We start from the raw sequence: 71,852 nt of genomic DNA, 5'->3' as shown, positions 1-71,852 counted from the left end.
GCTTCCCAGAATGTCTTAATTTTATGCTTTCATGAGTCATTAGAGAGGAGAATTCTGAACACTATAGAAGGGGCAACACTCAACACAGTTACTGATATTCAGGGGCCGAGACAGGAGGCCTGCATGGGAAAATACCACCAGGTCCCCGAGCTCTGCCAGCCTGTCCCATCCCGGGGGGGCAGGGAGTTAGGGGCCCCGCTCCACACTTGCCTTCTCCCTCCTCCTTTGTCTTTTCCCCTTCTCCTGCCTCCCGCACATCACTTCTTCCCTCCCTCCGGATGTCTCTTAAGGGACAGGTCGCTTTGGGTCACTGGGCACAGCCCCTTGCCTTGTCCTACAAAGCCCTGGTTCCCCAAGAATCCCACCTGTGCCAAGAAGAACGGTTTCTGCCCAGGCTCCTTTGCAATGCAGAACAGACTTACCTGGCTTCATGCACCGTTTTCAACCAATTATTTTAAAAAGAAACAGCCAACTTGGAACACTATGTGAAGGAACTTTTCTTATTGCTTTTGCTTTTTTCCTTTTTTTTTTTTTTTTAACCCAGCATCTTCTCCTACCGTCCCTCGCCCCTTCTGGACCTCTCCTCCCCCAAAAGCTTGCTTTGGCTTCGGGGAGAGGCTTTCGATATCTGATACCTCTTGAAAGTGTAGTTTGGCAAAGGAGAATTGAAATCCACTCCAGCAGGCCAGGCCTGTACTAGGGGCTGCATAAAAACACCTGGGTATCTCCTCACGCCCGACGAAAACCAGGCCTCCTGTCTACAAAAACAACACCCTGGTCTTTCCACCATTCCCTGCCCTGCTCCCCACTCGGCTGCCCCCTGCCCTTTGGAAACTGAAACGAATTGAAAACGCTGGTACTAAAAACAGGTGATAGAAGCAGGCAGGGGGAGACCCGGGCAGACTGGAGGCATCTTGCGACAGAAGACTTTTGAGGCTGGGCCTCTGGGCTTGTTCTCGATAACTCCCCCTCCTCCTCACCTCCCTCGCCTCCTGCAGGCTCCCCCAGACCCTGCCACGACCATCTTCAAAGCCTTGCAGATGTTCAAACTGATTTAAGACATTCCTGGAAATGACGGAGGGAAACTGTCTTTAAAGGTGTCTTTAGCAGGCCTCACTGGAGAGCCCCCTTCCCCCCCGCCCCGACCCCCCCCCCCCCCCGCCAGACGCTGGGAGAGCTGTTGCCGTTGGACCACCTTCCTCTCCCTGGGAACCAAAATTATTTTCCGAGGCCTCGATGTAGGCTAGTGTCCATTGCCCCAAATAAAACAGCAAACACCCTGTACAGAGAAAACAGTTGTAAGGTGCGGCCGATCATCATGATGGAGAAAACCGGGGACAGGCGAGCCAAGATGGGGCAGAGAAATGTGCTCCAAGTGGGAACTGTTAAAACACCATGTCGTTGTGCTGGGCAGAAGAGGGACCCCTACCCAGAGCTGGTCGCACACACAAGCACACGCGTGCTCATGCGCCCCCACGCTGGCAACAGGAATGTTGCCTCATGCGATCTGTACTTTTATTGCACACATTATATGCCTCATATTTTAACAGTTTTTTCCCCTTTAGGTGTAAGTTATTAGGGGAAAAAAGAAAATGAAGTCCAGTTTCTCTTTTAAATTGTATCCACAGAGAAGAGTCATGTTGCTGAGAAGCCTTTCCTTCCTCCGGCCTTGTTATGAGGGCAGCGCTGGCCCTCCAGAGGGCGCTGTGCTGGGGCCAGGGCGCCAGGTTCTGTCTCAGCTTCCCCACGAGCCAGCAGGGGGGCCTTAGCCAGTCCCTCCTTCTCCGGGGGGGGCCTCAGTTTCCCGCTCTACCTTAAAGTGAAAATGTTGATTTTTCAGGGCTGGTCGGTGGTTTAGAACCACGAAATGCCAACTTCTGGTGCCTTTGTCATTTACCCTCTTGTCCCCTTGCCCTCCCAGCCCAGCCCCTTGCCTTTGCTCATTAGGCTTGAAGCAGTCGCATTTGGGCCAGGCTGTGTCCTTGCTGCTTTGGGAGGGAGCGGGAGGAGGGTGGCTGTGCACGCCCTACCCTCGGGGGCCTGGGCCAACCTGGCGGAGTCCCTCAGTGTCCCCTGGGTGGCTGGGCAGACAGACCCTAGAGGGCCATGGTCTCAGAGCCAAAGAGCTTCAAAGCAGGACCATCTAGTCTGTACCTGGGATTTCTTATTTATCTAATTCAAGTGTCTCCACACGCACGGCTAGGGGAAAAAAAAGCTGTGAGCTCAGTCCCTCTCTGGCTAAGCGCTTAACTTTTCCTTGGCCCCAGATGCATGTTCCAAATATGAGGGTTTACATATAGACATATCTATTTGCAGATAATTTGTCTGAGCCCTTATTATCCTGTAATTGGGTTAAATACTGCTGTGTAGGCAGCAGCATACCAAAGCCATGGCCGAATCTTTGCAAGGCATCAGAACTGCACCCCTTCCCGCCCCCTCCCCCGTTTCCTTCTGCAGGCTTATTGGAAGAAAAAGGTAGAAACATAAATTAAGGCAAGGAGAACATATTTCTTTCTTGGAATGAGCTATTTAAAGAACAAGCCAGATGGTGCAAATAGACATTTTCTCCTTGCTCTTTACATTTTAAAAGATTGTGTGTGTGCGACGGAGTAAGTGAGACAGAGAGAGAGAGAGAGAGAGAGAGAGAGAGAGAGAGAGGGGCTGAAATATTCCATTCTTCTCTTCCCCTGGAGAAGGTAGGTGTGTCTGATGTGGGCAGGCGCCCTTTGCCCGGGGGAACAGGTCCTGGGTCTGTGCTGTTCTTCAAGGCCACCCACACTGTCCTCTCCCAAAGGCTCTTCACCTTTCCATGAGTCTCTAAGTCAGCTATGGGCCTTGTGGGGGACCACCGCACTGCCCTGCTGTCCCCCACGGAGGATGGGGCCTGTCTGGGAGCCCGTGTTCCCAGTGGCTGGAATTTGGCTTGTACGATCCCCACTTCACATAGGAACACCGGCTTCTTGAGTTACCAGGTTCTTCCCCAGACAATGCCCTCTTTGATGTTTTAATGGTTTTACGGAAATCTTTCCAAAACGTGTCGTGCCTTCCTGCCTTATTTCCTGCACGTTGTGCTGAGCATCATTTCACTTGAAGACCTACACTGAAGGATGCCTCTGGTGGCCTGGAACAAGTTTTGAGTTGGAAGTCAGAGCTGGGTTCAGATCCAGACGGCATTACTTACTATCTGCGACCTCGACAGTGCCAGGAAGCGGCCTGCTCACGGCGAGAGATGATTTTTAACCTCTGGGGGTGTGGAGAGGATTAAATGAGATAATCCTGTCATCCCCTTCTGTCTCCACTGCCTTCATGCACACTCTCCCTCGCTCGCCTGGGTTACTGCCAACCGCTAAGGAAATCTGGTTTTGCCCCTCTCTTTCCCTCTCCCTGACACTTGCAGCCAGAATAACCTTTCCAAAATGTCAATCACACTATGTCTCTGCCCGGCTTGCTCTGAGGACAAGCTGTGAACACTTGGTTTGCTGCACGAGCATCTCGGCTGGCCCAGCCACACTCCCCCCCCCCCCCCCCCCACCCCTCGCCTCAGTGCCCTGCTCCTGCTCCAGAACACACTTCCTGCGGGTCAGAGCAGCCAGGCCTTTGTGTCCCCCTTCTACTCAGCTGCCCATCTTCACAACTCCTTCTGGAAGCTTTCCCAGGCTGCATGAGGGAGCTGCACTGGGCTCCTTCATTCATGGAACCTATGTCACCCCACCAAAATCCTGTCTGTGCGCCCACGTGGACCTCCGGAGCACCAAGTGCCTTTTCCTTCTTGTTCCCGAGCATCCAGAGCAGCTGGCGATGAGCAGTCAGCCCCCAATCACATAGGCTCCGTCTTCCTTCCTTTCCTGATATTATGCCTTAGACGGTGTCCTCAAGACTGAGGATGGCAGTGGTAATTACAACCGTAGGCTACATGAGTAAGGCTATTTATCTCCACCCTAAATAGGCCCAGACCACTGGTTTTTTTTTTTTTTAATTTTTTCTTTAACGTTTATTTATTTTTGAGACAGAGAGAGACAGAGCATGAACGGGGGAGGGTCAGAGAGAGGGAGACACAGAATCCGAAACAGGCTCCAGGCTCTGCGCGGTCAGCACAGAGCCCGACGCGGGGCTCGAACTCACGGACCGCGAGATCGTGACCTGAGCCGAAGTCGGCCCCTTAACCGACTGAGCCACCCAGGCGCCCCCACTGGTTTTTTTTTAATAGTCCTTCTGTTTGTTCTTCTGTTGTCAATTCTCACCTCTTGCTATTGACTGTGTCTTCCTTTATGTACAATTATTGGGCAAGGGCTGGCCTGTCTGGCAAAATTAAATTGCAGAGACTTGAGCTGTTTTCCTCACCACGCAGGAGTCTTATCTCTACTCTTGTCTATGGCTTTGTCCTAAACCAGTGGGGAGGCAGGAATCTGGCTTTTGGACGAGTGATGGGGGACGCTGCATGGGTGTGTGTGAAATACCTTATGCAGATTTGGGAATGTGGATGGACCACATGACAGCTGCAGATACCAGAGCTTCCAGATTGTTTCAAGGGCTAATTTGATTAAGAATGACTTTAATTCCTGGAACCTGCTTTGAAAGCTTGCATCTTGTGTAAATGTCGTTTCTTAGTGTCAAATTCAAAACCACAAAAGGATTGATATTTTGCTTGAGCTGGAAGATGACTAGCCCTCTTGGGAGAAAGTTGCCCAGGGAGGCCGAATGGGGCCACCAGGAGAGTCTGTCCCTTCCAGAAATGCCTCTTCTGTGACAGGAGGGCTCACACTGCATTCCCCACAGGCGCACGCTGTCTCTGAGGCAGGTGGGCCAGTGACACAAGGACTCAGCTCAGGGCAGAGGGTGTGGCCCACTGAGGAAGATGCCCACGTGTGTGTGTGAGACACCCAGGCACAGGAGAAACCTTGAGGAAATGTGGGAGAAGGAACTACCAAGTTACAGGGGATTCAGCGTTCAGAGGGCCGTGTTGAACTCACCACAAAGGTGCTCAGAGCACGGTCCAGAGCAGGAGAACTAACTCTGCAGGGCCTTCACAAGCCTGGTGTCCCCAACAAAGAAATCGTGGGGCACCTGGGTGGCTCAGTCGGTTAACCGTCTGACTTCGGCTCAGGTCATGATTTTGCAGTTCATGAGTTTGAGCTCCACGTTGGGCTCGCTGCTGTCAGCTCCGAGCCCTCTTTGGATCATCTGTCTCCCTCTCTCTCTTCCTCTCTCTCAAAAATAAATAAACATTAAAAAAAAAATGTTTTTTCAACAAAGAAACTGCAATAAAAACCGAGAGAGGTAGAACCTCTAGGCCTTGGTTTCTCAATTTCCATCTTCTTGACATTGGGGCTGGACGGTTCTCCGTCATGGGGACAGTCCTGAGCATTGTAGTTGTTGAGCAGCATCCCTGACCCCTGGCCGCTCAATGGCAGCAGCACCCACCCCAGGTTGCAACAATAAGAAAAGTGTCTCCAGACATTGCCAAGCACCCCTTGGGAGCAAAATTGCCCTTAGATAAGTACTACCGCTATAAATTAAAAGAGGCTTGGGGCGCCTGGGTGGCTCAGTCGGTTGAGCTTCCGGCTTCGGCTCAGGTTACGATCTCATGGTCCGTGAGTTCGAGCCCCGCGTCGGGCTCTGTGCTGACTGCTCAGAGCCTGGAGCCTGTTTCACATGCTGTGTCTCCCTCTCTCTCTGACCCTCCCCCGTTCATGCTCTGTCTCTCTCTGTCTCAAAAATAAATAAACGTTAAAAAAAAAAATTTTTTTTTTAATAAATAAATAATGAAAGAGGCTTAAGAAGCATATTGACCAATCACAATGCATGGACTTCATTTGGATACTAAATCAAACAAGTAAATTTCTAACTGTTTACACATAAAAAAGGAACATTCATGAGACAATCCCAGAGCTGTATTATCTGATGTTATGAAGGACTTGTTCATTTTCAGATGTGAAATGACACTATGAGTATCTTTTTAAAAATTCTGTATCTCATCCTTTGGCCATACCTGGAGAAACATACGAACGATTCATATGATTCTGGGCTTCGTTTCAAAGTAATCCAGAGTTAGGGACAGAGAGTAAACGAAGATGGAACGAGACTGGGCATGAGTTAGAGATAATTGATGTGTGATGAGGGCACCGGGTTCTTTATACCTTTCTGCCTAGGTTTGAAATTTTTCACATAAAAATACATAAAAGGAAAGAAAAAGAGTAAAAGGAGAGAAATAGTGGATAAGATTCTGAAGCTGGAGATTTTTTTTTCTCTTCAGGGTGCTGCTGTGACCTTCTCCCCAGCTTTCCCAAACCTGCCCTTTCATAGATCCCTCTGGAACCCTGTGCCAGTGTGGTCACCACCCTAGAAGGCATTAAGCGGTGCAAAGAAAAGTCACATTGAGATGAGTCCTTGCTCCATGAGAATTCTAATCGTCAAGACTGCATGCCCCATCTTGCCAGAGCATTTCCTTCCATAATGAGTTCTGGCAGGACAAGGTAGGCACTCCACAAATGGCTTTTGCATGCAGGCACACATGAATGAATCAACTAGTGAGTGGGCAGAGTTCAAGGTAGTCTCCTAGGCTGGAGGGGAGCGGGGTACATGGTGATATTAAGTCATGGCTCCTGCCCTTGAGAAGTTCACTGTCTACTGGGGCTCTGAAATGTTAAATAACTGGCATGAAAATAATTCAGAATGAAGTCAATGCTAAGTAGACTCTAAGCAACACGACAGGGCATGGCCAATTTCAAGGAATGAAGAGAGCAAAGTCCCAGCTAAAACCCTGGGGACTGATCTCAGAACAAGCAGCACAAATTCTTATGACATCCAGTTGCTTTTTTCAGCTCTTTCAGTTGTGAAGTCATAAGAGCCACCATACTCTAACAGATTCACCAGGGGGGACTTGGCTGGCTACAGAGGGGAAAGTCTGTTTACGTTAAAAAGAAAAAAGAAAATCAGTTCAACTACTGTAAGAAACCGAAAATCAGAAAAAGCTGTAGATGGCTTAATATGCTCTTTAGCGGCTTCAGAAGATCTGACTCATGCCTTTCCCTTAATATGTCTTCCCGTGTCAAAACCCACCACCTCAAAGGAAGCGGAAGATGGTCTTAGGGAGACTGTGTTCAAGACGGCCGCATGCGAACGGTGCCAATGTGTTAGCTCACCGCCCCGAGCGCAAAGTCCTTTTAGGAAATTGATTTTCCTTGGATAAAGTCACTTCCTCTCTCTGCACCTCAGTCTCCTCCACTGTAAGGTGAAGCAGTTGAAGCAGTTGGAGGAGTTCAAGCACGGCAAATGTGTCGCACCCTTGCTGTTCCTGGCCGCCCCGTGCCCACAGAAGACACTGCTCATTGATCTGAGCACCCTTCCCCGCTGAGCCCAACCACTCTTGGTACGCTCGGCAGGGGATTCTGGGTACCCACGATCCATCGGGGAGAACAGATGCGAGCCTCAAACCTACTCACCCACGCTCATCTTCAATTTCCCAGAATTCCGAGATTTAAAAAAAAGAAAAAAAAAAAGCCCCGATTTCTTAATACATCGACAGAGAAAATCCCAGGTACACAGTTACTTCAGACTGTTGTTACTAACCATCAAACGCTATGGAGACCCTGAAACTGGCTGAGTGCTGATGGGATCTGGGGTACAGGCAGAATACGTGGGCCACGCTCTCCTCCCCTCTCCTCCCGCGGTTTAAGGGGCTTGTGGCTTGGTGGGGAGGGGAAATCACAGAGGAAAGACCAACCACACAGTGTAACACCAAGGGCCAGGTCAGTGACAGCAGATAGCCAGGCTGTAGAATCTGGAGGTGGAGGTGACGCAGAGGGAGGGGACAAGTTGGCACAGGTTTCTCAGCAAGTGGAGACTTGAATTGAACCTTGAAAGATGAGCAGAGTAGACAAAACAGCAAGGAGATCCGAGGTCACCCAGAAATCAGGCCCCTGCTCTGGGCTCTCTCTCTGCTCTCAGAGGTGATAAGCAAGTCCCTTCTCTTCTCCACTGATTTCTTTGCCAAGAGCTCCATTCCTAAGCCAGCTCCCCAGTGATGTAATGTCCACAGGGATGTTGGGTGATGAGGATTCTAACAGCATCCACGATGGGAAAGGAAATGAAGCTTGAGAAATCTACATTCAAAGGCATCTTTTCCCCCCACAAAGGGAATGTCTGGAAGTTTCCTGGTGGGTGAGCATTTTCTCCATTTCCCTACGCAGATTGTGCTGAGCTCAGAGGATGGAGGCATCGAGAATGGCCTGATCTTAACTGCATAAAACCGGGAGGTAAGAAGTCTGGATGTCTGTGTGCTTGCTTTTTTTTTTAGCCTGGATCTTTTGTTTGTTTTCAAAGTGGCTCCCCAAACTTTTATTCCAGAAATGTATGGGGCCAGCCAAGGCAGAATCTACAGATGAAAAAGTCTGCTCCAGCTATGTGGATAGTGAGATAGATAGTGTAACAGGAAAAGGTACAATTCAACATATGGAAAGGAAAATATATTTTGATGTGTTACCTATTTCCAAAGAGGGGTAATTTGAGCATTTGCCTTGGCCAAACTGTGAAGCGGAGTATCGGAGGTTTCCTGTGTCTTTCTCCTAGGTCTGGCCAAAATCAACTGGACACCAGACTCAAGGCATGTCCTCTCTCCACAGTGGCCAGGTTTTGGTGCAAGCTGGAGCTTACCAGCTTCCAGGACTGTGAGCCCTGGGCAAGTCCGGATTCACAACACACTCTCCTTGTCAGCAGAGCATGCAGCTGGCCATCTGGGGTCCAAAATGGGGGGTAAAGGACAGGTGACTCTGAACCTTAGAAACTGGCCTGGGCTTTTTCTGACTCCATGACCCTTAACCCATCAAGGCCCCCAGTTTATTTAAGAAGAGTACACTCCTGAGGTGCTCACCCTCCACTCTGCTTTCCCTCGGGGTGACTCAAATCATAGCATATCCAAGCCATGAGAACCTCAGGGGCCGTTTAGTCCAACCCCACCCCCCCCCCCCACTATGACCCACTCCTTCTATTTCGATGCTTTTAATCTGCTATTTATCTGAGAATCCACTCAACACGTTTGTTGGACTTGAATGTCAATTAAAAATACATAGCCTGGGAGGCGCCTGGGTGGCTCAGTCAGTTAAGCGTCTGACTTCAGCTCAGGTCATAATCTCATGGTTCATGGGTTAGAGCCCCGCATCGGGCTCTGTGCTGACAGCTCAGAGCCCGGAGCCTGCTTCGGATTCTGTGTCTCCCTCTCTGTCTGCTCTTCCCCCACTCATGCTCTGTGTGTGTGTGTGTGTGTCTCTCTCTCTCTCAAAACTAAATAAACATTTAAAAAAATTAAAAAAGAAAATAATGTTTAAAAAAACACAATAACCCAAATGTCCATCAACAGTCAAATGGACATATAAATTGTAGTGTAGTCACAACAGAATAGTACACAGCAATGAATATGGACAAATACAACCATGCACAACAGAACGAAAACAAGTAAACGTAACCCATGCCACAGAGTCAGGAGCATGGTTCCCTCTGAGTAGCAGGACTGGAGAGATAACGAGTGGCCTCTGGGGGCTAGTAACGTTCTGTTTGTTGATTGGCGTGGTGGTTACTTGGGTGTGGTCTGCTTACGAAGATTTGTCAAGCTATACAGTTCAAATGTGTATGCTGTATGCATATTGACAGCACTAAAAGGTTTTAAAATCTAGATCTTGCATAAAAAGTTGCATAGTATATGATTCCATTTGGATGAAACATCCAGGAAAGGTAAATCCAAAGAGATAGAAAGTGGCCTGGGAGCTGGGGGGCAGTTGGTGGGGGGAGGGCAGGGAGTGACCACTTAATGAGTATGAAGTTTCCTTTTGGGGTGATGAAAATGTCTTGGAACTAGACAGAGGTGGTGGTGGCATAACACTGTGAATGGGCTAAATGCCTCTGAATCGTACACTTAAAAATGGTCAGTGGTTCATTTTATTCGATGTGAATTTTATCTAAAAAATTACATACACACACACACACACACACACACACACACACACACATATATATGTGTGTGTGGATATTTATATTTATGTTTATATTTATATTTGTATTTATAACTGTCTAAGATGAGCCACCCTCTAAAAGCCATGTGTGTTGCCATTATTCCTGCAGCTTTGTCACCCCTCCTGGCTCTCTCCGGGGTCACTGATGGCCGAGCTCAGGGGCTGTAATCTGAGCCCCACACAACTGGGGGTTTCAAGATGGCACCAGACAACTGTCACAGCAGAGGGGCTCCCGAGACTTAAAAGGTCCACGACCCGTCCCAGGGGTCCTTGCAGAGTGCCAAACTTTGCCCCGCGGCCGTGTCTCTCTCTCCAGAGCTGGACGCTCGCCAGGCCTTCAGCCGCATGCCGTCCTGGGCAGAGCTGGGTCTGGCAGGTGTCCCTTCAGCCTCGCGTGGGAAGTCACACGCAGCAGTGCGCGAGCCCAGGCTGGAGAGCCACGGCTGCTCGCACTGTTATCCTTTTCTTAGCAATAATGTTTAGGTTCGGGAAAGAGTTCCAAGATATATATAATTCCTCATGCTGAGTAAGGGCCCCAGCCCTGACTCTGCTGCTGCTCGGGCTACCGCTCTCTCCAGGAATGTTATTACACCAGCCATTGGCCCGGCGCTATGGATGGGTGTCTCTCAATGTCCTCATTATGTACTCCGTTTTTTTTTCAGGTCATGTAATTCAGCTGTAAAAATTTGCCCCTGGCTGCACCTGGCATAAGAGTGGCACAGAGGGGTGTGTTTATTTTTTTTGAGGTGCTGTTAAAAATAAATTTAATAAGAGAAAGAGAGAGGAAGAGAGAGCGAGCAAGAGGCTGAGACTGTGTTTAATTTGAGCTGTGGAGGAAACGATATGAACAGAAGGTCTGAGATCCTGATGCTTTGGGGATGTGTGTGTGTGTGTATGTGTGTGTGTGTGTGTGTGTGTGTGTGTGTCAGTGGGCACAGGCAAATGTATGTTTCTCCTGAGTAACTCAAAGCCAGCTTTGTTTATTACACCAGGATTTTCCAGATCGTTAGGTTGTGATGTGGCTTAGTTTACACTGTGCAATATCCCATTTTAAACACAACGCAGGTACATGAGTGCAAACCAACTGAGCTACTTCAATTAGTAAGACTACGGGCAGCAATTAACTTTGAATGAACATTTTTGTGAGTTTTTTTTCTTCCCTTCCTCCCTTGGCATGTAATTAATGAGTCGCTGAGTGAGCTGTCTCTGTCTATGAAACTAGCAGATTATGGCTCTGGAATCCGCAACACATAGATGGAGAGGAACACAAGGGTCTCCACGCTGGAAGCCTAGGAGGTAGGGGGCCGGTCCTCGTGGGTGCTCCCTGGGCAGAAGGGAACCATCTCCCCTTCCCAACAGCCGCCAGCCCCTGGGGAGATAAGATGTATCATGGGTGGCCTTATCATCTAAACCAACCACCAAAACATTTAGCCTGACAGAGTTTCATCCCACTTCTGGCTTAGACAAGCTATTTGGGAAATATCAGGTTGAATATTGCATTTTCTAGACAACATCCAGTGATTTGGGAGAAAATTGTCTGAGATGGACATGTTCTGGAAGGACTGAGATAGTCCTAGTAATGAGGAGGTGGGGTTTGAAGACATAGATACACTAAGTTATCCCTTTCTCCACATGGCCATGTTACTAAGGTCTCTGGCTTGTTCATGTCTCCTGAACCCCCAATGTCCATGTTTTCACTCAAACATTGTACTACATCGAAATCAAAAATCAAGGCTCGGGGGACAATGGGAGAGGGGATGAGACCATGGATAGAAGGGCCTATCTTCTGAGGGGCAGCCGCTGCTGAAAGAGTCTTCTCCTTCCCTCTCTCAACTGCGATTAGAAGCTTGGGGCAGGGGGCGGGGTGCCCTGGGGGGCACAGTTGGTTAAACATCCAACTCTTGATTTCGGCTCAGGTCATGATCTTGTGGTTCATGAGTTCCAGCCCCCCATCAGGTTCCGCGTTGACAGTGTGAAGTCTGCTTGGGATTTTCTCTCTCTCTCGCTCTCTCTGCCCCTACCCTGTGCGCTCTCTCTCTCTCTCTCTCTCTCTCAAAAATAAATAATCAAAGTTTAAAAAAAAGAAGCAGCTTGGGGTCTGAGGAGGACTCCTCGGATATAACCACATACATGTGCAGGTGTCCACCCAGGGCACCTATGGAGGGCCACCCAGAGCTGGGGGGGGGGGGGGGGTGCCTCTTCGTGGGGATGCTGGGAAGAGGGCCTCTCAGATGGACAGAAGGAGTCCTCCCACCCACGCCTTCCAAGTTCTGTCCCCCCAGCCTGCCTGATGGGGCCCTGCCTCCCTGTGCCCACAGCCTCTGCCAGTCACTCAACCACGGTCAACAGCAGGAGGTCGGCCACGATGGCTTAGTGTTGAGATAGGCCATCGTCACGTAGTCCCTCACCAGAATGCCACCCTGCCAGAGCTGGAGCCGGGACACCTCTCTTTCGCTGGCAATTGGCTTCACCCACTCTATTTGACAGTTTGTGGATGCTGTTCCCCTCAGAAACCAGCCCAGCCTGAAACGCCCCATTTGGCCTTACTCGGGCGCCACCTGGTGTCCAAGAGGGTCCCTGCGGGTGGGTTCTGGCCTAATGGAACGAGTGCAGGTTTTCGCTTTTGCCTTTGTTTATCCTGCTCTTTGGGGGGCCAGAAAGGCTCTGCGGTGAGAAGTGGCGTCGGCCTCTATTACAGCAGCTGAGCGGGCACAAGCTAACCCGGGACATTTCCTGATGCAGAGGCTATGTTGTGTTCTGGGCTGGTTTTCACACGTCACAAGGAGCTCCCAGAGACCCTCAGTCAGTATTTTGTTTTGTCTTTAATATATAGAGAAAGATCGAAGATTTGGGGACAATGGATTGGTTAGGAGTCTTAATCTCAGTTACTTACTGGCTGTGTGATCATGGGCAAGTTACCTTAATCTCTCTGACCCTCAGTTTCTTTATCTGTGAAAATGGGAGAGTGACACCCGCTTCAGAGGGTTCTGTGAGATTTGGGACGACAGAAGTCGTGCCACGTTCTTCGCAGTGCACAATGTTCCATAAACGATCGTGCCCTCTTTTCTTTGCAGACGCAAGGAGATGCAGACAATGATACAGGTAATAAAGTTTAATGACACAGTGAAAATAACATTTATTTTCACTGGCATGTGTAGGGGTGGGCAGAGAAGTTGGGGGTAGAAGGAACTTCTTCAATCTCACTTTCCTCCAACTCCCTCCAGAGTCTTGCGCGACTAGGAGGAGGTGTCTGGGTTGATGCCGTGACCCTGACCACACCGCCATGAAAAGGACTAGTGACACACTTCCATCCAAACTTCGCCTGAAACTGGTGAATAAGTAATAAGGCAAAATCCTGTTGACTAAGCTTTGCTTGGAATGTTCTCCAGGGCCCAGTGTGCCCCAAACAGTTGTGTTTCTACACCCCCCCCCCCGATTCCCATTTGGCCAACACCTATCGAGACAAGACACAGCCAGATATGTTGCAAATGTTGCTTTGTGTACTCTTGAAACAACCGTTTCAGGTCAGTATTACTGTCCCCGTTGCATAGGTGAGGAAATTGGGGCTCAGGGGGATCAAGTCACTTGCCTAAGGTCGTGCATCTAGGAAGTGGCCAAGTCCACACACGTCTAGATCCACTTTGTCCTCTTCCTGCTTCCCCCAACCGCCCCAACTGGCCTCTCAGGGCTCTTCTGGAGTGACAGCCTGTCCCCGAACCAATCAGAAACGGTTTTCTCCGCCAGCCCCAGTCCCCGGCATAAATCAAGTCTCAGTTCCTGCCCATGGGTCATTGGTTGGGCTCCCAGCTGTCTTCCGTGTAGTTCCTGGCGTGTGGCTATATTAAGAATGTGAACCATAACATTAACACTTTTTTAAAAATCCCAAAAAGAAAGGAAGAAAGAAAAGAAATACCCCTAAAGAGTCTAAAGTCAGGTCCAGCCAAGGGTCATAAATCAATGTCAGTAAATTTATAAACAGTTCATAAATGTAAGTGCTTTTTACAGGGCTGTTTGTTATTGTGACGGCTGAGGTGGGGGCGGGGCTGGGGGCAGAGAGGAGCTCTGCATCCGTCTGTCTTCTGTTGGGAGCCGCTCAGATGGCTCCAGCAGCAGAGGCGTCGGCACAAGGAAGAAGGAAGGGACCCGCCCGGCCTAAATACTGGTATGCAGGTGGTCTGGCACGCCAGGACCTTGCAAGAGGGTAGGAGAACCAGCCTGGATGACGAGTGAGCTGAGCTCTGAACTTGAACTGCGGTTTGAGGACGTTTACAGCAGCAATATCACAAGGATGGATTTTTCTCCAGGGTCTCTTTTTGGCTTTTCTAACTATTCTCTTCTTGGGAGCTCTGCTGTATCCCCCCAAAAGGGAATACTAGAAAGCCAAGAGCCACATTCTTCAAGCACAGTGCCCCCTGCACACTCTACTGTCACGCCGCTCCTTCCGCACCCCCACCCGGCCGTTCCCAGGACCCCAAACCCAGAGACTGGGGGTAAGGACAGGCTTTGCCGTGAAGTACCCTCTACAACTGCAGGATAGTGACTCTGGCTAGAGGAGTGGGGTTTTGTGAATGAAAGGGGAGAGTGGCTGACTCTGCCCCCACCATCCTGTCTTGCACCCAGGAAGCTCTCAGAGCAGGTCTTGAACAGAGCTTCTCAGCCTGTCTCCATCAAGACTAGGAAACGCACATTATCTCCTCTATTAGCTGTATTCTTCTCTCCTCCTAGATACCTCTTAACTCGTGCACGTGTCACTTTCCCCATTAGCTCCCAGACAAGAGACCAAATGAGATGCAAATGAGCTCTTGCCAAGGGGTCCTCGGGTGGGGGCCAGGGGCTGGGGTTGCCTCGATCTTCTTCCCAGAAGCTCCAGTTTCTGGAGACCTGTCGGCCAGGCAGCCGGTTGGTAAAGGTAGAGTGTAGGTGGGTATTGACCTCTAGTCTTGGCTGCCCACTTCCAAGTCCCAGTCCCCTGAGCTAAGTCGCTGATGGTCAGCTCAGAACATTCACAAGCACCCAGAGGATCAGGCAACACTGGGCCAACTTGTGACTTCACCCTTGCACTTTACAAACTCAGGGCCCATGAACCCCTCTGGAATGGTACTTAATAAGGTAGGCACGTAAATCTGAAGACTTCTGGAGGCTTCTCTCATCCTAAGTCTGAGACGTATATTTCTTTTCTTTTTTTTAAATTAATTTATTTATTCTGAGAGAGAGAGAAAGAGAGAACAAGAGAGCAAGTGCACACACATGAATAGAGGAGGGGTAGAGAGCAAAGGAGAAAGAGAATCCCAAGCAGACTTTTCGCTATCAGTGCAGAGTCCAATGTGGGGCTCAAACTCACGAACCATGAGATCACGACCCGAGCTGAAACCAAGAGTCAGACGCTTAACTGACTGAGCCACCCAGGCACCCCTGAGTCATACGTTTCTAAGTGTAAGTGATTATAATTCTGACATAAAGCAGCTCTTCTCTTAGTGAGACTTTTAAAAAATTTTGCCCATTTCTTACAAATGTTGTTTCATTATTCTATAACTTTGCCCTGATTTCTGGGAGACTCTGGGCACCGCACGTTCTCCAAGAGGCTGCCGGGTCTGACGGAACCACCTTGCACAGACAGAACTGCCCGTGGAAATCCCTTAACCAAGTGCACCTTTCCTGGCCAGCACTAAACAGGGATTTCATTTATTTGAAAAGTAGGTATTAAATATGTCAGATATAGGAAGTTAAATGTAATGGGCCCAATTCCACACTCGGTTCCATATGCGTAAATCCCACTGATGGAGAACAGAGTGCGGCTAGAACAGCAAAAAACGAGGTCCCTGGTCTGCGGGAGGAAATTACACTCTTGATGGATCTTAGCTGACATTCTAATGGACGTTGAGTCGGGACTGTTAAAACTGGAAGGGGCCCTGAAGTTCCTGCTGGAGTTGCTTTGTGTGTGTGTGTGTGTGTGTGTGTGTGTGTGTGTGTGTGTGTTTTAAGCTTTAGGAGTTGTCACATTTCTGCTTTATTCCTCGGTCTTCTTTTCTTTTTTTCTTTTTTAACTTTTTTTATTTTTTTCAAAAATTTTTACTGTTTATTTTCGAGAGAGAGACAGACACACAGAGCAGGAGTGGAGCAGGGTCAGAGAGAGAAGGAGACACAGAATCAGAAGCAGGCTCCAGGCTCCGAGCTGTCAGCTCAGAGCCCAATGCGGGGCTTGAACCCATGAATCGTGAGATCATGACCGGAGCCGAAGTAGGACGCTTAACTGACTGAACCACCCAGGCACCCCTATTCCTCCATTTTATTTCCTAACTCCCAGTAAACATTTGCCATTTTTCCTCAGAGCTTTTGTTTCAGTTCAACTGTGCTTGAGGTGAATTTTCCAAGAGGGTGACTGGGTGATTGGCCAAGGAACAAGCAATGATTTCATAACCTAAGTTTGGGGAGGGGCCTGAAGGTCCCCCGCCACGGACACTACATGGAAAGCCTTGTGACTCGAGGGGTGGTCCCTGGATTAGCATCATCAGCAACTCCTGGGAGCTTGTTAGAAAGGCAGGGTCTCGGGCCCTACCCCAGACCTACTGCATCCTAGTCTGCGTTTCACACAACCGCAGGTGATTCATGTGCACAAAACAGTTTGAAAAACCCTGGATTAGAGAACAGAAACCTGACGTGACCCCTTCTTTGACACGAATTTATCACCAAGAGTTATCTCAAGAACTGCAAGAATCCGGCTCAGATGTTTGCGATAACTCTGCAGGGGGTAATTCACTAGCCCAGCGGCTCTCTTTCCAGGCTGTGCATTAGAATCACTGAGGAAATTTGTTAAAAAATGTAGATGTGGGGGACCATCCCAAGAAACCGTGATTCAACTGGTATCTGGGAAGGGGCTCTGACATTTGTGTTTACTTAGAGTTCCCAGGTGATTCTACTGTGCAGTAGGGCCTGGGAGGTCCTGGGATAAAATACTGCCTTGAATAGTTAGACTTCTTTAGGAATGGGAGAGACAACATTGTCTGATTCTCTCACCATGCATTGCGTGCTGGGCCCCGTGGATGATACAGAAACGGACACCATTACTGCTCTCCCAGAGCTGACACTTCAGTTGAGGGAAAAGCGAGGTGCCTTGTAAGAGATGCCACACGGTATGGTTTCGAGAAGTGCTCACGCTCTGCGAGGAGAGCCAGGGGGTGGGGAGTGAGGGAGGGCGCGCAGAAAGAGACAGTATAGGATGGAGCAGGGAGAGCTGGAAAGTGCTGGATCTGCGAGGAGATGCATCCATGAGGCATGCTGGAGCTGGAAGGATCTTAGGATCTTCTGGTTTTGCCCCAGAAGACCATACCGCGGGGTTTTTTACCACTTCAGCACCGTTGCTATTTGGGGCCAGATAATTCTGGATTCTAGAATCCTCTCTAGGTGGCCACAGCGTGGATGCTGGCACTTGATTACCTGGCTCCAGTCCCTATTACCCACCCTGGCCGACATCTTTGACTTCCGTGTACCTCAGTTTCTCTGTCTTTAAAGTGGGACTAACAGTGCCCACGTCAATGGATGGTTATGAAGCTTAAGTTCAGCCACCCAGGGGAGGTAGAACATTTCCGGCAAGGCCTGGCAGAGGGTGAGCAGTGCCCAGGTCTGAGCCATAACTGACTCTATCGTCTCTGAAGAGGCACGTGAAGGCAGGGATATAGTCCAGAAGGGAGACTTCCGGTTCTGCTCTGTAAGCTTCTGCCCATTTAAATTCTGTGTAATGAGATTGTATTTGTATATTGATTGTGAAACAAGGCACACATATACAAAGCAAGAAGGCCTCTCAGTTAGCCCCCCTCATCTTTTGTTTTTACATTTTTTAATGTTTATTTATTTATTTTTTTGGTTTTAAAAATCTTTATTTTTTTAAAAGTTAACACGTGCACAAAAGGAAACTGAATAACACAAGAAGCAAAGAACAAAGTCATCCATAGTCAAAAGCAGTTTACAGTTTGACTTCTAGGTCCCATGCGTGTATCTACACAACTAAGCATTTTAATGTGATGAAGATTGTACAGTTACGTATCGTGCTTTTTTACACACCATGAATTTTACCATTTCCAAGTCCCCAAACTAGGAGTATTTTGATAACCAAGAATACACTACACCAACGCCATCTGAAAGAAAAAAAATGTAATCCAGCCTTTCTTGGCGACAAAAATGGCAACAGGCCTCTAGATAAAGATATTGGCAGAGATACAATTAAAATACTGCATTCCCTTCACGTTCAATTAAAAATGAGACAAAGTAACAGAGTACACAAAGAATTTTTTGAGCGAGAGAGAGAGAGAGAGAGAGAGAAAGAGAGAGAGAAAGAGAGTGCGAGTGGGGGAGGGGCAGAGAGAGAAGGAGACACAGAATCCGAAGCGGGATCCAGCCTCTGAGCGGTCAGCACACACCCCGTCGCGGGGCTCGAACTCACAAAGTGCAAGATCGTGACCTGAGCTGAAGTCGGACGCTTAGCCGACTGAGCCACCCAGGTGCCCCAGCCCACCTCATCTTATCAAAGAAACTTCTTATTTTGGAGTAATTTTAGGCTTACCCAAAAAAGTTACAAAACAGTACAGAACGTTCTCTTACACCTGCCACCCAGTGCGTTTCCCCGAATGCTACCATCTTAGGTTTCCGTGGTACCATGAAGGGTGCTGGCCAGGTGTTTTGTAGAAGGCCCCTTCATTTGGGTCTGTCTGATGTCCTCTCATGACTAGATTAGGGCTATGTGCTCGGAAGAAAACCATAGAGGTGAGGTGCCCATGCTGGGGGCATGGGCTGTCCACATGACCTGACACTGGTGACCGACGCTGATCACCTGGCCAAGGTTTCTCCATGGGAAAGTGTCCCCCACCCATTCCACACTCCGCTCCCTGGGAGCAAGTCACTGTGTGCAGTCTGTCCGCAAGAGGAGGGAGATTAAGCTCCTCCCCCAGGAGAAGGGAGTAGGCACCTATAATTTGGAGCTTTTCTCTAGGAAGATTTGTCTCTTCTCCCTCATGTATTTATTTATTCACTCATTTATTTATATACAAGTATGGACTCGTGGATATTTATTTTAGAGTTTGGTATATAAGCCAATACTGTGCTATTTATTATGTTGCCCAAATATTCTGTTTGTGTTCATCCGTTGGAGAAGCCCTGGATGGGGTGGGGGTGGGGGGCTCTGACTGTGGATCGGAGGCTCCAACAGTGAGATGATGGATCATGAGTTACAGGTCCAGCTTGAGGCCTTCGGTTGGGAATGGTCTCTGGGAAGAAGGCCACGGCCTATAGGAAGCAGAAAGAACTGAGGCTGTGTGATTGTGTCAAAGGCTGCTGCCCATGTGGAAGTTGGTGACTGAGGGAGGACGTCAAGGAGGAGGAATGCAGACAAGAGGACCTGGAGGTGCGGTTCCAAGGCCCTTCTTATCTGTGAAATCTTGGGGAAATCAAGGCTGCGACGCCGTTGAGAAAGTGAGGCGCCGGAGACCTGGGACTTTCTCAAGGGTCATAGAACAAAGACTGTCGGGGATGTAGACTTTGTGTGATTTTGGGGGGAGGGGGACACAGGCATGTTGAAATCCCCAGGGTAAGGGGTAGAGAACAAAATGTGGTGTAAAAGAGATATAATCACAGGCTCTGATGTAAAATGGGAGTGTATCAGCCTTGTTCCTGTTAGTCAAGCTTGAGCAGGGAGTCCCAAAATGGACCCAAGTCTTGACTTCATGGTTGAGCCTTATCTTCTGTCCTAGAAGGAGTCCATGGGGGTGTGGGAGGCCCTCTGTGGCTTCCTGGTGTCTTTAGCCTTTAGCTCCCTCACCCAGGGTCTCCCTTCTTCCATTTCTTGGTCTCCCATGTTGGGGTGTCGGGCCCACTCTGTTCATTCCAGCCCCATGAGTCCCAGAAAGGAGAGGGGGAGAGAAGGCTAGCTGGCCTTGGATCCTAGTAGCATACTTTCCTGGTAAAGGCCTTTCACAGCCAAGCTGGCCTCTCCCAGCATAGCTCCTGGGGGCATAAGCTGCTGGGGCTCTTTTCTGCATGGAGTCACATCGCCCAATGCCCTTTCCATTCCCCTGGCCTCCTTCTATGTCTGTTTCTAGGAAGCGGGGCATGGGGTGAGGGAGCATCACCTGTCCATTCACCAATACTTTTTAGACATCCTATTGGAAGAATAAAAGACTCACAAATTAGGAGACAGAAAGACCAGCTCTCCAAAATCTTCTTGGCTAGTGGGCCTATGTCTAGGTAGAGTCTATCTACAGAGTTAAATGAAGCAATGTATGTAAAATAAGTATCATTCTTACATGAAGCCATTCAGAGTATCTTTTGATGACAGGAGAAGTCATGGGATTTCAGTTCTCATCAGAAGGCAAAATGGGTTACAAATCCAGTGTGGAAGCTCAGATCTAGTCCAACCCTCGGGTTTGGGCAGGTGAGGAGACAGGCCTGGTAAGGAGAGAGTCTTGGCCAAGGTCACACCCAATCCTCTGGAGGAGCCATTCCAGCTGACTGGAAGCTGTGGGCTTCTCCAGGACTTCTACCCATGTGGTCTGGCTGGTCAAGGCAAGAATAACTCACAATGGAAGAAGAGGTGAGTCAAAGACAGCCTCCAGAAGGAGGGAGCTCAGACGGCCTGACCACAATCAGGCCCCCTGGATCAGCTTCCGACTCCCACACGCTATGGGAGAGCCTTCCTGGAAGCCAGAACCCTCTGGCCAGGAAATTTTTTTTTAATGCCAAAATGAACCATATGTGGATCCTGGGACTCAGACCATCAGAGAGGAAGAGGAGGAGGGATGAGAAATACCAAGAAGAGGCTGTGATGCAAAGGCAATGTCCACAGTACAGCTCCTGGAAACCACCAAGGTGATGGCGTGTAAATGGGAAGATGCTCCTGAGCGCAGGAGGGGGCTTTAGCTTGACTCAGCCAGGCGTGGCTCCCTCCCCTGAACCAGTGCCCCACAGGAGGGAACCCAACCTGGCCACCCCCAGCCGAAGGGGCTTCCTCTGCCCAGCAGCCTTATTGCAAGAAGGAACAAGGAGAGCCTCGGGCTTCCATGAAGGAGGGAGGGACTAAAGGTCATCCTCTCCAGCAGACCGCCATGAGCAGGCCCACAGGAAATATTCGTGGCCGATTCTGTTTCCAACAGGCACGGAGGTTATGCCAGGGCCGCATAGGACACAGGAGACACAGTCCCTGCCCTCAGGGAGTTGACCATCTTTTTGAAGAGACAAGTCTGGTCTGGGTAGAGCACAGTCTAGGGATCTGTCAGTGTGGATTGGAGCCCCAGCTAGGCCATTAATGGAGTGTGGGTTAGCATCTGCATAGGGGTCGTCAGTGTCTTCCTCTTGTTACAGATTAAGCAGAAGACCAAGGGAGATGCAAAAGATGTGTCAGGAGGACAGCTGAGGGTCTTAGAGACTGGAGGCACATGAGGGATGGAAGGGGGACAAAGACAAACCCCATGAGTAACATTCTAAATGGCCAGATCAGCACTGACACCAATCTGGTTGTGATGGGAAAGAGTCCTGCAGACATGGCTCCCTAGGGACGCACCCCACCAGGCCTAGGGCAGGTGTCCCGGTGTTCACGCTCACCTCTACTTTTCAGGCTATCGTCACCCCAAGGACACCTGCAGTCAGTGTCTGGGTGGGAGACCTGCTTGCTGGCCGAAGCCTGCAGGCCCTGGTACTGCCTTTCTTCAAGAAGTTACCCTGAGGTTCAATCTGTCATGGAACCTGCAGCTTCGGCAGCAGGCCTGGAGCGGGGCATCTGCTGTGTCTCTTTCCTTCTGTCATGTCCCAGAGAGGAGGGGAAGGCCGTGTTCAGGGTCTGTAGCACCTGCCCAGCCTCTCATGCGTCTCCTCCTCACACCAAGAAGGCTGGCTTGGAAGACCCAAGGTGACTCCAGGACAGGCCCTCAGCCCCCAGACTTGGCCCAGAGATTCCTCTAGTGGCCTCAAAACAGCAACGCACAGGAAGCCCTGGAGGCCAGGAGCAGCAGGTGTGGGCAGAAATGCCTCCACGAACGCTTCCCAGTGGGCTTGATCTGACGTTGCTGCACTAGCCTTGGAACCCACCATGGCCCTGAAGAGATAATGCACAATAATCTGCACATAACACACAATGCACGACTGAGACCTGAAGGGACCATAACTCATGTTTCTACCCAAGTCCATCCTTTTCTCTTTCAGTCTTCACTCTTTGGCTCTGGGCCTGCTGGCGGTTTGGGTAGAATTCTCTGACAATCGTAACCACGTCAATGATAATGGCCACTACTTATTAAACACCTGCCTGTAGGAACTGACTCCTGGTCTAAGTGCTTTACAGGCATTATTTCCAATCCTTATAAGAACCATGGGAAGGAGGTGATATTTCCACTTCACAGATGTGAAAATTGAAGTCAAAAGAAGTTAAGTAACTTGTGGGAATTCGCACCATCAGCGGCTGAGCAGGGATACTGAACCTAAGGTGATCTGACCCCAAATCCTTGATTTTTTTTTTTTTCACTGAATCACACTGCCAATCTCAACCAAATCCCATGGTACAGATATTCTGACACAGGACTCCCAAACCTTTTCCACATTATGGCACACATAGGGAGTATCACATTAGTACGGTCCAAGGCAGCAAACAGGTGAAGCTGCCTGTTGAGGTGGGGGCATGCCTGGGGGCTCTGGCTACCCCACACCTGGGCAGCAGTGAGGGATAAGTGGACCAAGACCTCTGCACTGTGTGACCCATCCCCACACCCCTCTCTGGAGACTCTGCCCTAAATTATTGATTCAAGCAGTGGTTTCCAACTTTGGCTAGTCATTAGAATCACCTGGGAGCTTTAAAAACGTATATAGGTCATCCATACTGTCTGGGATCGGGGCCCGGGTGTAGGTCTTTTGGAGAAAGCGTGAGCTGCCTGCTGTTCTTGCCGATGCCTCATCTACATTACACTCCACCCCACCGCCCGCCCTCATCCAGCCTCATGTTCCATCCAATTCCCAGGCACTGTGTGCCTTCTAAACGCAAAGACCGCGTGTGTCTTGCTCAACCCTGGACACTGTGCCCAGCGTAGGGTCCCATGCCATAGGTGCTCAATGGATTTTTTTAAATGGATAAATGTCGAATGTCTTGGAAAGATCTCAGGCAAGACTCTTACATTTTTCTGATTGCATGGCAACTTTTTACACAGACAGTGACTCATGTCACAGAGGCGAATATCTGCTGAATTAACTTTTCTTTCTTCGCATTTACAATTTGAAACATCAGCTGTGCTTCAACACAGAGGTCTCCGCACTGACTGCATATGATAATCATGTGAGTATCTAAACGTACGACCCCAGACCAACTGTTTCCTTCAGTTCAGAAAAATGAGTTCTTGCCCTCCTCAGGCTCCTGAAAGAAAGTACTTCATCGAGACCCAAATAAAGTAGAGGGGTTGATGTTAGCCTGGCGACGGTCATAGTGTTGTTCACTTACTTAGGTGGAGAGCAGAGAGGAACCAAAGCAGGGGGGGGGGGGGGGGGGGGGAGGGGATGTAAAATATACTACATGGAAAAAAAGGGAGAGCAAGAGACCTACCATTCCTGTTCAACGGGTCAGCTCTTGGTCTCAGATGGGATAGAAGGTGAAAAAAAAAACCCAAAAAACAAAAAACCACCAGGCTCAGATGGGGTCCAAGCTGTCGATGCTCTGTCTGCTGAAGAGGCTGCGGAAAAGGTAGGGTTTAAGCTGAGATGTCTGCTTCTAGCTATGTGGTAGACTAGGTGTCCACACTACCCATCCTGCCCAAAACAACTAAAAATGCGGGGGAAAAATATTTTTACTGCCTTTATTACTTTTTAATGTTTATGTATTTATTTTGAGAGAGAGTGGGGGAGGGGCAGAGAGCGAGGGAGAGAGAGAATCCCAAGCAGGCTCTGCGCCGTCAGAGCAGAGCCTGATGCCGGGCTTGATCCCACGTACTGTGAGAACATGACCTGAGCTGAAACCAGGAGTCAGACACTCAGCCAACTGAGCCACCCAGGTGCCCCTGCTGTCTTTAAATGGCTCCACAAGTTGTCAAGGAAGTATGGAATGTACTGGCCAAAAAAATAAATGAAGGCAGAACTCACAAGGCAGTGAGAAGAGCACTCAAGCCAGCATTTGAAGGATTTCCTTGAAGGAATTTTCTGGATCTTGTGAACTTGAAAATTGATATGTTTGGAGCCTTATGAGGGTCTGTGGGAAGGAGACCGAACCTAGGTGTGCCCAAGGTGGACAGTCCCACAGGAGATGTCCCATAACTTTAGGACCTCCAAGAGCCACACCAGCAGTGTAAGGAAGGACTGAAAATAAAACCAACCTCTTCCCAGATTTGGGGAGCAAGTTACACTTCCAAGGGAAAGCCCTTATTTTGAATCTTGGCACTGGAGTGAAGAGGGGAATATCTCTCCTGGGAACTTCAAACCAGACTTCTTGTATATCTGTAGCTTAAATTCACTCTACATGGGTCATCTGAAAAAAAACCAGGCAGAAACCTAAAAGGGATCACAGACTAGAGGACTAGCAGGCATCCAAAGAAGCAAACAGAAATCTTCTCTGAAGGAATCCACCTTTCCCTAGGCCTTGAAGAATTTCCAGCAATTTCTAAGGAAGATGAGAAGCTCACAGCTAAAAATCACCACAAGTATAAGGAAACAAGGCACGAAAAGCAAGAGCCAGCAGAAATGACAGCAGAATCAACAAATGGAAGTGGACCTTTAAAATATGAGTACAGAATAAGCAGATTTGTGAAGGAATAAAACAGAACTTGTAGAAAATAAGGAAATAAAACAGAAATTTAAAACTCAATGGATACATTTAATAGCAGGCCATGTACCACACAAAGAGAGACTTTGAGAACTGGGGGATAGTGCTGGAGAAATTACCCAGAATGTATCCCAGAGAGATAAAGAGGTGAGAATATAAGAGAGATGAAAAGCCGTAGAGGATAGAGTGAAAGGCTCTGAGAGCTGTCTAGCAGTGTTTCAGAAGGTGAGGAAACAGGGCAGAGGCAACCTGAAGGTATCAGAGCGGAGAATGTCCCAGAACTTTTGACAGACACCAGGCCACGGATTCAGAATTGGAGCTGAGTCGTGACCATAGAAAGGATGGGATTTACATGCAGGTGGGGCATGTGAGAAGCAGTGTGACCTGGGAGTATGCCAATGGGGCCGGCGCCCTGGGCACTAGCCTCCTGGGACTGACAGGACGGTCAGAGACTGGAGAAGCACAGAGCTGTGCCAGCCCTCCTGGTCAAGGGTCCGTGGGAAAACATACCCTCTTCCTGGATGAAATAGCAAGAACAGCAGGGCAGTTCTGTTTTGTCATTTGGGGGCAAGATCCTTCTGAGGAAGGGAGAGAAGACATAGTATATACCCATTGTATGGATTAGGGAATTGAAGCACAGAGAACAGAAGTTCTTTTTTTTTTTTTTTTTTTAGATTTTATTTTTTTTAATTTTATTTTGATACAGAGAGGCAGAGAGAGAGGGAGGGAGAGAGAATTCCAAGCAGGCTCCACACTGACAGTGCAGAGCCCAATGCAGGGCTCGAACTCACAGACCATGAGATCATGACCTGAACCAAAACCAAGAGCCAGACACTCAACCGACTGAGTCACCCAGGCACCCCTGGAGAACAGAAGTTCTAAAAGAAGTTAAGGGGCAGTGTTGGGATCAGAGCTCTTTCTGTTGATCCTGGGGGGCAGGCGCCTCTGGATAACTAACACAGATACTCTGGTTCCCCAGGTGCTTGGCATACCGGCCTCAGCAATGGTTGGAGCCACCGGCATCATTTTCAGCCCTGAGGGGGTTTTCAAAAGTAGAAACAAACCACAAAGGACGTTGTTGTGCAACAGCCTCTCCTGGGCCCAGGCCTGATGCCTTCCCGGATGAGCCAAGTCCTAATTACCCATGACCCATCTATACCTGATGACTTAGGCCCGGCCGATGCAATGTCGTGACATCTGTGTGAGTGACGTACACATGAGCTGGACTTCAGTGAGACGGCATATATTTGGGTACATTTATCAATAATGGTGAATGTTACTATCAAACCTATTTCTTGTATTCCTATATTATGATTGAATTAAACAGCCAGAGGATTCTATTTGCCTGTAATTAGACATGGTTGCTTTTGGCTTAAGGGTTTGAAAAAGGACTTAGAAAACTTGTAGAATTTTGAATAAAAGTAGCAAGAATGTCAAAAGAAAGAGCAAAAATGCCTAAGGGAATAATGGAAGGGGGTTCGAGTTTCACTTTCTTTAGATTCCTATTTGACGATAATTCTCAGCTGGGGCAGGCTAGCCTTCTTCTGGGTCTCAAAGATATTCTTCCCGTTTTGCCACATCCTGGATTTTCTTGATGCACCGTGCTAAATTTGACTCAGGAGTTTGAGAGCAAAGACGATGGGACCCTGGCACAAAGAGGCGATGCTTGTGTGTGTACATAATAGAGAATCAACAGTGTGGTTAGCCAGACGGCTAGACCCACAGTGTGTCTGAATCTAAGGGATGGGACCCCAGTGCCACGGCCGTGACTGCTGACAGTTCAAAAATGTGTCACAGGCCAAATGATGATGGGAAATTCTAGTCCACACATTTGAAGAGCAGGCACAGTGGGTGGTCCAAAGGGATCCAGCAAGAACATGACAGTAGGAAAACAAGTGAAGGAAAAATTAGATTCAATAAAGGGGGAAAAATTCCAAATGGTGAGTTTCGTTCTATTTGGCTGCAGGATAACCCCTCCAGGGAACATGGTGGAACTTGAGTCATTTAAGCCTTGGCTGGGAAAAGTCGTGGAGGATGTACTATAGACAAAGCTGGAGTTTGGATTAGTCTGGTGGTGGGCACAGGAGACCCAATGGGCGATTTCAGTCGGCATTGCTCTGATTCACCGGACATGCCCCCCGCTGTCCGAGTCTGCTGAGGGCTGGCCGTGCCGGACACAGTGAATGGACGTGTGTGTAAAGGAAGGTGTTTTCCAAGTCATCAGTGCCTCGTTTCCTTGGACTGACTGGGATGTTTGGAAAGTTAGCATGTTCCCTCTCGTAATAAATTTCACATCTCTTGCAGAGAGTTTGTTTCACGGGGAGAAAAATAGAAACAGGCGAAGGATATTCCATCTGAGTTTAAAGGAAATGATCTTTTTAATTAGAAGGCTGCCACACATTTCAGGTTTTCCAATAGTGCTCGAGCTCTCTGCCGTCATATGTACGTGTGCTTTTTTTAATAAAAGCACGCTATTATTAATTATTTGTTTTTCCTAGAAAGTTCTGGTTAAGGTGTGACTTCTGTGAAGTCAGAGCCTTGCGTGTCATCCAGGTGATCGATACTTGGTTAAATGGTTTGCTCTGTGGGGCTTGGTTCATGGGGTTATTTGAAGCCAGGAACCACCACTATAAACTTGATATAAACCAAGATTTTACACTGAGTATTATCAATCCCTAGCACAATGTTGGGTAAACAGAGTCCTCGATAATTGCACATTGACTGATTTGGCAAGCTGCCTAAAGTAATAACTCCTACAGGGTATCTGCAGGGAGCAAACCAATGGGTAATTAAACCCAAGCAGCTTTTCCTTTTTTTTTTTTTTTTTTTTTTTTTGGTAAGTTTATTTATTCATTTTGAGAGAGACAAGAGATAGTGCGAGCAGGGGAGGGGCACAGAGAGAGGGAGAAAGAGAGAATCCCAAGCAGGCTCCTCACTGCCAACGCAGAACCCAACATGGGGCTCAAACCCATGAACCGTGAGATCATGACCTGAGCGCAAATTCCTGACACACAGAAACTGAGAGATAACAAATGACTGGTGTCGTTTCAAGCCACAAAGCTTCGGGGCAAAGTGTTGAGAGCAACAGATACCTAACACAGGGACTTTCCATCCTCTCCTCTCCAAGGAGCCCCTGAGGACTCAGCATCAGTCATATGGCAGCCCCCAGTGCATTTTGGGAAGTGTTTCCATGACCAGAACCCACATGCTATGGTTTTCCCGAAACAGACTTCAGAATCCAAGGAGCGGGAGGCTCGTCACTTTGCTACCAATTGTGGGCAAGCAAATCCTGTCGGTTCCTTGGGACCTAGGTTTCACCTACTGTCAATAGAAGAGGCTTTCTCCGATCTGTGTTATTTCCCAGGAGCATAAATTATACAACCTGGAGGTTGGTGAAGTGTTTTGAACTCCTCAGAAGGCCCTGTTTCAATTCAAGTAGTGTCACGATGCATCTTCCACGTAAATGGCTCACGTGGTGGGAGGTGACGTGGGAGGAAAGACAGGGCTGTGGCTCCTCTGGTCCTGTCCCCTCCGGTGCTTGGCCACTCACCCGACTGGTCACTGCTCTGAGCAGCACCTTGTGTGTAAAATGGGTGGATTGGCCAACATGTTCTCGATTCTTTTCCAGCTGCGGGATGCTACAAGCAAGAACAAAAAGAAGAAAAGCTAGGCTCACTGCCTTCAGTGAGGGAGCAGACCCCCCCCCCCCCAGTTCAAACACTAGAGGACAACAGGCTATTAATGTTAAATGGGATGGTGCATTAGGGGTGCCTGGGTGGCTCAGTCGGTTAAGCGTCTGATCAGTTAAGCTCGGTCAAGCTCAGGTCATGATGTCACAGTTCACAAATTCCAGCCCCACCTTGGGCTCTGTGTTGACAGCTCGGAGCCTAGAGGCTGCTTCGGATTCTGTGTCTCTCTCTCTCTGCCCTTCCCCCACTTGCACTGCCTCAAAAATAAATAAACATTAAAAAACAATTTTTTAATGGGGTGGTGCATTTAAAGACGGGCACCTCCACAGAATCTAAGGGCCCAGAGAGAATTGTAGAGAGGTCACGTCTTCAGCTGCTCTTGAAGGAGGGTGCTATGGACTGAATGCTTGTGTCCCCCCCCCCCCAAATTCAAATGTTGAAGCCTAGTCCCCAGTGTGGTGGTGGTAGGAGGTGGGGCCTTTGGCAGATGATCACCCGTCGTGAATGGGTCGGTGCCCTTTTAAGAAGAGAGATGATCTCACTGGGTGTTGTATGGAAACCAATTTGACAATAAATTTCATACTAAAAAAAAGAAGAAGAAGAGAGATGGTCTCTCTCTCCATCATGTGAGGATGTAAGAAGAAGATGGCCATCTGCGAACTGGGGAGAAGGCCCTCCCCGAGACTGATCTGCCAGCACCCTGACCTTGGACCTCCCGGCCTCCAGAACTATGAGAAGTAAGTGCCTGTTGTTTATGCCACCCCGTCAGTGGTAGCTTGTTAGGGCAGCCCCAGATGGCTGAGACAGCGTGACAGTTACAATTCTTAGTTGCAAACAACAGAATCCATTCTTGTTCTTTTAAGGGGGACAAGGGGGGAGTTTAGTCAAGACCATTAAAGAGTGCACAGATGTCCAGGAGAGCCGGACTCTGAAGCCTTTCGCCGTAAAGCGCCCAACCACACGAAGGGGTTTCTTAGAGAGGACCCCACGGCCACTCGGCACATAGGACCCTCAGCAGCAGAAACCAGAAGCTCAATCCCTCCTCTGCCCTCAGGAATCAAATCCCTGCCACTCCGTGTTGCCCCCCTGGTTGGGGGCGTGGCCTCAAACCAAGTCTCACGCGGACACGTCACATACAGAGTGCCGCACAGGCGTCTAGAGATGCGAGGGTCCTGGCTTCTCCCTTCGGGACGCGGGATTTGGGATGCAAGAGTTATCCCGAGTGTCAGGAGGATATGCAGAGATGTGCCCCCGGGTGACCAATGCCCCCCAAAGATGGGAAGAGTGTGAACAGCAGAGATGGAGGGGGGAGCAGCACGAGAGAGGGGCCGAGACGAGAAGGAGTGTGGGCACGGATCGCCTCCCCTCGGGTGCAGAGAGCAGGCTGAGTGGCCGAGGGCGCTGCTCGGAGGGGGGGGAGCCAGGCCGCCGAGCCGCCAGCCCTGCATCTCCAGATGCCTGTCGCCTGGCTGTCTGCGCCCCTTCCCCTGGCTTGCTCCAGTCCCGCTCGGTCATTTGGAAGCGGCCGTGCTTCCCGAGCTGGCGTTTCGCGGTTGGCAAGGAGCACCCGCTCTCTCTCAACGGCTGTCCGTCTTCTCGTCTCCCCCTTTCCAACAGGGTGAATGCATTTCTCTTCGGCTGCGCACGCCAACATACCTCGAATTTGCTGGCAGCTGGCGCTTCTCATGTGTTGGTTTTGGCACCTCTAGAAGTTTGTCCTATTTCTCTTCCATCTGGGCTAGAAACATGCCAACCAGGATTTCTCTGAATTCTGTTTTTTTTTTTTTTTTTTTTTTTTTTTTTTTCTTAACCCTGGGCTGCGACCCAAGGGAGTATGTACCCAGACCCTCTGGGTCTCAAGCCCCATCACCGTCTCATGCCTCCCTCCCCGGCACCCGCCCCCCAACACCTCTCACCGGGCAGCATGGCACTGGGTCCCTGAGGTGTAGTCCCGACTTGCGGTAACCCCTCAAACTTAGCGTTCAGAGGCCAGGTTATTGCAAAGGGACATTTGAGCTTCCACTGGAAATTGGTAATATATATTCTTGGCAGCATTAAGGACAGGCTGTGAAAATTCTTTCAGTTGGACTTCTTTTGAGAAGTTGTTCGTGTTTAGCCTACTCACAGACAGCGGAGGTCGGGGGGCACTGGGAAATGGGAAAACCGGGCTGGAACTGGAGCGGGGCGTTTTGCCGTCCGTGTGTCTGGAGAACATCAGTGACCAGCGCCTGGCAGGTGTTCAGGGATAATCTGCCGCAGAGATGACCGGATAAGATGTAGGAGCAAGCAATACGTGGTAACATTCCACTTCACTCTTTCAGACGGATTCATCAGCAAGTGACGATCCTGAGTCCCACCAAGTCTACCCCCTTAGCCTTCCGGGGCCATGGCCACCCCTCCCCCCGGAACAGAAAAAGGACGTTGGTAGAAAAGCTGCAGAAATCCAAAGAGCATCTGAAATCTGGTGAATAGTAATATATCAATGTTAACCTAGTACTATCGACACATATTAGCTACCATATGTATGTAAGATGTTGGCAGTAGGAGAAACCGGGTGAGGGATACCCTGAACTTGGCAACTTTTCTCTGAATCTCAAAATACTCCTACAACAAAAAGGTATGTTTAAAAGCAAATCTAACCATATCCTTCTGGTGCTTAAAAGTAGGGCGACCAGCTCTCCCAGTCCGCCCAGGCTGGGGCAGATTCTGGGATGCAGGATTTCACTGTTGCAAGAAAGACCCCAGGCAAACAGGGACTGTTGGTCCCTCTAAACCCTCTGCTGGCTCCTTATCAGGTAGAGATAAAGTCCAAATCCTTCAGGCTGGCTAAACTAGGCTTTCCATGGCCTGCACCTGACCCGTGCCTCTAATCACAGAACTCACTGTGATCCCGCACCCTGCCCACCACCCTGGACTCTGCTGGGTGCACTCCCCCAGGAGCCTAGCTTCCTCTCCACCTGTGCCTTGGCTGACACTGTCTTCTTAGCTGGGAGGGCTTTCTCATCCCCCGCGTTCCCCCTGGCCAACACCCAGCGTCCCGGTTTCAGGTGCAACCCCCAATAAAACCTTTCTCTACCCAAAGGGTTTAAAAACTTATGTCCACACAAAAACCTGCACGCAGGTATTTACAGCAGCTTTATTCACAGTTGTCAACACTTGGGAGCAACCAAGACGTCCTTCAGCAGGTGAGTGAGCCAATAAATAGTGATCTATCCAGGCCGTGGAATATCATTCAGCACTTAAAAATGAGCCATCAAGCCATGAAAAGGTGTGGAGGAAACTTAAATGCATGTTACTAAGTTACTAAAGAAACTGGTTACTAAAGAAACCAATCTGAAAAAGGCTGCAGACTGTATGATCCCAACTACAGGCTTACTCTGGAAAAGGTAAAACTATGAAGACAGTAAAAGGATCAGTGGTTGTCAGGGGTTGGAGGGAGGAGAGGGATGAACAGAGGGAGCACAGAGGATTTTTTAAGGCAGTGAAACTATTGCGTATAGTACAGTATGATGGTGGATACGTGTCATGATACATTTGTCAAAACCCATAGAATATACAACACCAAGAATGAGTTCATGTAAACTGTGGACTTCGGGTGGGTAATACCGATGTGTCACTGGAGCATCATCCATTGTAACCAGGGTGCCCTCTGATGCAGGAAGTTGGCAATAGAAGAGGCTGTGCGTGTGTAAAGGCTGGTGATATACGGAAAATATCTGCATCCTCCCCTCAGCTTTGCTGTGAACTGAAAACTGCTCTAGAAAATAAAGTCTATTTTTTATTATTTTTTAATGTTTATTCATTTTTGAGAGAGAGAGAGAGAGAGAGACAGACACACACAGCATGACAGGAGAAGGGCAGAAAGAGAGGGAGACACAGAATCCGAAACAGGCTCCAGTCTCCGAGTTGTCAGCACAGATGCGGGGCTCGAACCCACAAACCTTGAGATCATGACCTAAGCCAAAGTCAGACGCTTAACCGACCCAGCCACCCAGGTGCCCCCTCTTTAATTTTTTTAACATTTATTCACTTTTAAGAGACAGAGAGAGAGAGAGAGAGAGAGAGAGAGAGCATGAGTAGGGGAGGGGCAGAGAGAGAAGGAGACACAGACTCTGAAGCAGGCTCCAGGCCCTGAGCTGTCAGCACAGAGCCTGACACAGGGCTCGAACCCATGAACCGCGAGATCATGACCCGAGCCGAAGTCGGACGATTAACCTACTGAGCCACCCAGGCGCCCCAGGTCTATTTTTTTAAAAAGAACAACAGTGCCTCTCTCCACACATCTGTCCCACTCCCTCCCATAGACTTGGCCCTGCCTTGTCTGCTTCCTCCGCCCCTACACTTATCTGTGGAACTTCTATAGCAATGTATCAAACCTCTGGCTTCCACACCTGTTTGCTCCCACTCCACCAGAAGCCTGGACCACAGGGATCACATGATATTCGTTCCTACATTCCCAGAGCCCAGAGCACTTTTTGGCTCCTGGTAATTTCATATAACTGTTGGATGAGTCAGTATTATTGATTATCTCCCTCCTGAATGTCTATATTCTCCATCTCTGGTGCTTTGTTGCCTCCAGCCTATACAGAAGTTAAAAGAAATCTTCTCTTCCTCTGACCTCCTAGGTAGTTATTGCCTCCCACAACTGCCCACCCCGGTGGGCCCACTGCAGCCAGACATGGCCCAGTGGGAAGGAGCGCTAAAGAGCACAGAGGAAAAAGGGAGCCTGGGGGGCTGCTGGCAAGAGGGTGCACGGTTCAAACATTATTGCTTCCAGGTGGGAGAGCCACTTGAAACTCTTCTCCCAAAATGAAAACTGTACATTCAACACCCCATATGGCCCTCAATGATGCATTTTTGCCTGTATCCACAGGCAAATGGAGTTCAAGGCAATAAAACAGGAAGGACAGATATACCCAGGTCCACGTTAAATGAACTCCCAGCCTAACCTGAAGATGCTGAAGGAAAACTCGGGCCCTCAGGGGTAGGGATGCGAGGTCCAGTCCCCAGAGAGTGCTGGACACCTCCCCATCGCTGGGGCTGGCACAAAGCTCTGTTGCCATCTTGTGGTGAGCAGAGGTGGGCCTCAGAGGTCTCCATGGCTTCTCCGGACTTTTCTCCAGTTACACGCTCCCAGAGGAGCTCACACATGTCTCTGGAAATGCAGTCCTGCCCTCGGGCTTCAACTGCCCCATACCTCCCCCGAACCCAGGCCCTGGACCAGGCTCCGCTGGAGACCCGCAGGGTGGCCGGAGGCAGCTCCTCTCTGGGGCCCTAGACTTCCCTCTGGAAAGCTTCAGATCGTCCTGGATCACAAGCCCCCGTGACGCTGTTCACGCCAGGCACTGTGGGAAATGCAGAAAGCTTACAGGAGTCCGGCTTCTCCCCTCAAAGTCAGGCTCCTGCGGTTCTGCGGCTCTCCCTCTGAGCAGCTCCCACAGGCAGTGCCTCTCAGGAAGGAAGGAAGAGGAAGCAGTCTTTCCAGTGCTTGCCGTCCATGCCCAAAGGTGGAATACAACCTCTCTCCGTGTGGGGTGGCCGGAGGGACAGAGCCGACGACACCTGAGACAGAGGGACCTAAGCATGCGTGCACGTCTACACGCGCACGTGAATCCGTATATGTGTGTGTGCATGCCTGCGTGTCTGTGCAGACAGAGCAGCTCCCGGCCTGCTGGCATCTGGGAGACAGAAATGCGGGCTTCTGTGCCATGAAAATCAAGGCTGCGCCCACAGAAACGATCAAATCCCATTTAGCAGGGGCGGCCCCAGGACCGGAAGCCACAGCCTTCTCGACCGTGACTTCAGCTCTGGCGGAGACTTAAACCACCTGTGACAACCACTCCAGTGTCCTACTGCAAGGCGCGGAAGGCCACCTGAGGCCCCACTGCAGACCCTGCTCCTCGCTCCCACCCTGGAATACCCCTCTTCATTCCCTGTCCCCAGGGCAGAGTGTCCTGGGTCGCAGCCAGCAGGCTCCCTCCCCATCCCGGTCCACGCCCTCAGGCTCATGGCCAGGCTTGGAGGGACTGGCCTTGATCAGCCATGCCCAGGCTGTTGGAGGGTGGAGGGCTCCCACTTGTGATCCAATCCCACCACGCTTTCTATCCAGGAGGCCCAGCCCCCAGTGCGTTAAGTGGGCACTGATTGACAACTCTGGAGAAGTTTGTTTTTTATACTTTCCAGAGGGAATGTTGCCAAGACCAGCCAAGGTTGGGTGGGCCCCGGGCGACGGGGAGAGAGTACCAAGGGGGGCTGGGTGGTTACCATTCCACTCTGGGGGAAATCAGGCCCCAATCTGGGCCGCGAAGCAGGTCTCTAGGAGCACTGGAATTAATATCTGAAACTTCTGTATCCATGGCAAAGGATGTTAAGGAAGTAATACTGTGTCCATTTTACAGGGGAGAACACTGAGGCATAAAATTGTTCATCTGTGAAGTTGGTGGCTCCAGTAGTAATACATATACATATATTTTACACATAGATATACTGTCTATATCTATTTCACATTCTTACTTTCCCAATATCTTTCTTGATTCTGGAAGGCTATGTGAGGCAGAAAGACCAGACTTCCAGTCTCTCAGCCCGTAGAGCTCTGTTAAAACAGGGCTTCTACATTCCTGGCTGGGAACACTGTTGGTTGCTGAACTGCTTTCCTTTCTAACTCATTCTCCCCTTGCCTTCCTTGCAAAGTCTGCTCCTCCCCATCCGCCCCACCCCTGCCTCTGTAATATCGGTGTCTCGGGGAACCTGATCCCACCAGTGAAGGTAACTCAAATCTCCTGGCTTGTGTTGGGCTCAGAGCTCTGGGTTAGGCCAATCAGCCCAGGATGTCAGACTAGTGACTGCTATTAATCCGGGGGGTGGCTTAAATTGACCAGTTCAGAGGAAAGATCTCCCTTTCTCCCTGGACATGACCAAAGAGGCAAGTGTGAAAGCTGCTGCTGGTGGCCATCTTTTAGCCGTGAGGAAGTCAGACTAAGGAAAAGAATTAGAAGAAGGAAGAGCAGGTGGGCTTATGGGAAAACAGAGTTAACGCCTTGATCATACCCTACCTGAAGCCCCTGACCCTGGGCTACTTATTAGCTTGTATAGTAAACTCCTTATTGTTTAAACCAGTTTGCATTGACTTTTCTTTTCTTATATCTCTTCTTATTAAATGGGCATGTCTGGACAGACACACATTCCTTCACTTTAGCCTTTAGACTTCTTGCCTTCCTCTGATCCCTGTCAGAGCCAAGTCAGCACAAATTGAAAGGGCCAGCACAGACTAAATGCGTCTTCTGGACACCACAAATGTCTCTGTGGTATCTCAAAACTCTAAAAACTGTGCAGGGAGCTGTGGCCTCGCTCAGTCCTGCTTCCCATTAGGATAAACACATCCCTCCGTGTAGCAACTCGTGCACAGCTCCAGAAATAGCCTGCCCACCAGAGAAAATGCACTTTATTTGACAGGCTTCCACAGCCATATCATTATCATATAATCTCTTTTATCCACCCCTTTCCCCCGACTGGAACTCAAATTGCATCTTTAAAATGTCTAAACAGCAGTTCGGTGATCTTCAGTGATGCTATACTTGATACTGAGCTGGGAAAATCAATGTCAAAAGCCCAACTTCAGAGAAGTCTGGGTAAAGGGTGGGGAGGTTTTACATTCAAGTATTTTCCTGTGGAGAAAAAAAAAAAAAAAAAAGGTGGGTTCGTAAAAATTGACAATCGACTAAGTTTCAACGTCCGAAAGTCCCATTTTCAACTTCTGAATCAATGATGCCCACCCCACAGACCTCACCTGAACACCCGTATGTGATTTTCCACCCTCGTTACTGGGTGGTGACTCTTACTCCTGGATTCTTTCTCACAGGGCTGGCACAACCATATGTGGGTGTGGATAACCCAGGGGCTCCAGGAGAAATCAGGCAAGATGTAAAGAGACCCCAACAACATATAATGACCGCATCTAAAAATGCCAGCTGGTAAGGGACAGACAGCACCAGAACTATTCCCATGGGGGGCTGCTCAGGGCGGTCAAAGATAGTGTCAGACTAAACCAGAGGAAGCTTTCCAGAAGAAAGTGAAGACATCTGGGCCAGCTATTTGGGAGACTGGGAGCAGGCAGGAATTGGCCTCCCGCGTCAGGTCCACCTCTTCCTGCCTCAGTGCCCCGCCTGGGTGGAGCTATAACTCTTCCCTCTTCTCCTTTCTGAAAACCTTCTCCAGGTCTTTCCTGGACCCGAGTGACAGGCTCCAGCTCCAAGTGCTGAGGGGATGGCCAGGGAGGCAGCCAGGGTGTAGGAGGGTGGGGCGGCTTCCCAAAAGGGAATAAAGCCGTCCTTCTGCCAGGTCTATGACAGCGGCAGACTGGAGGGCTCTGTGGGAGAGGGCAGCACGGGGCCTCTAACCCCTTAAGCACCCACCTCAGACCAGCCACTGCGCACACGTGACCTTCTCAGCGCCTCACGAGAATGGCACATCATGGGCATCTCTGGCCCCAGTTTATAGATGAGAAAACTGAGGTTGAGAGAGGTCAAGGAACGTTCCCGGGATCGCACTGGTTATAAAGTGGCCACTGGGATTCAAATCTAGGTCTTTTTGCCACTCAAGGCCTGGCTTGTTCCCTACTCTGCTCGGCTACTTTGGAGATGTGGGCTCTGACCTGCTTTACTGCCTCTTGAACTGACCTGAGAAAGCACAAAACCGCTCGCTTTGCTGGAGGCCACACCATGCAGGCTTGGGCAGGGGCTGGTAGTTGCAGGACTAAAAAAATCAATCTTTTTCTGTTCCTGCAAGTTGCTCCCAATCAATGCTGGGCAGCACTGGCCATCTCAAGAGAAAGGGCAATGTGGAACTTTCAGGAAGTCCACTGGGTGGTCAGCTCACAGGGGTTTGCTTGTTAGGGCATGCCAGATTTTCACATTCCTCTCCCGTCATGGTTTTTGTGGCACCCAGGACTTCTGCCACACCCGCCACGTTTCTCCTTCTTGCGCTCTTCTTCCCTGGACCCCCACCCCCCCCAGGACAGACACACACATACACAGAGACACATGCACACACGCGGACACACACACAACAACCAATTTCTCCTGAGGCCAAAATACACGAGCTTATGCGATCATATTATCTTCTAGATTTCTGGAGTATTTCAAAAAAAGAGATCCTTAACCCTACACTTCTGGTTGAGGAAAATTTCAACGATCAATATCAAATAACAGAAGTAGAGCAGATCTGTTTCTGATGAAGAAGGCTTGGGGAAAGGCGGCTTTTCCACGTTCAGGTGTGTTTCCGGGCAGTTTCCATTTGTGCGCGCTGTGGGGGGGCGGGGGGAGGGCACGTTGCAGGGACCCTCACACAGCTCCGTGTGCCTCCGCGTGTGCGCTGAGAGATCCAGAAGCCCCAGAGCCCCTAGTCCGGTCAGGTTCAGGCGGCAGAAAATCTACGTTTAATTGCAAATGTTGTAAAACTAATCACACCGAGGCGCAGGCTATCGTTGGAACTATGTGCCCTTGACTTGGTGCCTGAATGTGGGGCATCTTTCTACTGAAATGCTTACCGAGCCGTAAACTAGAAGTCAAAATTTCTTCAAGAACATGTCTTCTCTCGTTAGGATGAGTTTTTCTTCTGAGGGTGTTCCCAGGCTTTTCTGGGAAAAGGAGATGGGGGGGGGGGGAGCGGGGGGACATGGGGAATTTGCAGGCTGAAGGAGCCGGCCAGGGAGGCTGACTTAGATCTATCTTAAAGATGTCTTTGTTTTTAATTATATGTGTCTTGGGCTACAGCAAAATCAGCTTCTCTCCTTCTCTCTACCTCCCAGACGGTGGCCTTTTCCTCATTTGAAGATTATTTATTGCTTCTCGACCACCTTTCATGCTGTTAAATGATTCTCCATGCTCAGGGAGGAAAACAGCCCAGCAGGATTTTATTTTATGTCCCTGAGTGCCGACTGGTCCTCCCTCCTCGTCCCAGAGAGCATTTGAGGCTGGATGTCTGCACTGCTCTCTCCTTTCCTGGACCAGCTCTGGGTCCTCAGCCCAGCCAGGGACAGGCCCCCGAGTCCCATAGTCACCAGAGGGTTGCCTCTGGGCCTGCGTGGCTGTATTTTCAAAAGACGGAAGAAAGCAAACAGCTTCTAGAAGCTTGCTGAGAAGGAGCTCAGTCTGAAATGCTTCTCGTCCAGCTCCTCCACCCCCCAGTATGTGGGCATCTCTCCTGGACTTGAAAATGCAGATTTAGTCAGAGTGGGTTGATGCCAAGCCCCCTGGCCCCCCACCTGGGTCCAAGATAAATTCACACCTCCTCACTTCTGTCCTATTAATCAGTCAGTCTGAGGAAAAACAAGCCAGCCCAGCTCAGCCAGTTGGATGAGCCACAAAATACATGTTTTCAGATATTTTTAAATTAATTTTATTTCCTGCTCGTATTTTTAATTTCACTTCCGTTACCAGAATGCAACTGTTCTGTATCCCCCTGTAAGGAAAACTGCAAAGTCTACAGTTAGACTCTCCCCCTGCTCCTGACCCCAGACTCTGCACTCGTCTCCCACCTAGGCGGTGACAGTGGGGAGGGTAGACCCCAGTCCCTTCCTCCTTCAGGTTCTAATTTTCAGCTCCTGTCCCCCTCCCCTGCTGGGCCCTAACTCTCACTTCCTGGCCTAGTTTGGGCAATGCCCAGGAGGCCTTGAGACCAGAGCCTACTCACCAGCCTTAGGGGCAGAGGCACCCAGGTGTCAGCCTCGTTTCCCTGAACCCCGGGTCTCCTCCTCCTTGCTCTTTCTCTCTCCAGGCCTTGCCCTCTGATCTGCCTCCTCCTTCCACTCCTGAGCCTCTTTAAAAAACAAAAATCTTCCCTATATAAGTGAAATCATATGGTATTTGTCTTTGTTTAACTTATTTCATTTAGTATAATACCCTCTGGGTACATCCATGTTGCCACAAATGGCAAGATCGCCTTCTTTTCCATGGCTGCTTAATATTCCATTGCATATGCGTACCACATCTTCTTTATCCATTCATCACAAACAAACAAACAAACAAACAAACAAACAAAAACCAGACTCTTAACTGCAGACAACAAACTGGTGCTTGCCAGAGAGGAGGTCGGTGGGGGGGTGGATGAAATAGGTGAAGGGGATTAAGATATACAAACTTCCAAGTTATAAACTAAATAAGTCACAGAGATGGAAAGTACAGCATAGAGAACATAGTCAATAATATTGTAATAACATTGTGTGCTGACTACATCATGATGAGCATTGAGTAATGTATAGAATTGTCAAATCAGTATGTTGTACACCTGAAACTAATATAACAATTTATGTTATACTTCAGTTGAAAAAAAGCCTAAAAGAGTAGTCAAAATGTTTAAGAGGAATTTTAAAATGCTCTGTACATACATAGACCGCAATAATAGCAAACACTCGCTAGAGCTTAGCAAACACCAGCTTCTATCCTAAGTACCCTACATGGGTTAATTGACTGTTCCCAACAACTCTGTGAAGTGGAAACTATCACCATCCCATTATGTGGGGGACTGAAGCACAGAGAGGCTGCCTGATGTCACCCAGCCAAGACGTGGGGGGCTGGGATGTGGGCACAGACAGCTCTTAACAATTGCATTATTTGACCTCTTTAATATGACATTTCTCTAATGGGAGAAGAGTAGATTTTCTCATTTTTTTTCTAGTGCAATACTCATTCACTTATAAAAAGATCAATTATTTGATAATCTCGACCTTTCAGGCCTCAATCAAGAACTGAAAAGGTGGGGCTCCTGCCTGGGTGGCTCAGTTGGTTAAGCATCTGACTTCGGCTCAGGTCATGATCTCACAGTTCATGAGTTCGAGCCCCGCACCAGGCTCCGTGCTCACAGCTCAGAACCTGGAGCCTGCTTTGGATTCTGTGTCTCCCTCTGTCTCTGCTCCTCTCCTGCTTGCTCTCTCTCCCTCTCTCTCAAAAATAAATAAACATTAAAAAACACTGAAAAGGTAAGTAAAGGACGTTTTTGAGAGACTAAAGAATATGTTACAAAATTCAAACTCAAAGGCTCCTGAGGAAAGCCCCTCAGCCATTCCCACAAGATCACAAGACCTAGTAACTCTTTCTAACAGGCTTGGTGGGTGGTTTCCCAGCCACAGTATATTAGGAACAACAAATTGGAAAGAAGTGAGTATCAACCCTACAGGGACCTCCCTAAACAATCTGGTGCCTCAAGTGCAGCCATATTGCAGCAGCCAATATAGATGATGTTTGTGGTAAATTAAAAAAAATTTTTTAATGTTTATTTTTTAGAGACAGAGAGAGACAAGGAGACAGAGTGTGAACAGGGGAGGAGCAGAGAGACAGGGAGACACAGAATCGGAAGCAGGCTCCAGGCTCTGAGCCGTCAGCCCAGAGCCCGACGCGGGGCTCAAACTCACAGACCGCGAGATCATGAGCTAAACCAAAGTCGGACGCTCAACGGACTGAGCCACCCAGGTGCCCTGGGATAAATTTAAAATTAACATAGGGATATGCTCATGTTGTAACTAAAAATAAACAAGACGCAAAATTATGTCTACAATATGACCTCCACATGTAAAACAAGCAAACAGAGCTCAAAATTATGAAAAAAAAAAAAAAAGGAGATAAAGTACAAATATACCAAAATGTGGATTTCTCTGATGCCAGGGGACATTTTTCCTTTTTTAAAAACTATTTATTTTGAGAGAGAGAGAAGCAGAGAGAGAAAGGGAGGGAGACTCCCAAACAGGCTCCACGCTGGCAGCAATGAAGCTCAGTGCAGGGGCTCAAACTCACGAATGGCGAGATCATGACCTGAGCCAAAATCAAGAGTCAGACGCTTAACCGACTGAGCCACCCAGGCACCCCCATTTTTTTTCTAATGTTCTGGGTTTTTTCTTTTTTCAAATTTCCTCTAATGAGTGTGTAGTCCTTTAGTAATGAAATACTCCCGGTAAACTTGAAGAGAGAGAAATAAGGAAAGAGGAGGGGAGAGAGAAAGAAAAGGAAGGTTTGGCAGGGAGCAGGGAGGAGAGAAGGCCACCCCAGTCAGGTGCAAGCCATGCAACTGGAAATGAGGGAGAGGAAGAGAAACTGTTTAATTCACATCCAAGAATTCAAAGTGCCTGACGGTTTAGGGACCACTTCCTAGAAGGGCAAACGGCTCTACATAAATCAACTGCCTCGCATAGATCATTACCTAATCAACTGGCAGCTAGAATAATAATTACTATTAACTAAGCACTTTATTTGCAAACTCACTGGGCCTCAAATGGAGGTTATGTTTTTCTCAATTTACCTGCGAAAACCTAAAGTAGGACTACTGATACCTGTCAGGATGAAGGTTCATGATACCCAGCTAAAAAGACCAAGAAGCGAGAAACCAAAAGTGGATGTGTTCCCCTGTAATATTGAAAATGAATGAGAATATCTATTTTTTTAATTTTTTGATGTTTATATTAAAAAATATAATTAAAAAATAACATTTTTTAATGTTTATTTTTGAGAGACACAGCATGAGCAGGGGAGGGGCACACACACACACACACACACACACACACATACATTTTGAAGCAGGCTCCAGGCTCTGAGCTGTCAGCACAGAGCCCGTGGCAGGACTCGAACTCACCAGCCGTGAGACCATGACCTGAGCCGAAGTCAGATGCTTAACCAACTAAGCTACCCAGGCACCCTGAGAGTATCTTGCCATTTAAAGTCTGAGTTCGGGGCACCTGGGTGGCTCAGTAGGTTAAGGGGCTGATTTCGGCTCAGGTCATGATCTCACAGTTCATGGGTTCGAGCCCCACATCACGCTCTGTGCTGACAGCTCAGAGCCTGGAGCCTGCTTCAGATTCTGTGTCTCCCTCTCTCTCTGCCCCTTGCCCGCTTGCATACTCTTTCTCTCTCTCTCTCTCTCTCTCTCTCTCTCTCTCCCTCTCTCTCTCTCTCTCTCTTCTCTCTCTCTCAAAAATAAATAAACATTAAAAACAAATTTTAATAAAAAAAAAAAAATAAAGGGTGAGTTCCGGGTGCAGCAAACACTTGCTTACATGGCACAATTGTGGTGCTAGGTGGTGGAGACCTGAGGACCCCCATGCTAGGTGCGCTTCAGCCCCACACCCTGCGGGACTGCAGCGGGGCTGGAGGGCTCACTAGCGCCCTCAAGAGGCGCGTTCCCGTGTGTGTGTGTGTGTGTGTGTGTGTGTGTGTGTGTGTTATGCTCCAACCTGCCCTAATGCAGGGTTTCGTGCAAAGTAAGCTCCCCACACAAGGTCCCCTACAAGGCAAGAAGGGGCAAGGCAGGACGGGAGGGTCTGTGACCTGCGTGCCCACGGGGCTGTTATGCAGCCCAGCTCCCGAGGGAGCCTCGCATGATGACGTCCACGGCCCCCGGGAACACGTAAGTGGTGTCAGGGAAGGCTGCTGAAGCTATTAAGTTAGCTCTCTAATGAGCGCAGTGTTATGGGAACACGGGAGGGATAAATTTTGCGGAAGGCAGACCTGGGCAGGCCGCGGAGGAAGGGACACATTGCGTCTTTTCCTTGGAGACGCAGTTAATTTAAAATAAAGGTGTTTTTGCAGCATCATAACCGTTTAGCTCTGAAAGGTACTTTAACCCTCATCTAGTTTCTCGTCCAATTTCCTTGTTTTTACACATAAGGAACGCAAGTGCCAGAGAGCAGAATTGATTTACCTGGGCTCATATTGCAGGTTTGTGCTCAAGCTGGAACCAGCAATCCCTTTCCTAGCTTCTTGCTACAGCAGACTCGTTCTGGCAGTGAGCTCCTCTTCAAAGACCGCTCGCTGCTGCCGTGTGTGGGGGGAGCACGCTGTGTTCTCCTCCTAGAAGTTAGTGAAACTTCTCTGTGAAGTGGGTCCCAGGCCACATGGCCCTGCCGTCTCCATCTGGGATGGCTTGAGATAAGGGTCTTGCAAACGACCACCCTGTAAAACCCCGACCAGAACGAGCCCCAACCCTGGCCTAACCCTAATCTGCACCCAGCCCGAATACCAATCTTTTCGCTGAACCGCAAAAGGAACTGAAGTCTTGCAGAAAAATTCCCAGTGAAGCGTTATGAACCAGAACCAAATGGATACGCTTTCAAAGCAACGGAAGCAGAGCTGAACCTGGGCATATCAGAATGTTCTCTGACCTCAAGAAGTTTCAGCTCTTGGCCATTAGTGTGATGTGGACAAAGAAGAGAGGGGGTACGGGTGGAAAGAAACTCTCTCTTGATGGAGAGAAGTGGTCAATTACCCCTGGATGTGCACTTCCCTGTTGGAAGCCCCATTAGGGCATCTGAGACTCGTGTTTATGGTGCGGGACAGAAACCCGAGCTGTATCCTACCCAGGCTTGATGAGAGCAGTTCCCGGAGGGCCAGAGAGCCCAGGACGAAGGTGAAACTAGCTCCGTTCAGGTGACAGCAAACACCAACAGACTGACGGATGTGCACCTGTGTGAGCACATACCTTGGGAATGCCAACATACAATGTGAAGCCAAGCTTTTGTCTTCCGTTTTCCAACTCAGACGTCCTTCCCTTCCCTGGACCACTTGATGACTCTGTACTCCCCGCTAGGGGAAACAATTTTCCCTCCTCTGAGCTCTCACGTAAGTACTGCTGCACTTCTGCTACAAGACCGAGTCATTTCTGCTTCTGAGTATGGTCCTCGACACCTGCGAGCCACTTGGGACAAGGTCTCCTAGCCTACGCTCCCTCGCTCCCCGGCCTGGCCTGCAGCACCCAGAGTGTGGCAGCCACACGAGGGTTTGTGAATGAATGGACCGATTTCTGAGGTTGGCTACTTCTTAAGGGAGTGTTCTCAGCCCGCATGGACGGGCTGGAGAGGAGCCACAGACCATCTGAAGCCACACGCAAACCTGGGCGGACAGTCCCTGTACACGTGCTGTGTGGGGAAGGGTGCACAGCTTTTATCAGGTGCTTGGGGGGGATCCAGTTCCCAAAAGAGTTAAGAACCACAGCTCCAGGATTGGCGTAAGGGCAAACCAGATGAGATGGCGTCTGCTACAGAGCCTGGGATTCCACTGGGGGGAGTGTCTCAGGTTGAGCTCCCGGAAACTGGGAGGCCATGCTTCCGCTCTGTCTCTCCACACCTCTCAAAAGTAATAACGCTAACGGCCACCATCATTTTCCCAGGACCTGTCGGGCACCGGGCTCTGCTCCTGTGTTTGCAAGCGAGGCTCAGAGAGGAAGAGGTTACTGAGATCACAGAGCTGGTAAGTAGAGGGCTGTGTTCTGAACCGAGGCCTTACTCCTCTGAGGTAGCTCATGCGACACGTACAAATAGGACTCCAAGTAGTGCCCCTGGCATGGCAGAGACCTCCAATTATAAATTTCCAAAGTCTCAGCTGTATAAAGTGTGTGTGTGTGTGTGTGTGTGTGTGTGTGTGAACAATGGATGGATGGATGGATGGATCACTGTATGGAGGGGGACAGGAAGAAGCCCATCACTAGTTTCTTCCAGATGTTTATCATCCAAACTCACAGGTGTGGCACGGACTGAATCAAATTGGCACACCCAGATTTGGAGAACAATAAATTCAAACAAGAAGAATATGTTCTCTGTTATGAGTTGAACTGTGTCCCCTGCCCCCCAACAACAAAAAAAATCCGTATGTGAAGTCCTAACGTCCAGTACCTCAGAATGTGACCTTCTTTTGGAAACAGTGTTGCTGCAGATATGATAAGTTAGGACAAGGTCACCTTAGACCTTGGAGTAGGTTGGGTCCCTAATCTAGTATGACTGATGTCCTTATAGAAAGGGGGAATTTGGACAAAGACACACGCGGGGACAACGCCATGTGAACATGAAGGCAGAGCGCTGGAAGCCAAGAAACACCAAAGATGACCAGCAAAGCCCCAGAATCTAGGACACAGGCCTGGAACAGGTTTGCCCTCACAGCCTCGGAAAGAACTTTGATCAGACTTCTGGTCTCCAGAACTGTGAGACAATAAATTTCTGTGGTCGAAGCCACCCAGTTTGCGGTATTTTGCTGGCAACTCTTGGAAACTAATAATCCCTCTTTCTCAAAAAAAAAAAAAAAAAAGAGAGAGAGAGAGGGGTATGAAAAGGTGTGTGCGATCTGAACTCTAGTTCTGCCCCATGTGCCAGATTCTAACCTTTTACTCCTTTACTTCCCCCAACAAAATGGAGACAAACCAATCAGGCAGTAGCCATACGGCAGGAGTGAGAGAAAGCTATTTGTAATTGATTGAGTTTTGCCAGGTAGCGTTGCTTGGTTTTCACCAAACTTTTCTTAAATTGTGTAAACTTCTTAAATCAAACCTCTATTCTCCAGAGGTTTGCATCACTTATTTACTTGTCCACTCTCTTTTTTTTGTTTAAATTTTTGGATGTTTATTTATTTTTCAGAAAGAGAGAAAGAGACAGAGCGTGAGCAGGAGACGGACAGAGAGAGAGAGAGAGTCACAGGTTCTGAAGCAGGCTCCAGGCTCCGAGCTGTCAGCACAGAGCCCAATGTGGGGCTCGAACCCACAAACTGTGAGAACATGACCTGAGCTGAAGTCGGACACTTAACCGGCTGAACCACCCAGGCGCCCCTTACTTGTCTACTTTCAATGCACAGTTAACCAAATCAGAAAGCCAAGGCTTGGAAATCTGGTTGGAACTCACCTTCGCCTGGTTTCTACCTTTCCAACTGAGCAGCCCTCAAGCCTTACGTGTGGCGGGTGAGACGCTGGACCCTGTGCAAGTTTCACTGAGGGCGAAGGAAAGGGGGTGGGCACAGCCCCAGCCCACAAGGGGTCTACACTCAGGCAGAGGACACAAGACTGCACAGACGCACAGTACAGGTGTGAGTAACAATGACAGTCAACAGTGCGAGAGAAGCCAAGGCAGCCGGCGGCCAAAGGAGAGATACGACGACCAGAGTGACGAGCTGGGAGAAGGGAGGAAGTGTGTGGAAATCAACCTGAGAATGGATAAAATCAAACGTGCAGTAATTTGAAATTCAGGCTTTGCCCAAGTCAAGGGGAACTTGAAACTCAAGTTTCCAGATCACATCTACATTTAGAGCTGGAGTTTTCAGTGGGTTTGAAACCTGGCCAAATTGCCTATCTCTCAGGTTCAATTCTCTTGATGTATCTGAAGCCACAAACACTGCATTTCTAAACAGAGGAACCAAAAGTCAAGGGAAGCCAGCTGGGTTGGGTCCTTTACTTATGGTTGGTGTCCCTGAGTCCCGAAGGAACAAGTCCTTCCCCTATTATAAGTGAAAGACAGGTCTCTTGTGCTTCCCGTGGGTTTTCTGCTCTGTTGTCACTGCCCTGGGCTGGGGATTATTGAGCACTTACTATGTGCCAGGCACTCGGCTACCATCAGGAGAGCTGCCTGTGGAACCTGCATGGTAACCTTCTCTGGTTTCCCCACTGGGGACTTAGCCCAGGGATTAAATCACATACAGGTGCAGAGTAAAAAGCCCACCCTGCAAGATGGAACGACAGAATAGGTCACACAGGTGCAGAGACGGAAGGTACCAACGGCAGCAACTTCCATACATTGTCTTCATTCCTGTCAATTTCCCCCACGTGCTTCCATCTTTAGCATTCAAAAGTGAAATCTGGCGATTAAGGACGTGCTCTTTATTTTTTTTTTTAATTTTTTTAACACTTACTCATTTTTTTGAGAGAGAGAGAGACAAAGTGTGAGTGGGGGAGGGGCCGAGAGAGAGGGAGACACAGAATCGGAAGCAGGCTCCAGGCTCCGGGCTGTCAGCACAGAGCCCGACGCGGGGCTCGAACTCACCAGCAGTGAGATCATGACCTGAGCCGACTGAGCCACCCAGGCGCCCCAAGGATGTGCTCTTTAAAGGGCCCTGTAGCCTCAGAGCTGACATTCTAATCCTCAGTCCTTTAAGGTGGATGGTGAGGTTGACGTGTCATCGAGGAACCCAAGGCAAGCCAACTAAATTGCCACGCTGGTGTGGGGAAGGGAGGGCCATGATGACAGCACCGGCTCGGGGGAGATCATCCCGACATTTCAGAGGGTAGCTGTGCCTGTGTGTGCATGTGTGTGATGGGTGAAACCCTCCACCAGGCCCTCCCTGCCCCGCAGAAGTGATGTCTCTGCAAATGAGACCTGGGTGGGATCCTTCAGAAGATCTGCCTAGGCTGGCCTGGGGCTCGACGCTGCTTCTCTCACACCAGCATCCTTGTGGGAAGCACACCAAGCATTCAAGGGAAGTAAAACAGAGAAGCTGAAAGATCTGACGTAACAGAGCCAAATGGATTAAAGACCATGACCCAGTAGGAACTGGGGTGTTGCAAGCTGCTTCCTGGGGGAGCCCCAAGCTTAGGGTGCAGTGAGGTTCACAGCTCGATTCTATCAGGACACTCAGGGCCCCACGAAACCTGGGCGGTCGAGGCATGATCACTCATTTACAGAAGGGATAAAAGAAAATGCCGTGTGCCCTTTACATGGCAGGGTAACTGGTGTAGTCATCTGTTCCCAGGGGGAAGGTCCGCTGTAGAGATTAAACCCCCAATTCTCAGAGCAAGCAGAGGATAAAGAAAAGTAAATTGAGGGGCGCCTGTGTGGCTCACTCGGTTGAGCGTCTGACTCTTGGTTTTGGCTCAGGTCATGATCTCACGGTTCGTGAGTTCGAGCCCCTCTGTGCTGGCACCGTGGAACCCGCTTCCGGTCCGCCATCCCCCTCTCTCTCCGCCCCTCCCCCGCTCATGCTGTCTCTGCCTTTCTCAAAATAAAAATGAATAAATACATTTTAAAAACGAAAAAGAAAAGTAACGTAAACTGATTTCCTCAACTCTCTGGATCCTAATTTCCTCACCTGTAAAATAAAGGGGTTGGATTTGATGGCTTCTAGAATCTTTTCCATTCCCAAATTCCTAGTCTAAGAAAACTAGTGCCTTTTTCTAGACCAGGTACGTGTTCACTGGGTACCACAGCTGCCTCAGCAGCTCCTCATACTCTTGTCAGGAGGGAGAGTCATATAAAACAAAGTAACGGGCTTACGAAATGGGCCAGCTCTGCCAGGACACCAAAAGACAAGAACTGCATTCCTGTCACCACCATCGCCTTCAGTCACAGGCTCTTGGATCTGACTTCTCCCAGCCTGGACGACAGCTTTTCTTGTCCCCTTTAGAAAGTGTAACAGTCTCATGGTTTGTTTTTTTTTTGTTTTTAATTGAAGAATAATTGACATACAACATTGTATTAGTTTCAGGTGTAGAACACAGTGACTTGTTATTTATATACATTATGAAGCAGTCACCACAATAAGTCTAATAAGCATTTGTCACCATAGAAAGTTGTTACCTTTTTAAAAAATGTTTATTTATTTTTTTTGAGAGAGAAGGGGAGAGTGCAGGAGTGGGAAGGGGCAGAGAGAGAGAGAGGGAGACAGGGATCCCAAGCAGGCTCTACCATGTAGAGCCTGATGCAGGGCTCGAACTCACAAACCATGAGATTATGACCTGAGCCAAAATCAAGAGTCAGATGCTTAGGGGCACCTGGGTGGCTTAGTCGGTTGGGCATCCGACTTCAGCTCAGGTCATGATCTCATGGTTCATGAGTTCAAGCCCCGTCTCGGGCTCTGTGAAGACAGCTCAGAACCTGGAGCCTGCTTCAGATTCTGTCTCCCTCTCTCTCTGCCCCTCCCCGACTTGCTCTCTCTCTCTCTCTCTCTCCCTCTCTCAAAAATAAATAAACGCTAAAAGAAATTTAAAAAAAAAAAAAAAAGAGTAGGACACTTAACTGACTGAGCCACCCAGGCATCCCCAAGTTGTTACATTCTTGACCATACTCCCTACGTTACACCCCCCTGTCTTATTTATCTTACAACTGGCGGTTTGTACCTCTTAATCCCCTTTACCTATCTTACTGTCCCTCCATAATCATTGTCAGTTGTTAGGAAGTCCGGTACAATCTAAATCAAAAGTTCAGTCTCTCATTAGTTCAAACTTCCGTTCCTCCCCTCTGCTTTAGGGCCTCAGCAGAAATTCAAGACACCAGGGACAGCACCAACTGGCCCGCTCTTACGTGTACAGAAAGCACAGTTGGTTCCGGATTATGTTTTGTCACTTCTCACGAAGCTGTAGTTTAAACTACCCCAAATCTCAGTCGGTGGCTCAAAGCAACCTGGATTGCTTCTCACTCATATTTTATGTACCTGCATGTGTGGCTCTCCTCCACATGTCTTTATTCCAGGGCCCAGACTAAAGGGGCAGCCCCCATCTGGAACATGCCATTCTTGCAGGAGAAGGAAAGTCACAATGGCTTCTAAAGCTCCCAAGCGGATGTGGTATACACTACTTCCTAACCACATTCCATTGGCCAAAGCAAGTCACATGGCCATGCCCAGCAGGAGCTGGGAAGTGTACTCTTCTCAAAGGGGACACTGTGAATCCCATGGCGACAGGCAGGGATATATGGTCCTCCTATAGGCAAGTGGCAAATAACTGGGAACTATAACATCGTCTATCACAAATAATTTTGAATGATTTCCGAAAAAAAATTATCATTTTATTTGAGTCTCAGTTATAGTTTATCTTACAATAATCACATTTTAGATTGTGTCTTCCTTCAAGATTTGAACGTTGTCCCAATCCTCAATTTACATCTTCTGGTAGGCTGTTCTCAAAATGGACAATTGCATACATTTCATTGTAGTTTCTGTTTCCACCAAAAGATACATTTTCTCATCTTGTCCCCAAATTCTTGGACCTCAACTCTGACCAACGTTTAGCTTGGGAAGGAAGAGGGGGTCAAAGGTCAGCGCCTTACTCACTGCCTGGCACGTAGCAAGTTCTCAACTGGTTGAGTGAGTGAATGAGCAAATGAATGGGTTATGGTGACTATTGACCATATCCTTGGAGGGCTTGATGATTTCGGCAGGAAGAAAGGGTATATAGTGTTTGAACAAACTTCCTGGTTTAAAGGGGTTAGGGGTTATGGCAGATGGGCTTTTAAGGTGTCCTACATGATTCCTGCCTCCTGGTGCTTACGTCCTTGTGTGAGCCTCAGATCTTGAGCTTTTGAGGCCAGTGACTTGCTTCTAACCAGTAGAATAGGAAAAATGGGACAGGTTGTGTGAGATTACATGTGTGTGATAATATGATTCTATACAGTTGTAACACCTATCTTGCTGGCCTCTCTCATTCCCTTGCTGGCTTTGAAGAGGCAAGCTGCCATGTTGTAGGCTGTCTTTATTGCAAGGCCAAGTGGCAAGGAACTGACAGGGGTCTCAAGGATTCAAGGATAGAGTCCAGCAAGAAAGCAAAGCCTTTGGTCCCACAGCTGCAAGGACCTGAATTCTGCTAACAAAAGTGATCCTTTCTCAGATGAGCCTCTGATGAGACTGAGCCCCTGCTGACACCTTCATTGGAACCTTATGAGACCCTAAGCAGAGGACCTAGCTAAGCCGTGTCCGCCCTCCTGGCCCACAGAACCTGAGATAAGGAGTATGTTTTTCTAAGCCACTGAGTGTGTGGTGATTTGTCATGAAGTAACAGAAAACTAAACACTTTGGCTCTGTGAGGTTCTCTCCATGGTCTGTGAGGAAAATGTTAACCACACCAGGAAACTGGGCTCCTGAGGTAGAATGACTTGCCCAAACTTAAGACCACTGGGAGGAGTTCTCTGCCTGGGGTGGTGGAGTCCATTTCTTTGCTAAGGATTCTGGGATTTTCTGATCAAGAACTGATCAGCCTTAAGGGGAACCTTAACTGTAGGGTGTAGCCCACCATGTCTTAGAACAGAAGACTCCACCTAAGCTACTTGTGTCCAAAGCCCTGCCCCTTCTCGGGCCCAGAAGAATGAGTGGGAAACTACTAATTAACCATTCTCCAGAGCACAGGTTAATTGCCTAATAGGGCCTAAGAGCCAGAATCTTAGGAGCTTTGCTCTCCCACAGTCTTCTTAATCACCTTGACAAGTAAGCCACAAATTGCTCAGGATGACCCAGCTTCCAGCTTCACTGAAAGCTCCCTTCTAGAAAATTATGAGATGCTGTTTATATCAGAAGGACTTAGGGGAGCATCTGATAAAAGAGCATTCTTTGCCGCAGAGCAAAGAACCCGGGATAACCAAAACAACTTTTGTGAGCAGCTACTGGCCATGGGGGCACAGACAAGTAAACATGACCCCAGGCGAAGCGGGGGCTCCCAGCTTTCAAGTAGGAAGGCCCCTTCTTCATGTTGACATTGTTGACAGTAGTGATGTCTTTTACATCTGTGGTAGAGAGCACTCCTAAAGATGAACAACCACCAACAATTCAGCAACATTTTTCAATTGATTTGTTTCCTTTACAACACGAGACCCACATCTGTTTGGGTACATAGGTGCGATATCAGTATTTCTCTAGGTCTGGATCAAGACTCAGCTTGCTGACTTCATTTGATGTGCTCACGGGCACTGATTCATAGCTTTTGCCAACTTGAAGTTTGGTTGAACAAAAAAAAAGTTTCTACCTTAAACCTGCGCATACATCCGGCTTGTTTTAGAATTTAAATTTTGGCGCCATGGTGTTCAAAAACGGGACGTCACTTTACAACGGGAAGCCCAGTGGAAACCCAGCGATGCCCAGATGGTTCAGAACACGTGAGATATCTCACTGCAGAGAAGAGAAAAGTTACCAGTTCATTTCCAAAAGGCTAGAAAAGAACTTGTTTTCCTATCAGGCTCGGATGAAGTACTCACAATAAAAGATAATGCCAAATCTTTTATTCACGCTTGTCAGTTGGGATGTGGTAGCAGCTACAAATTTGGATTTGGAGATAGACCTTCGCTTGGATACCAGCTCCGCCATTTGTGAGCTCTCTGACCTCGGCAGTTTTCTTAGATTTTCTGAGCTTCAGTCTCTCACATTGAGATGTATTTGTTTTCAACCACTGCATAACAAATTACTACAAACCAATGTGGTCATTGTCTCACAGTTCTGTCGGTCAGAATCCAGGCAGGGTCTTCTGTTTAGAGATTCCCAAGGTATTGGCCAGTCTGCCTTCTCCTCTGGAGACTCTGGGGAAGATTCTGCTTCCAAGGCTCATTCAAGTGTTGGCAGAATTCAGCTCCTAGCGGCTGTATGATTGAGGTCCCCATTCTTTTGCTGGCCGTGGGGCAGGACTGCTCCTGGCTCCTAGAGGCTGCCCTCGGCTCCTTGCCACGTGGCCCCCTCCACTGGCAGTTTGCAACATGGCAGCTCACTTCTTCGAGGCCAGCAGGAGAATCTCTCTCCCCGTCTGCTAAAATGAAGTCTTATGTAGCCTAATCATGTGATTAACGATTTCATATCCTTTGCCATATTATGTAACCTAATCACAGGAGTGACATTCATCATATTCACAGGTCCTCCCCACACTCACGTGGAGGGGATTATATAGGACATGTACACCCGGGGCGGAACTTCTAGGAGCCGTCTTAGAATTTTGCCACCCCAGGGTTAGGGGATTAAATAAGACACTGTATATAAAGTTCTTACTTCAGCACCTGGCCCACAGAAAGCATCAGTCAGCGATAATCACAGTTACCACCACCAATATGTGTGGCAGGCAGAATAATGGCCCCCTGAAGATGTCTCTGGAACCGGTGAATATGTCATGCTACGTGACAAGATGAATGAAGTTCGGAGATGGAATCAAAGTTGTTAACCAGCTGACCTTACACTCGGGAGATTACTCTGGATGAGCTCCTTACGTAATCACAAGTGTCCTTCAAGGTGGAAGAAGGAGGCAGAAGAAGAGTCTGAACCAGAGAGATGTCAGCATGAAAAGACTTGGCCCCATTCTGCTGGCCTTTGAAGATGGAAGAAGAGGACCGTGAGCCAAGGAATGTGGACGGCAAGGAATGTGGCCAAGCTGGAAGGGGCGAGAAATAGATTTTCCCCCAGAGCCTCCAGAAGGGAACACAGGCCTACATCACCTTGCTTTTAGCCCAGTGAGACCCACTCCAAACTTCAGACCTCCAGAACTTTAAGGTAATAAATGTGTGTTCTTTTACCTTGGTGGTTGTACCAATTTGTTACAGCATCCACCAAAAACTAACACAATATGTTACATAATTCACTGGGGCTAAATAAAAAGATTAAAGGGACAGCATTCGGGGTCTATGTTGATTCGCTGCCCATTTATGAAAGCTGGTTGAGAAGTTGTGAAGTGGAGAATCTAAAGTGGAGTAGAAGACAGTCCCCCTGTGTCCCCTTGCTTGGCCTGAGCATTTGTGGGGCGAAGTGTCTGGATGCAGATAAACAGAGCACTTTCCAAGCAAGTCCCACTGGCATGTCCCACAGAGAACAGTGCAGAAACTAGAGGTGAAAAGACAGCATATGGAGATTGGATGGGGCTTGGGGAAGTATGTGACGGACTGTCTTTTGGATGAGAACTCAGAAATTTTATGTACGGTCCCAAGGGGAGATCTACTGGGTGGAAGCTACTGGAACTCAGCACTCAGCTCAGTATGAGTAATTGCTTCCTGGAAGCCCATGACTGTATTGGATAGGCATAACAAAGACCAGAACTAACAGTGACTTAGACAAGAGAGAAGTGTCTTTTCTGTCACAGTAAATGTCTTCTGGAGGTGACCCATCCGGAACTGGTCTGACTGCTCCATGTCTCAGATCCAGGCTCCTTCTCCCTTTATGAGCTGCCTCCCCTAGGTTGGTACTGTCCCCCACATGATCCAAGATGAAGAAACACCACACCCACATCCCAGGCAGTGGAAGAAGAAAGAGTACAGCCTTTGAGTTCACACCCCAGAGGCTGCCTACATCACTTCTTTTCCCATCCCAATGACAAGAACAGAGTCATATGCCCTCACTTTGCTGCAAAGGACACCGGGAAACTCATTGATATTCTGAGTGGCCATGCAACCTGTTAAAAAAAATTGGAGGTTCTATTACCATAGCAGGGGGAGGGGAGAATTGGTATTGGGGGCTGGCAACCAGCAGGCTCTGCACAGTGATGACTGGGTTCTTTTGGAGGTAGGAATTTTCCTCTCAGGGATGGACACTCACAGTTTTGGCACTCCAGCAGCCCCCTAATCCTTTTTGGGAATGAACCTCTTTCCCATGGAACTGTCTGAAAGGACTGTTAATGGAGGTGCTGCTCTCCCCTGCCTTCTGATATTCCTCGAACTGCCTAGTACTTGTCCTTTCTCAGACCACTTCTCAAGCCTTTTGTGGTCTTTCCAAAACTTTCCATTCTCCTTTGATGGCTTAGAAGGAGCTTCATTTGCTTGCAGCCTATGACCCCTCACAGACGCTCTCCCCTGAGTCTTCCAGCAGAAGTTTACAACATCTTGGCAAAACTGGAAGAATTAATGTTGCAGGGCAGTGCATGGTTTGGTATTACATTGGAGAATCAGAAAGCAAAACAGCCACTAAATTAAATGGTTGACACAGATTTATATTACCATCACTAAGACATTTGGGACTAAGCACTCCAGAGTTGTTACAGGACACACGGATCCCATTAAGCAGGGATCGTCAAACTTTTTCTGGAAAGGCTAGATCAGAAATAGTTTAGGCTTCGAGGATCACATGGTCTCTGTCACAGCTACTCCATTCTTCCACTGTATTGTGAAAACAGCCACAGATAATACATAAAGGAATGGACATGGCTGTATTCCAATAAAGCTTTATTGACAAAAACAGATGGCAGGCTGGGTTTGACCTACAGTTCCTACCTTCTTGACTCTGCCGTTAAGGACTTAATTCCTTCTCTCTCTTCCTGCTCTGCTCTAGCATGTGACTTTGTCATCAGGCTCATCCCATCACTGTCAAGAATGGCTACTCCATGTCTAACATCATTTCCTTTGAAAAAAAAAGTTTATTTATTTATTTGGAAAGAGAGAGAGAGAGCATGAGCAGGGAGGGGCAGAGAAAGAGGTAGAGAGAGAGAATCCCAAGCAGACTTTACACTGTCAGTGCAGAGCCCAATGTGGGGCTTGAACTCACACACTGCAAGATCAGGACCTGAACCATAACAAAGAGTCAGACGCTTAATGACTGAGCCACCCAGGTGCCTCTAACACCATCTCCTTATAAAGAGGCTTTTAGATCCCACCAGTGACTCCCACCTACATCTCATTGGCTCAGACTATATCACATGAACACCTCTATCACCAAAAGAAAACAAAATTGGGAAATGGTGGGTTTTTTTAGAGGGATACTTTGCTAACCTGAATAAATCAGGGCTCATCATGGCAGAAAGGAAGGGAGGGAAGGAAGAAGGGAGGAGGGAGCAAAAGAGAAAGGAAGGGAGGAAGGGAGACAGATTGGATGAAGAGTGGGTAATGAGCAGTGTCTACCCCAGGCCAGGACTACCTCTTATCCACTCTGGTGTCCGCACACCCTAGCACAGCACCAGGCACACGGTGAGGAGGACCAGGAGGACGGTAACCACTACTGAGCCAGCCCTGGAGTAATCAATTTCCATTCATTTGTTTGTTTAATTCTAAAAACAACCCTGTGGTATAGGGTGCCGTTATTCTTCCAGGTTTATAAACTGGAGATTGAAGTTACGCTTCTTGCCCAAGGTCCAAATTAGAAAGTGGCACAGCCAGGATTCAAACCTGTGTCTACCTGACTTTGAGCCAGCACTCAACACTGCCAGGACATGTTTATGGAAAGACTGAGGCTGAACCAGACAACCTTGACGTTGATGGCCCCTGCACCCTGATAGGCTATGATAGCTACCGTTGCTTAAGCAAACTGAAATGGAGCCTTTCTGTGGTTTCCACCTCATGCCCAGGACCAGGCTCCAATTACTGTCCTTTCCAATTTCTCTCTCCCCACTTATGCTGACCATACTTTCTGAAACAAAAATCAGGACACATTCATCTGGCACTGGCCTGACATGTGGTCTCCCAACACGGCAGGCTGTTTGAAATCAAGACTTTCTTAGAAATTCTGGGACACAGAACCCCAGGGTCTTTTTTGAGTTGGGAACACAGGCCTCATCCAACCGAGACATAAGAAGAAGGGTCACAGCCGTTGCCTCTCATGGCCACTCAGGACTGGGAAAATGGAGGGTGGCTGTGGACATTTTGGAAAGTGTGGAACCCGCAGATTATTCTGCCTCAGAGCAGAGGATTGGCAATCAGAAATCTCCTGGAAAATTTGCCTCTATGAACCACAACTCTAGAGTATGGGACCAACCCTGCTTCACTAAGACAAAGATTCTCGGGGAATGAGAAGGTGAGAGTGTCACCATGACTACATGTGTTCTCACTGAAGAGCCAGGAAGGAAACCCACAGAGACAAGTTCAAACAAAAGCTAGGTGGGATTAACCAACTGGTTTGGATTCACTTAGTGTGTTGACCCAGCAGTGGAAGAGAGGAGGGCACTGTGACCACCCCTTTTTCTCTGCCAGTTTCCTACTCTTCCCCTCAGAGACAAACCCTCTTTTGCCCCAGTGTGTCTCTGAAAGCCTCCATGTTGCCCCAACGTAGCCTCCTCCATAAGCTACCTGGACACACACCTCCCTCCCAAGAAGCCCCTTCTCATTATCTCAGCTGCCTTCCTCACCAAACAGAGAGACGTCCGCCCTTGCACCTACACCAGTTTGATAGCCAAGGAGGACCCAGCATCACTTGAGGTCGAGAGATCCCACTGTAGCCCATTGGAAGGGCTGAAAAGCAAGACCATGACTCCCTCATCACCATTCATGGGACTGTTGGTCTCCCCAGGCCAGCTCTAAATGCAGACCCACAGGTAAATAGGAAGGCTTTGTAATCAGGGCAGGTGCATGAGGACAGGTGCATTGGGAGGACTAACAGGTCACCACAGCCCTCCATGCTCAGGCTGAGCAAAGAGCACAGCCCGGGCCTTGTTTCCCCACAGGCCGTCCTCTTACAATGCGCCAACCATGTAGACATGTGCAGACTCCCCAAAAGGCCATGGTGCCTCAGAGCTTCTGCCCACACTGCTCCATAACCTAGAACATTCCCCCTTGGAAAACAGGACCCTTGAGGAAGGGAGGGCCATGTTGGGTGACCCAAGGAGCACCATTTCCCATCTGTAAACTGGGATCTTCATAGAGCTTCCAGAAGGATTTGATGAGGAGATGTACTCAGAGTGCCTCGAACCACACCGGGCACACAAGAGCCAAGCAACAGAGACATGGAAAAATTGAAGGGCTCTGGGCATCTGGGCCATCACAAAAGGGAAGGGACAGCCCAGGGAGAGAGGACAAAGGCTCCGTGGTGAACTGTGTCAATGTCACAAGTTTTACCGGAGTAAGGGAGGGTAGGGTTTCCCTCTGGCCTTGATATAAATTATATCTGTGAACACAAGCAGTACAACAAGCCTGGCCTCTGAAGGCTGCCTGCCTGGGTTCAAATCCCAGCTCTACCACACTAGCAAGAGGTTGAACCGCTGTGTATGTACTCTGGGAGTCAGTCTGTATGTCCTGTCCTCATCTGTGAAGTGGGCTGAAGGGATGAACGGGCTGTGGTGTGCAAATTGTTTAGCAGGACTCACTTGGTGGGCACTGGGTAAGTGCTTCCTATCATAATGCCCACAGACCAGCATCCACCATTTCCTGAGCACTGACGGAGGTAGGTGACACGGAGCCACGTCCATACATCATCCTCAATCCTCACACAGCCCACCAGGCTAAGAATGAGGCTCGGGGAGCCTCCAGGTAAAAAGTGACTAGACTGGAATTGGACTGTTAATTATCTGGCTCAAGAGCGGAAGCCAGGCCACAAGCCTTTAGGGTCACTTTTGGTGGGGAGCATGTTATGGGGAACCGAAATCCCTCTGTCCAAGTATATCTGTTTTCACTGTCTGTTTCTTGCCTCCCCATCTGAAAAATGATACAGTGCAAATAGAAACAACTCCCAGGGCGCTTAGGGAATTAAAGCAATCAATTTTTTAAAAGCTGATCTAAACATCAGAACTAGCTCCCAGATTCTCCTTCTTGCCCCACCGCATCGTGCCTCCCTCGGGCTCCCTGACATGACAGCTGCAGGCTCATGGCTGGCCAGGGAGAACTCTGGTGTCCTGAAAACACCTCTCTCATCAGCAGAAATCTGGGCCTGCCACAAGACACCTTTGTGCTGTCCACGGAGGTGCCCCTGTCTCCTCTGCCTGCCCTCTGCTCTGCTCTACCCCGACCCGGTGAATCCTGACATCTTGGACAATAGGTTGGGGACGATGAAGCTACTTCATCAAATTCCACTTGTCCTTATATGAAGAACCTCCCTTTATTCATGTCCCCAAGCCCTTTTATGGGATCAGATGTGCCTATTTTTTATCGCCCCTTCTTTCTTCTTTTACCATCCCTGCCCTAGCTATACTCCTCTTTCTAAACCGATTAGTGACCCCTGCCAGTCACAGTTAACCCTCTGCAACTAATGCTCAGAAGGCCCTGTATGGGGCTAAGTCTGGGGACCCACACTCCCTGACCTCTTCCCTTTTGCCTGCCCTTGGCCCTGCTGGAGGGACATTTTAATCAGGTAATGGTGGCCTTCGGTGAGTGATACAGCCACACCCTGCCCTCTGTCTCCTCCTAGCCACCCCTTTTCCTGACCAGAGACCCCTCCCTTCTCCTTAACAGCTCCCAGAATTGTAACCTGCCCCCGGAAGAAGGCCCTTAGGCTGGATTTATTCTCTATACCAGAGTCAGCACCTCTGAAGGGAACCCAGCAAATGGGAATCATAAAACCACATGCTGTGAGAGCCACCCAATGTGGAACTGGCCCTTTAGCAGAACCTGGCCTCCCATCACCACGCAGACGACAGATTCCATAGAGGAGAGACCAGGAGTTCTAATCCCAGCCCACGCAGGCCAGGCCCCACCACTGAGATGTCAATGCCACCATACACCTGTGAGGGACTCAGGTGCACGAGTCAGCTTAGTGTCTCCCCAGTCATGGCCAACAACCCCCGGGGAGAACATCTTCATGAAGGTCTTTGAGCAGCGTGTGTTAGGGGTTGATGGCTAAATCTGACTCAGTTCATCTCCCATGTATTGGAGAACCGCTCTGTTGTACACACTTGTGCCAAAACATGGGAAGATGAACAAGCATGACCATTGCCCCCAAAGTGCTGGCAGGCTCCCAGGTGAGAGTGAACAGCTGGAAATAAGACAATAATCTCTCGACTCTGGGTGGCTCAGTCGGCTAAGCATCCGACTCTTGATTTCAGCTCAGGTCATGATCTCACGGTTTTGTGGGTTCAAGCCCCAAGCTGGGCTCCAAGCTGACAGGGCAGAGCCTGTTTGGGATTCTCTCTCTCTCCCTCTACCCCTCCCCTGCTCATACATGCGCTCTCTCTCTCTCTCTCTCTCTCTCTCAGAATAAATAAATAAAAACTTTAAAAAAACAAATAAGTAATCTCTCTGCCCTTTCCAAACCCAAGACCCAGGGAGCTGTGACACACAACTCTAAGGGGAACCCTTCACACTGTAGATCTTAGGGATGTCTCCAGAAGGTGCTACCAACATGGGATGGATGCACTGATGCCCCATAGCCATGCCACCTGGAGCCACGACAGGAACCTAGATGGCAAGTGGAAGGGAAACATCAGCTCACTTTTAGACGTGCATGGACTCCCATCAGCTGCTCCCTAACGCAGGCCAGCTGAATCTCACTTTGCTCATTCCAGAAACACGAGCTGCTTAATTTTTCTAACTCAGCAGCATTTTTTTACTGAAGATGAACATATAATGTATTGTCCAAACCAGGGCACTCCTGAGATTAAAAGAGGGAGCTAATAAGAATTACATGAGAACAAGCCAAGACTGCCCCAGGAAACAGGAAGTATGGTCACCCCCAATTTATATTCCTGCTGTATCCCCCTCCGTAGCCAGCCCAGAACTTGCACATCAGAAATATTGAGAACATTAAATATGTTATTGTTTGATAGGTTTACTTCCTTCTTATCAGCTGAGCCAAGTACAGAAATAGCCTCTATTTTTAGACTGCCCTACTTTGTAGCAACTAAGCCTCCTTTGAGGCCTTGAGTTGCATTGAGGTAATTTCCCCGGTAGACCGAGCAAAACCAGGTTGCAACTTCCCTCATCAATCACAGAGCCTAACAAAAGTGCATGCATCTGACTCCCCCCCCCCCCCCCCCCATCTCCTAAAGGGCATTGAAGCAGCAAAGCCATGGCCTTACCCTCCAACTTGGAGTCTTCTAGAGGACGGTTAGGACTTTCCCTGATGTGTGGGTTGAAATGGGGGTGGGGGGGAGGTGGATCTTCCCTTCCCTTGTAGAACGTAGTAGAATAATAGGAGAGCACCGGCAGACTCATAAATGAACTGTTAGCTCTGTGGACAAAAGACCTCGTGGATGGCCCTGAATCCACGGTCAGTCGGCCAAGCCAGTGAAGTCAGTGAAATCAGGGCCGATGGCCTCTGCACTTCTCCCTACAGTTTCCCCAGATACTGGGTCCCCAAGCTGCTCCTCCCCCGGCTGCAGATATCTTCCTGTACCCACCCCCCATATCCAAAGGTGCCTATCCTATGTCACACGCCTTTTACCATGGACCTTCCCCCTCCAAAAAAAACCAGGAAGCTGCTCTAGTATTAACGCCTGCTAATGGGTGAAGCAGGCTGCCCCTCTCTGGTTAGCTATTTCTTTTTCACAGGAGCTTCCTTGACCTGAAGGCATGCTCCCAGAAGGAGCATTTCTATTTCAGGCCAAAGGTAGTTGGGCATCTCAGGGCTCTTAAAATTACATCCTATGTAAGTGGACACTTCTGGACTTACCCACAAAAGCAGGGAGGACTGAGGCCAAACCCATCAGGAGCTGAAAAGTGGCGTTCTGGGGCGATGGGTTGTGTTCTCTGGTTTTGTCTGTGACTTGCTCCCAGACCAGTCTCTTGAAAATAGACCCTCTGGCATCCCTGTGGCTCGCATCTGTGTGATTGGGCCCGCCACAGAGCCCATCTGAAATGACAGACACCCGTGCGGAGCCAGAGGGCCGGCCCTAATCAGAACCTGGGTGGTTTCCTTGGGCGTCAGGGGATGGAAGCCTATGCCGGGTGGCAGGTATCGTGTTCCCTGGCAAGCCGAAAAGAGAAGCGGGAGAGGAAAAGCAACTGAAGTGGCCGAGTGTCTCCAAAAGCTGGAGGGCTGAAAGGCAAGCATGAGGAGGACTCTTGTCTTTTTCATGGGCTCTCTTCACAGCTGTTTTTATTTTGCCAAATGTACTGGAATCAAAATGCTGATTGGAATTAGAGTCTCAGTTTGAGGCTCCCAGCAGGACTGTCTCGCTAATTAGGGCACCGCATCTCATCAGCTGCTCAGCAGGGAGCTCATGGTTTACTTGCGGGGACAGCAGTGCCCCTCACCCACTACAAATGCACCCAGGGACTCCACCTTGCCACCCAAAGGGGATGCTCCCAGGGAGTGAGTAATAACCGTCCCCCTAACTCCCTGACATTGGAGATCGCCCTGTCATCCCCGCACAAGACATCCTCAGCCCTGGCACAAAACATCTTTCAGCACCTCCTCGTTCCCGCTTTGGTGCCCTGCCCCCACATGCCCAGGACCTCCTGGACACTGCCCCCTCCCTCAGAACTTTACAGGAAAGGAGCATTTGTGGAGAACCCAGATGTCCCAGTTATACCACTAAGTATCTGGCGCTCGCCATCCCATCTCATCTCCATGACCCAGAAGCAACGAAAGAAGTAACTTCCTGGTCACCCAGATGGTCCTTGTCAGAGCACAAACTTGAAATAATCTCTGTCGGGCGCCCGGGTGGCTCAGTCGGTCAAGCGTCCAACTTTAGCTCAGGTCATGATCTCATGGTTCGTGGGTTGGAGCCCTACGTTGGGCTCTGTGCTGACAGCTCAGAGCCTGGAGCCTGCTTCAGATTCTATCTCCCTCTCTCTCTGTCCCTCCCCAGCTTGTGCGCTCTCTCTCTCTCTCAAAAATAAATAAACATTAAAAAAAAAAAAAAAAAAGAATCTCTGTAGCCCCAAAGCCCATGTTCACCTTACTCTACTCTGCCCCACTCAAAACCTAGCTGTCAGCCATTCCAAACCTTTTGAGTCCCATCTCTGATAACTAAAGCCAATAAACTAATAAGGGTTCAATTATCCATAGTTGCTAATGGTTTTAAACGGTTTAAATGCCCGCCCCTTTCTTTCTATGTTTGTCCAAGATTGGTGACTTTCAGTTCTGGATATCCAGATGGAGTCTCCCTCCCCAGCTCCAATGACCCCTTTCTTGACTTTTTATATCTCTTGGTGACAGGTTCTCCCATCTCCCCCCAAACCCAACCCAAACACCACATGAGGGTGGGGGAAGTGAGCATCGGCCCAGAGGGAGACGCATGGAGACCAAGCAGGCCCTTGGCTGTTGCTGTCATTATGCAAACACCTTCCATCTGTAAACAGGAGTCTGACCTGTGGGCTGCAGGCTCTTGTGTTCTCAGAGTTACTGCAAACAGTTTGTGAGAAAACATATGTGTGTCAGGCAGTGTTAGGATAGTACATAAATGGATACGAATAGAGAACATAACATACTGTTTCTCAAACGTATATAGATTAGTAAAGTAAAATTCATTTTCAAGTACAAATTCAAAGCACTTGGAACTTTCCAAGTATAGCTACTATCTATATGCATCTCCCTGAAATGGTGTGAGCTTGAAAGAGGACTTTTCCCTGGAAAAGGTTGGGAATCCCAGATTAAAATATTACACAGCCCTCCATCCCCATCTCAGCATCCTCGGGTTAGAGATTTGGTTCAACAGGTGTTTTCTGGGCGCCCACTGTATGCCAAATGGTTTTCTAGGCAGTGGGATTGTACCCATCCTGGTAAAAGGAGACAGAAAATAATGAAAAGCGTATCCTATATTAGGTAAAAAGTGCCATAAAAATAAAATACTACAGGATAAGGGGAATTGGAAGGTTCTGGTGGTGGGAATGTGATTTTAAATATGGTGGTCAAGGGGCAGCTGGGTGGCTCAGTCAGTTGAGCGTCAACTCTTGATTTCGGCTCAGGTCATGATTCCAGGGTCGTGGGGTGAAGCCCTGGGTCTGGCTGCATGGTGACCATAGAGCCCGCTTAAGATTCTCTGACTCTGCCCCCGTCCCCTGTTTGAGTGCACTCTCTCTGTCTCAAATAAAATAAAATAAATGAATAAAATATGGTGGTCAAGATGGACCTCACTGAGATGGGCTTTGAACATGGAAACGATTTGTTATGGGCTTTCTAGCAATATTCTCAAGCCAAAGACATCCCTTTGGGTAGGGATTTCCAGATTTTAAAAGGGCAATGGCGGAGATGTTAGGGAACTAATGGGGTCCCACAGAGATTCCTCATAGACTACCCCATAGGCACTGCCTGCCCATGGTGCCTGGCCTCATGGAAACACGAGGGGACTGAATGACTTTGATCCTTCCGTTTCCTAAAAATAAACAACAGAGTCCCTTCCTAAATGCCCATGCGTGGGAGAGCATCGGCTCCTCCTGCCCTGTCCTTCCAGGTGTCTTTAGACCAAGAGGCCAGACTCCTTACCATGGAGCCAGCCACATACAAGCAGGCGGCCCACCCCAGGCACACACTTGTTCCAGAAGTGCCCGCCCCACCTTACTTCACACTCAGCATCCTCAGTCATCTGTCTGCATTCCCTTGACCTGCCCTGGCATCAAACTTCCAAGCTTCATGCTCCCCTACAACAGAAACTAACATGGGCCATGCCCTTTTTTGTTCCTGACTAGTCAAGCACAGATGCCCTTGACATTCACAAACACTCCAACTCCGAAAAGCAAAACTGTCTTTACCAGGCCTCAGACATTGAGAATCCTGAGTCTTCTGAATCTATCTTTCCACTCCAAGAAAACCACCTTTTAAGCCACCAGTGACTTTCTCTTGTGAAGGTTTCTTGTCACCAAGAAACAAAGTTCTGAGATGCACCCCTGATAGGTGAAGGGGGTGCTGACTGCTCACGTGACCCTCGTTCCCATGCCACCCCATGGCAGAGGCCATTGAGACTCAGGTCTCAGCAAATTTCCTGATTACTTCTCAGGGATGAATCAAACCTCAAAACTACAGAAATCTCCTCAGAAATGAGGTGGACTCTCTGGGCCTAGGGCACCACCCACTGGCCCACAAGTGGGATCCACGTAGGGGGTAGCAATCAGACTTCTTCCTTTGGAGAAGGGATCTAAGCAGGAAGACACTTGAGAGCAGGAGCTGAAAAATGTCCTGGTGTATATAGAAGGGTTCTCTTGGGCCTTGGGCAAGAGGAGAAAGTACCCTTAGAAAGCAAGGAGAGAAAGAAGCCAAGAGAAGCATGGAAGAGAGAGACCAGTAGCCCACAGAGAGTTCAAGAAATCTTCATTCTGGGGCACCTGGGTGGCTCAGTTGGTTGAACGTCTGACTCTTGATTTCGGCTCAGGTCATGATTTCATGGTTCATGGGATCGAGTCCTGCATCAGGCTCTGTGCTGAGGGCACGGAGCCTGCTTGTGATTCTCTCTCTCTGTCCCTCTCCCACACACTCTCTCTTTCTCAAAATAAATAAACTTAAGAAAGAGAGAAACAAAGAAAGAAATCTGCATTCTTCATTTCCCCAGTAGAGTCTTGGGACCCAGCTGACCTCAGTCCTGGGAGGTGCCTGGTCTGCACCTGCTTACTCAGGCTAGTTGAAGTGGGGTTCTGCTCCTTAAAACTAAGATAATCTTGCACTACAGGCCTCCAGAGACCCTAAATGTATGTGCGCTGAGCTTCTGCCCCAGCTATTTGGCTAGCCTAAGCAGCTTGCTTTGAGCCAAGCAGCTGGCGGGGGGACATGCAAATGCCAGGGGGCTCACATCCCCATGGAGTAGTCGCCTTGCTCCCAGACCTCTGCTCCAGGGCTACACCTTTGCCTCAGTTTCCTGATTTACTCTTTGGGTCTCTCTTCTTGGCCAAGGTTCCAATCCCCTTTCTAGCACATTTCAGCCCTGGTCTTGAATTTGTCAACGTTTTTTTCTTTATTATAATAACAATTGTCTTCTGATCATAAACTGGCAGGACAGTGGTTAGCTGGCAGAAACATTCTGTTTCTTGACCTGGTGGTGGCTGAAAGGGAGTTGACTTCAGAGCCGTTCAGTAAGCAGCACACATATGTTTTCTACATTCTTCTATGTATGTTGTTTATTACATATTTTAAAAGATGTCGCCACTGAAGACATTGTCCCAGCCCTTGAAGAGGTTGCAGTCTCTTTAGGGCCTCACTGGAACCGGGCTCCTGCCCAGATGCTGCCTCCTCCCTCCTCCCCCTCCCCCCTCCCGCCTCTTCCCCCTCCTCCCTCTCCCTCTCCTCCCCCACAGTTTGCTCTTGCCCACCCTCTGGTTTCTCTTCCTCCTCACCTTCCTGCAGATCTACTGGTAGCCCACAGTCCTCCACTCCTGCCCCTTCTATCTTTGTCCGAGATTGCTGACTTTCAGTTCTGGATACCCAGATGATAGCTCCCTCCCCAGCTCCAATCTGTTGGTGACAGATCCTCCCCTCTCCCCCCAAACCCCAACCCAAACCAGGTGGAGCTTTGGTCCAGGAGAAGATGGTTAGAGACCAGGACCGGGCCCTTCGTCGTTGCTGTATGATGAACAGCTAACACTCGGGGATTTGGAAGTGTTTGTATCTCCCAAAAGCCTTTCATCTCTAAACAGGCCTAGAAGTGATGGAGAGGCAAAGAGACTCAAACAAATGACCATCACCCCACAGTCTCAGATAACAAGACTCAATTTCCGAGTAAAATGTCCATCGTTCTTCAGTGACTGTTTGGATTTACTGAAGTTCCACTAAAAATACTAACGTGTGGTTTGTAGCCAGATTATATGATTTTAAATTTCATATAAAGAAAAAAAAACAAAAAACATTGTCCACACAACTCTGCAAAAAAAAAGAGAAATGAGAAGGCCGTATCCTACATGATCTACATGATAGAAAACATGTTCAACATTTCAAAAAAAGGTCATATTGCCATATACATAGTTAAACCAATGGTATATAATAGACCAGAAATGGGTCCAAATAATATAGGATTTTGTAATGATAAAAGTGTCATTTCAAATCATGGGTGAAAAAAATAGATTGTTCAATAACGGATTGACTAATTGGGATATCGACTAACAAGCTAGATGAAACTAAACTTGGACTCAATTAGAAAATTCAAAATGGATCAAAGACTTAGACAAAAGGTAAATAAAACTATATAAGTGCTAAAAAAAAAAAAAGATATGGAAGAATTCCTTAAAGACCTGCAATAGGGAAAGTGTGCCTAACTATAACGGAATATCCATATTATAAAAGAAAAAGACTGATTTGATTACATGAAACCCAAAAACTCCTCCATGGCAAAACAAAAAACAACAAACATCCTAAGCAAAAAGAAAGAAAGAAAGAGAAAGAAAGAAAGAAAGAAAAAAGAAAAAATCTTTTAAAAGTCAAACTAGGAAGAAATATTTGCAACTTCTCCCAGTAACAAAGAGCTGGTCTCTATTATAAATAAAGGGCTCCTACAAATTAATAAGAAAAAGACCAAAAACAGTACAGAAATAGGCAAGGGATAGGAGCAGATAACTTCTAAAAAAGAACTGCAAATTAAGCATTTGAAAATATATATGACCTCACTCAGGATAATATAATACAAAGCTACTCCACTTTTCTCTTATCAAATGATAAAAGCCTGAAAGTTTGAACACACATTCTGCTGGTGAAATTGTTCAGAAAGTGGCGCTCTCATACATCGCTGATAGCAATACAAATTGGCACAACAAACCCCCACAGAGGGCAATTTGGCATCTATCAAAATATAAAATACACCTATCCTGTGACCCAGCATTTCCACTTCTCAGAACTCACCCTTCGGGGGAGCCTGGGCGGCTCAGTCGGTTGAGCATCCGACTTCAGCTCAGATCATGATCTCACGGTTCGTGTGTTCCAGCCCCGCGTCAGGATCTGTGCTGACAGCTCAGAGCCTGGAGCCTGCTTCAGATTCTGTGTCTCCCTCTCTCTCTCTGCCCCTCCCCCGCTCACACTCTGTCTGTCTCTCTCTCTCTGTCTGTCTCTCTCTCTCAAAAATAAATGTTAAAAAAAAAAAGAACCCACCCTTCAGGTATACTTAAATATATGCAAACGGTAAATGTGAAAGATGTTCATTGCATTTCTCTTCGTAATAGTAATGGGGAACTGGTTAAATAATTCATAATACGTCCTGACAATGGAATACTATGTATCTGTTGAAAAGAGAGAGAATTCTTTATGCTCTTTATTACAGTATGGAAATACTTCCAAGATGTCTTAAGTGAAAACAAACAAACAAACAAAATACAGTGTAATGTGACACCATTCATGAGAAAAGCAAGGCTAAAAATAATACGATTATCTTGCAAACTTACAAAACAAAGTCTGAATGGAAGTAATGACCTAACAACAATGGTTACCCGTCAGATGGAACAGGAACCGAGCATGAGGGAGCAAGGGTGGGAGAGCATCTATACTCTATACCTTTAAGCATCTCTAGATGTTTGAGCCTTATATATGTTATCTATTCAAAAAATAAATTTAAAACAATACAGAAAGAGGGGCATCTGGGTGGCTCAGTCGGTTAAGTGTCCGACTTTGGCTCAAGTCATGATCTCGAGGTTTGTGAGTTCGAGCCCCGCGTAAGGCTCTGTGCTGACAGCTCAGAGCCTGGAGCCTGCTTTGGATTTTGTGTCTCCTGCTCTTTACCCTCGCCCTGCCCCCCACTCATGCTCTGTCTCTCTCTGCCTCTCAGAAAATAAATACATGTTAAAAAAAATTACAGAAAGAAAAAAACAGAAGCAGGACTTCAGTGGCTTTGTTATAAAGGATGTGGCTAGCAAACGGGCACACCCCAAAGAGAGGCCCCAAAGCGCGTTGAGCAATGACAACCTGGTCAACACGAGGGGCAGCTTTGGGGCACAGTGCTCATTGGACATCTCCATTCTGCTCCTTTAGTTTTGTGCAAAGTCTCAGTGGTTTTATTGCCACTGGTGCTCCTATCCAGAGAACACCTGCATCCGGGCACGTGAGTCCCCAAAGACACATTTCCGTGGTTCTACCTCCCTGGTGCTGGGGGGCCTCACACAGGGCACCCCCTTGCCTGCAACTGCACAGGTCATGAGGTTAAGGGTATAGAGGGGAACAGGAGCCAAGAGCCTCTTTCTCCTACCCCTATCTCCACCTGGCCTCCTACCTGGCTCTCTAAACCAAGGGAAGGGCATCCTCTTTGTTTCACTGTTACTGCCCCCTCTGTATTTCTGCTTAACTTCCAACAGTCCCGTAAGCTCCTTTTCTATCTGCGTGACCTTGGGCAAGTCACTGCTACAATTCACTCATAAGAAGAGAGGCTATTGTGGGTGGTTATGAAAAGCAGGTGGTATCTAACCGAAGGGGCTGTGTTGATATGAAGGGGTGTATTCATCAAAGTAATTAAGCTACCTGTCCCACAGGAAACCTCCAAAGCTCAGGGGCTCGGTACACTTACAAGCTTATTTCCCACCAGGGAAAATTCCAGTGTGGGTTGGGCAGCCTTCCCCCATCTTGCCGCTGACCCATCTGGACCACGTGGTCTCCAGGGTTGCCGGAACAGGAGGAGCGGGGCATGGAAGGGGGACACCGGCTATGACTGCCTCAGCCCAGAAGGGACACCCATCGTTCTGCTCAGGGTCGCCTCGCCAGAACCAGTCCTGACTCCTCCTTCACCGCACGAGAGGTTGGGAACAATACCCAGGAGCACGTGGAATAATACCTGGGGAGCACGTCTCTGCCCTGGTTTCACCGTCACCTCATCACGATGCCCCACCAGGCCTTGTGCTTTGCCACCTTCTCCGTCCTGAGCCCGAGGCAGCCGTCACGAGCAAATACAATGCTCATAATGGGGAAGCCCAAAGAAATTTCCTATTTGCCCCCTGTTGCTAACGCGTAGGACCTTGACTCCTCACCTGCTTTCCTTCCACCTCCGCCCACAGCAGCCGGGGCAGCCTCGCTGAGGTCTGGACAGACTGGGCAGCAGCAAAGGCTCGCGCTTCAGCGTCGGGCCTGGACGAGCCCCTTCATTTGCTCCACCTGAGGTCAGGCACTGCCGGGGAGGAGAGCTGAGTGAAGGTGTGTGGCACCGGGAACCGGGTCACAGGCCTCACTGTGGGGACCAGCATGGGAAGAAGCAGCTGGGGTCTCTTTGACCTTGAACTTCTGATTTCCTCAGCCACAGTCTGCTCTAACTTCCTGGGTGACTGCGCCAGGCATCCAGTGGTTGGAGGCACCCGGTCACTTGGCATTTGTGTAGGACCACGTGGTCCACAAGTGGCAGTCTAGCAGCTCGTCTCGTTTGCTCTTTCCCACAAAATTCCAAGGGACCCTCATGAAGGGTGGCCTCGTCGTGCAGCCCTCAGCGAGAACCCAGCCAGGGGAGCCGGGAGAGGTTTGGGAGGGGACCAGGCCCTTCTCTAGGCCTTTCTCTGTGGAGATCACTTTTCTAGGTTGAGCCACCACGGCAGTGAGGATGAAAAACAGGAAAACAGCATGTCAGAGAGAGGAAGGGAAAAAAACCAAGGCAAACTCTGCCCTCCCTTGACCCAACCCCAGTCCTCACATCCCCTCCCTCCCAGAATACCACTGGGGAGGAAGAAAAAACGGGTGGAGAAAGGCATCCTCCTGTCCTCCCTGGGGTTCCCTGCAGCTGCTTGCTGCCCCCAGAATGCGCAGCTGTGAGGGGCTGCTTCCTCTCCTGTGGGCACATCCTCACCATGCTTCCTGGGGCGGGGGTGCCTTCTGTTAGCCACGGAGGGAGACACGCCCTCCTCCGTGTCCCAGGTGACCCTCTCCCACCTCCTGGAGCACAGGCCACCCTGGTCCCCCTTTAACAGCCAAATGAAGCGGTTCCAGACTCATCCCCCACAAATGTGGGGAAGCAGCTTTGACCCCAAGATCCAGAGACTCCTGGGAGGTGTCCATTCTCCGAGTCACTGCTCTCATGGCTGCTGACCTCTTTCCCTACTCCCCTGTGACCCCATGGCTCCTCTTCCCTTTCCCCAGCTTCCACGAGTCCACGCCTGCCACGTGGGGTAGATGAAGAGAAGACAACATAACCCAGGAACCCACGTAACACCAGAGAGATCTCACGGCTCCAGAGGACCTGGGCGCCCATGCAGCCTCCACACACACGCACACACACACACACACACACACACACACACACACTCAGTCTTGTCGGCTGTTCTCCTGCCTAGCTGCATCTGTTCTCCACTTATCAGAGCCCTGTCTCCCTGGCCACACTTTCACGCCTTTTGAACATCCCCCCCCCCCCTCCACCTGCCACAGAAGGGTTCCAAATTCTTGGTGTCTTTGTCTGTGAGAGTAATGTCCCTCTCAAATATCACTAAGAGGCAGAATAGCATGACGGTTAGGAGTACACACAGCCCTGAGCCAGACCACTGGGATTCATACCCAGTTATGCCACTTTACTGGCCTTATGACTTTGAGCAAGTTACTCGGCCTCTCTGAGCCTCGGTTTCCTCGTGTATAAAACCAGGATAATGAGATTGCTTACCCGCCAGTGTCACCACCCTTTGAGGATGAAATGACATCATGTATGGTTTGAATGGTGGCCCCCCCAAAAAAATATCCCCATGCACTGATCTCCAGAATCTGTGAACATGAATTTTTTTGGAAAATGGGTCTTTGCCCGTGAAATTAAGCAAAGGGTCTCACGATGAGATCATCCTGGAGTGCCTGAGTGGACCCAAAATCTACTGACAAGTGTCTTTACAAGAAACACGCGGAGGAGAAACCCAGGAGAAGACAGAAGCAGAGACTGGAAGGATGCAGCCACAGTCCATGGGACACTTAGAGCCATAGAAGCTGGAAGAAGCAAAAGAGGATTCTCCCCTAGAGCCTTTGGACGGAGTCTCCAGAACTATGAGAGAGTACATTTCTGTTGTTTTAAACCACTCACTTGGTGGTACTTCCTACGCGGCCCTACGAAGTTGATACAACTGGTCAAACAGTGCCTGGCACATGCAAAACGTTCTATAAATGTTAGCAACTAAAATTATTGGATCTCACTATCATTGGACACAAGTATTATTGAACCTAACCATTAAGAGTAATAATTATAGGGGAAAATCCATCTGCCTGTTTCAGGTGGATGTCTTCCTGGGTCCCACCCTTAGCAAAGATGCCTCCTAAAGCTCTGATCTGGGCTCCCTCCCCCCACCCCCCGCCACCACAAAGGATCGAGTAGAATCTTTCTTCCTGTCACACTCCAGAACCTTCTAGTCCATTCTGTTGGTGGTCTAAGGCTGGACTCTTGGTCTGGGCACTTTCTGATAAATTCCGCTCTCCCCAACCCTTTGCTCCAGCCAAATGAGAGGACTCACTCTCTCTCCTGCATTGGCCATGCCTACTTATCTCCCTGCCTATGCCCATTTGGTGT

At 48.8% G+C, this 71,852-nt stretch overlaps 1 long non-coding RNA gene across 1 annotated transcript; it reads left to right on the top strand.

Annotated features, from left to right (window-relative positions):
* The first annotated feature begins 29,620 nt into the window (after positions 1-29,620).
* LOC132666423 (uncharacterized) lies at positions 29,621-45,450 on the top strand. Its single transcript, XR_009604665.3, has 4 exons — positions 29,621-29,721; positions 30,788-30,930; positions 44,613-44,692; positions 45,235-45,450. It is a non-coding gene; the product is annotated as an uncharacterized LOC132666423 (long non-coding RNA).
* The last annotated feature ends 26,402 nt before the right edge of the window (positions 45,451-71,852 follow it).

This window comes from Panthera onca, chromosome B2 (genome assembly GCF_046562875.1).
Source record: "Panthera onca isolate mPanOnc1 chromosome B2, mPanOnc1 haplotype 2, whole genome shotgun sequence".
Classification (NCBI taxonomy): Eukaryota; Metazoa; Chordata; class Mammalia; order Carnivora; family Felidae; genus Panthera; species Panthera onca.
This window is presented reverse-complemented; position numbering and strand designations above follow the sequence as displayed.